A 54,411-nucleotide genomic window follows, 5' to 3' on the forward strand; every position below is an offset into this window, starting at 1 on the left:
CACCCCTAAAAAGGAGCTCAGCACCCCTAAAACTTGGAGTAATGTTAATGTAGAGTATGTTGTTATTCTAAAATTTTTGTTCGTCTTTTACACGGTTAAATAATGTCCAAAACACACTCCGTAGTTTGTGGTTTAAAATGTATGTGTTAAGGAGGAAAATGAAAACATCCCCGCATAGCAAATGGTGTCATCCTCTTCTCTTCTGTACCTGCACCGCTCAGCACGACCGTCATCCAGCGCGAAACACACGCAGAGTGAGAACCCGTGATGTAGTGTTGTGATCGGTTGTGATGCACCTAAGTTCCGAAACCATATCGGTGAATACTGGAGTCAGTATCCTGAATCACCATGGTGGTTCTATACATCTATAATCTATGGTACATCTATAATAAGTGTTTATTTTCGGACTATTTTAGTCCGGCGGGTCGCCGCCGCTGTGGAGTAGCACAGGACCTGGGTGACTCGTCCACAGTCATAAACGGAAAGAAGTAACGCCGGTTACAATGTTCTTCCGCAAGACGCATGCAGTTCTGTTTATTAACTGCATGAGCGTGAAACAAAAACAGAAGCGCGACAAATAAACTGCGTACCTGTGTAGTGCGTACGTGTGTCTCTGTTGTTAAAGTTTATCGTTAATTTAATACTCGGGAGTCATGTAAACATGACGTCACGTGCGTCTTTTCTCGTCAGTCGTCATGGAAACATGAAGCCCTGGCGTTTTGAGTGAAAACAAACGACGTATCACTGAAAACACTCACTGTGGCTTTTTAAAAGAATTGTTATTAATTTCTAGATTTATATCTGTTATTTTTCAGTTGTGGCTGACTATCAAACTAGACAATAAAAGAAAGTTTCATGTTTTTCTTTTGCTGTATTTATTCATTCATCACACACACAGGATTTAACCTGAACCAGGCTTAACTCCTGAACTCCTAGCATTACTCTCTCTCTCTCTCTCTCTCTCTCTCTCTCTCTCTCTCTCTCTGTGTGTGTGGCAGTGAGCAATGGACATACGACAATTCTTTAAAAGAAAAAAAGACAGATTCAGGTGAGAGACTAGGGACAGTCCATAATGACATTTTTTTTCTTCTGCTGAAAAGAGTTAAGTTAAAGTAACAGATAATGCTAACCCGCTGCTGTTGTATCAAATTACTTATCTAGGCAATGGTCCCCTGCTTTTATTTTTTATTTATTTATTTCAAACTCACAAGCTTCTCTTGTGAAAGGAATTTGTCATTTAAAAAAGTTTCTAAGCCCAATAATAATAATAATAATAAAGACATTTAAAATGACTCTTGATATGAAGCTTGTTTTATTATTATTTATTGATGACATATTGGTTTATGAAAGTTCAGACAGGCGTGCATCCAGATATGTTAGAGATGGCCATTTGTAAATAATTTACAGAAGATGAATTACATTTTGTTGTCCAAGTACCTGTTACTTTGTTCAATGACAATAAAGTTGAATCTAATGTAACCAATCTGATGACTGTTGATACAAAAGGAGGCACATGGAGTTAACGGTCAGGAAAACCAGCTGAGTGAAGAAGGTTTTGTGTTTGTTACAGAGGGCTGTCTGTGTGAACTCTCACAATTAAGCTGTTGTTTTGAAAAGGTCTCAAAAAAAAGAAAAAAAAATCTGGATTTTAGAGTTAGTTGAATCAATGTTAAAATTATAAAGTTATTTTTCAATAGACATATTTTTTGTTTTCGTGTGAAAAGAGGGTGGGTGGAGCCATTGGGTGCTCAGCACCCCTAAAGCTCTGACCCTAGAATCGACCCTGCTTCCTGTAATGGCCCACCTTTGAGTTTTGGCGGAGATCTTTGGAGATGTGCTCCACGTGTGCCACTGTCGACCACGCGAGCATCACTCTCTCATACACAAACTCTCGATGGAAATACTGGCGTTGATCATCATCACCATCAAACTCCGTCCAGTCAAAACAGCCTCTCGACAGCTTCATCTCTCTCTGAAGCATGTATGATGTGAGTTTTGAGACACGCGGCATGCGTTAATGCGCCCAAACGGCCTTTCACAACTGATGATGATGATGATGATGATGGTGGTGCTGATGATCTACTATCGTGACTGTGGATGCGGCGTCGCGCATTCACGCGTCTGTCAACAAGTGCGCGCAGGTAAGAGCCATCCATTCTGTATATCTCGCGCCGTTTGTGTGAAGCATTATTAGTCTTTATTTGTGTGAGAACATAATGAAATCAGAGTTTAAAGCGCTCTAGGTTTACCTTCATCCTCGAAATCTCCTGTAATGTGTGTGTTAAGGCCATCATGAGACTCTGCTGCTGTGTTTGTTGCCACGGAAACCCAGAGGACTTTAAACTGCACACTGTGTCTAATGCATATGTTTGATCGTTTTACACGCAATCTGGTATAAACTTGATATTAATTATATAATATATGCTTTCATAATATGGCAATTTAAAAACAATATTTGTTCAAGTCATAGACATATATATATATATATATATATATATATATATATATATATATATATATATATATATATATATATATATATATATATATATATATATATATATATATAATTCCTTGGAATTGCATGCTTTTAAGGATATAATTGTTCTTAATATTCAGATTTAATTCTTCAATCTTAATATTTCTTTCTCTCTCTCTCTCTCTCTCTCTCTAAATGAGGTTTATAAAATTAACAATAATAATAAAAAATAATAATGCAATTTGATTGTAATAACAAGGTCAATTTCCAACAATATTATATTAATGTGAATATTATATTGTTTAATATGAATCATGTATAATTATTATTATTATTAATCATAATATTGTTTGATATGATGCTAAGAACAGTATTTGATTTGATTGTAACATGAAGAATTGCACACTATGTTTGCCTCACAGTTATTTCCTGATGATAATATTAGATCTGGTTTCATAATATTAAGAAGAATGTCCATATTCAGTGGATTTTTTTGGTTGGTCAGAACTGGCCAGTAGTTTTCGGTATGAGGTTTTTTTTTTCTTTTTTTTATGCCTAAAGCATGAGCAACATTTAGTTTTATGAGATCTAAGAGTTAATTCATTCTGGCACAGATGGCCACACAGTATAATCCTCTTTCAGAGGAGTCCTACTTCTCCTCCTCCTCCTCCTCTCTGGATGAAGGTCTGCCTGTGATAATTAGCCTAATGGAATGAATGATTGTGGATAGATAATATGCAGCTCTGGCACGTCCGTGACTCATCGTCGTGGGTGGAAAGTGACATTCCTTGCAGGAGGGAACGCCATGATTGCAAACGCCATGCCTGTTGCGTTCTCTCCTGCGTGAGCTGGAGGAAGGAGCGCTGCTTATTGTAGGAAAACCTGTTGGATTCTCTAACTGGATTTCTTCAGAAGTATGCAAGTTTGGACATTTGGCATTGGAGGATTTGGCAGCCGAGGAGAATGAATCTACGCCTGCAGGGTAAGCTGTTGTGTGGAATTAGGACAGAGCATCAAGATGTTTTTTAGTGCAATATGCTGTGTATGCATTGGTAATGTAAGATATCTTAGATAAAAAAAGTATAGATATAGATTACAGACTGAATGATCTATTTGTGTGAGAGCTGTCAGTGCAACTATTTACACTGTAAAAGATAAGTGTAATTTTAACTGTAAAATTTTGTAAAAATGCTACGGAAAAGAAAAATGTTAATAAGTCAACAGTAATTTCCCCGTGAACAAATCAATGTATAAATTACAGTAGGTGTTTTGTGTTTGCATGAATGACTCTGTGCTCCTTCTATATATTAATATATGCTTCTGCTGTGATGAGCTTCGATTCTTCATGAATTTGTTTTACAGTGTACTTTATGAAATAGTTATTGCTTTCTACAGTGATGTTGAGTACAGGCAGATGAACTGATGAATTTGCTTTGAATGTCAAACTTAGCCGTGGTTACAAATACTGTTACTGACACCGGTTTTGTCTCTAGCATTTTAAAGCGTGTCTTATTAATGTAGTCATTTTTGCCATTTCTATTTAAGACTTTTCAAGCCTTACTTGAAAGACAGACAGAACATTTTTAAGGCCTTGGGTTTTTTCTGTTCCAAAGTGACTAATATCTAGCAGCTCTGACTAACATGAGTGCTGTTAAGTACAGTAAGTGTTAGCTAATGATCTCACAATTTTTTTTTTATTGCAAATTGCATCTCAGTTCTGAGTTTTTTTTTCCCAGAATTTGAAAATTTTTCTTTTGATTTGAAACAAAGTCTGTTTTAATTTTGTAATTTTGTAAAGAAATTAAAACAAAAAAACAGTTTGTGGCTCTGTAATGTGTCATGACGGATCACTGTATAGCTCAAGCGGCACGTGGACCAATCATCTCTTCAAATTTACTACTAATTTTAATATGGAATAAACAAATGAATATCAGAAGCTATGTTGCCTCAACTGCAGAAAGACATCAGTACACCGTTTTTCAAGTTCAAGTCCACCAAGGTTCATCTACTCTCCTGTCTGATTTGTTTGTTAAAAAAATGGCAGATTCTGTGTTATGATTGGTCAGATCACATGTCAATCAAAATCTCTGCGAATGGTCAATTCTGAGTTTATATCTCACAATTCAATTACAGTCAATTCAGAATTTGAATCAAAATTCGACTTAATATCACAGTTCTGATTTTGAATCCCACAATTCAGACTTTCTTTCTTAATTGTGGCTTTATATCATACAATTTATAGTTTATCTCGCAGTACAGACTTCAGAACTGTGACTTTATCTTACTCAAAATTGTGAAATATCTTGTTATTCTGAGATAAAACACAGGCTTCCATACTGAACCGATATATATTTGCATTTTATGCCTGATCTCCTCCTGCTTCTCACACATGTCTCATTCTCTTCCCTCAGTCTCAGTCATCTGTCAGTGTTGTTCTGCAGGTTTCTCCCAATGGGCTGCCAAGTTCTCAGTTACTAATTGTTGAAATCATGTGTAGCACTTTCAACTGTTAATTCAGTCTTTAGAGGTTTATAATTGGTGCCAAATATATGTACACCTCTCAGAGGTGTTTAGTAATTAACTAGCTCTAATTAAATAGGGTTTGTGCTTGGTGTGCCATTAAAAGAACCTGAATCAAACATAGAATCTATAAACATCTGTATTGATGTTGCTTCGGCTAGTGGATAATATTGGCTCAGTTAAGAGTACAGAGGATGTGCCGTCTTTTCCTGAGATTACAGTAAGCATGTGCTTTGGCAGTACAGTACTAGAGCTATTACTATATTTCACCCCCAAATATAATAATAATAAAATAAAGAATAATGTTATAATATGGAAACATAATTTATTAAAGCAGCTTTTGCAAAGTCATGATGATAATGTAGTATCTTAAAATCTTCACGCCTTATTGTCATATTTAGCAGATTAGAGCTGGGTGTCACATTTTTTTGAGATTTGCTGTTAAAATGTTTATATATTGCTTTACATGAGTGTACTGTATGTATGCGGATTAAGTTAGACATACTTACATATCCAGCTTTATATAAAGGGCTGAGTGACAATATAGTTACATTGTACTTCCATTATATAAGTTATATTTTGTATACTTTATCTGTGCAAAAAATAAAGTTGGATACACTATATGTCAAAGTCTCTGCATTAATATAGTTTTAAATTTCACCATAATATTACTGATCAAGCAGTTGAGATTTGTTTTATAGTAGATTTAACTTTATATGCGTGTACTGCATGAATGCAAATAAGTTAGATATAGTATATATGCATTTTGTGTCAGTCAGCAGATCAGTGCTAGAGAACTAGAGTGAATTTGACAGCAAGTGTATTTCCAGTCCCTCTGTTTGGTGCATCAGTTTAAAGGACGTTTGTAGAATATACATAAACCAGCCTGTCATCAGGGATCAGCAGACATCTTGTAGCTCTGTGTATGTCTGTTTGTGCAATTCTGGTGTCGCTGTCATGTGTCTTACGCTGCCATGGAGTTCAGTAAAATCTCAAGATGATTAAAGAGGGTTTTAGTTCTATCCTTAGCTGCCAAAGGCCCCGATTATTGGCCAGACGGTTTGTGGGAGGGCTTGTGAAGTTGCGTTTCTGTAGCAGTCGTGTGCTTGGATGCTACCTGGAACAGTGCTCTGTATAGTCAGATTAAAAAAAAAAAATTTTCTTCACATTTTTTACTTTTTTTTTTGCATCAGGTGTGATAATGTATTCTGTAAAAGTAAGTGTATCGTTTGTTTATATATGGGTATATAAGTGTACTGTTGTTTTTTATATTGAGCTGAGCTACTAAAATAATGCTATTTTAACTGTAAAATAAACAGTTTATCTTTTATTTATAAAATTGTTCAGTGAAAACATGCTTGATGCAGTATGTCATGGGTCTTGTGGTCAAATATGGATAATTTATATAATTTTATACAAATAGAATTAGAACATTGCATGTGTCAAGAATCAATGTCATTTTTTTTGTTCAGTCTGGCCTGTCATGAAATGAGTTGGTGCATTTTTAAAAAACTTTAGTCTCAGTTTAATTCACATAAAATGATTTTATGCAGAAACTTTGCTCTTGAACTTCTTTAAATGTTGGATTAAAGTGCCTATTAAGGACTAAGAACTAAATGCAATTTAAACTAGTCTGTAACTGTTTCCCAAAGAGCATGAGATTAACTTCTGGACTTGTGCCTCATTTCTTAATTGCTTATATTTTTAAATGAAATGTTGTGTATTATAATACAAGATTGACTTAAAAGTTGATTAAAAGTCTGCATGGTATGACTGCAATTTTCATTGCAGTATCAGTGTTTTTGTAATACCACAGTGTTCTTTGAAGTACTTTGGAGTACCATGTCAATGCCATTGTTCACTGTATGAATATGCCAATCATACAGTACAATGGTACTCCCATCAGTATAAAGATGAACTTTAGAGACATTTATAACATAGGTGTCATATCTTTGAATTCCAGCCTTTGACTAAATCTAATTAAACAATAAAATAGTGAAATTTTAGCCACTATATCTTTGAGTCTGAAGACATGTCTTAGCTTGAGTTACCCGTCATGTTTAAGGCTTAATTTTGATGTTCTTTCTTAAGAGAAAATATTTTTCAGGGTAGCTCTTTCACAACACAGGAGGCTTGGAGATCTCAATTATGTTTCACTCATTCACTTTTTCAGAATTAGCAGAAATAAATATAGAAATAACCGTTAAAGGGATATTTCTCCTAAAAATGAAAATTTGATGTTTATCTGCTTACCCCCAGGGCATCAAAGATGTAGGTGACTTTGCTTTTTCAGTAGAACACAAAGATTTTTAACTTATTCCGTTGCAGTCTGTCAGTCATATAATGGAAGTGAATGGGAATTATGGCTTTGAGAGTCAAAAAACAGACACAAACAAAACCAAATTAAACCCAGAGGCTGGTGACGATAAATGTATGTGTAAATCCCCATAAAGCAAGAAGAAGAAAAAGAATGCACTCAGGACAGATTGTACATTGCGGTGAATCAGAGGGAAAAAAATTAAAAACTATATAAATACTGTTCATCTCCTTGCACAGACTGGTCGTTTTATGTCTTTACAGATCAATGTATCGTCATGAGCTACAGGTTTCAATTTGGTTTTGTTTGTGTATGTTTTTTTGACTCTGAAAGCTGTGAATCCCATTCACTTCCATTATATGAATGAAGACTACAACGGTTGATTTAAAAATCTTTGTGTTATACAGAAGACATAGTGACCAACTGTACATCTTGGATGCCCTGGGGGTAAGCAGATAAACATCAGATTTTTATTTTTGGGTGAACTATCCTCTTTAAGTTATAATGCTATGAAATTAATATGGATGGCAGATGATTTGGTTTTAGGAGTGTTTAATGAGAAGAGCTTTGATTATAATATTCTGATATTTTGATTACAATACAGACTGCTCTACAATTAAACGACAGCAGACTCATTACTAGAGTCTCCATTTAATCTAATTTCTTGGTAAATTCATATTTTATGAAGATTTTTGTGAAGATGTTTCTGAGTTTGAATTTGAAATTTGTGTTGATTGTGAGTTGTTATTTCCAATCCCATTGAAAATGTCATTCACATTTCCAAGTTTTTTCGACAGACTGAATTGACGTGGAGGAGAGATGCAGAGGATGACCCAAGGCTCCTTCGATGCCAATACCCATTTTCAAAATGAACCGCATAAATTTCCTCATCCTCCAGCATCGTCCTTTGGCTCCAGCGTGACTGTGGCCAGCCCAGCCAAGAGAATGACTTTCTACAAGAGTGGTGACGCTCAGTTCCAAGGTGTCAAGATGGCTATCCATAAGCGCAGTTTTAGATGCTTTGATGCCTTATTGGATGACCTTTCTCAAAAGGTTCCTCTACCTTTTGGTGTGCGTACCATCACGACCCCCAGGGGGACTCACGGTATTAAACATTTAGAGCAGTTAGAGGATGGAGGGTGTTACCTGTGCTCTGACCACCGCTACGTGAAGCCAATCAACATGGAAGCTGCAGGGAAAAGGCCGGCGGTCTGGCACCATCACAGCCACCCGCATAACACTCGCTGCAAGCCCTCCCGACCAGAGGAGCCCCCCTCGGGACATCAGCACCAACACCGGCACCCCAAAAGGATAGTTCTTGTTAAAAACAATGACCCTACTGTTAGGCGGTCCATCACTCTGAGCAGACGAACTGCTCGGAGTCTTCGCGTTTTTCTGGATGAGATTTCAGAACTCATGCAATGTCATGTCAAGAAACTCTACACTCTGGAGGGACGTAAGGTCAGGGAGGATTTCATTTCTTCAGCCATTCTTTAATTAGCCAGGTCATGTATTTTAGGAGGCAGGTGTCAGGTCAAGACAGAACTGAAGGCCCTGGGAAAATAGTTGTGCTAGCTACTAATCTAATTTGTATCTTAAAGGGATGTAAAAAGTATCTTAAAAAGCACCATAAATATAATATATATGATTTGTTTACGAGTGTTCTGGTGAACAGACTAGAAATCAGTCTAAAAAGTCATTATTTAATCAAATATACTTGCCCTCCGCTATGCATTCTCATTTTTAGGACTGGTGTCAACAAATCACCAGTTGCCAGTGATTGTTGCAAATGTTTGAATGTGTGCATGCACTACCTGAGCACTTTTGGGCAGGATTTTCAGCAAATAACACATCTTTATAACAAATTCTATGTATTTGTTGTTCATTTTGGAATTTGATAGCCCCATGCAATGCTTTCTTTATACGGAAAAGAGCTTTCTGCTGAATATCTCCTTTCGTGGTCCAAGTCATTTGAAGAAAATATCAAGAGGATGAGTAAATTATGCCTGAATTCCCACTGGTTGAACTATTTTTTAAAAATACCATGTAAAATCTGTATTTTGTGTTTAAATGGTTGATTTCCATTTTAACTTAATTCGGGATAATTGGGGCATTTTTATCCAGCCATCACAATGGCAAAAAGTGGCCCAATTTACCTGAATTTGCCCTACATAAATTATTAGATTAGATTAGATTCAACGTTATTGTCATTGCACATGTGAGGTACAGGGTAACTAAATGTAGTTAGCATAACCAGAAGTGCAATAAACAGTAAGTACAGAATATACAAGGTCTACAATATGTTCCAAATGTACAATAAATATACAGATAAGGCAGTATTATGGACATAATTTACAGATTTTAATGAATGAATAAGCTGCTGTTGTCATTGCAAGTGAACCATTGTATTTGCATTTTAAGGATTTAGGGGTTGTAAATGCTAAAATTAGTCTGTCAGTGCAACCAAATCAGTCAATTATGAGGTTACATTTCAATCATCATATTGATCCAAAAAGGTAGCTATTTACACAGTGATAATAAATATTTATCTGTCTTTTGTCTTCTGTTTATTGACTGCTGTCCGTAGATTGACAATATTCAGAGTCTGATGAAGTGTCCTAGTGTGCTGATCTGTGTGGGTCGAGAGCCCTTCAGGCCGCTGCTCAGTGAAAGCTTGAAGAAGCTCTCAGATGAAAAGCTTCCAGGAATGAGCACAAGGTCTCACTCCAGTGATTGTCATGAAAGCAAAAAGAATGGTAAATATTTTGTTTTGTGTACACATTTCAAGTTAACTACAGCTTACATTTATTTGTTTTAGGTAAGTCATTATAGTGATTAACTAACAATCTACCCAACCCACGTGTCTCTAATAATAGACTGAAGAGAAAACAACCATTTACCACCTACTCAGTTGCACTTAATGTAATCTAGGGGTTGGTGAATCAAGAGGCTCTTTCATATTTGTTGTTTGGATGTTGAAAATATGTTGTTATCCTTAATGAAATTGTATATCTTTTATTATTCCATTTTGTTTTAACAGTTAACTTTGGCCTAGAGACAAAGAAAATCATTATCCATCCACGATCAGACTCCAGTAATAGATCTACAAGATTCTCTCTTTCTTCAGAAAAGTCATATCAAAATGGATTATGCACAACCCCAGGACAGACTGGTTGCGTCAGCAACTGTCCTTATGTTAAAGAATTTGTAGTGAACGATGACATTAAGAAAAGAGTGCTTGTTAACAAAGACGGCAGCCTTTCTGTGGAGATGAAGGTTCGCTTTCGGCTCTTCGACGATGAGACTCTTCAGTGGTCCACCGAGAACAAGAAGTCATCAGCAAATGTGAATGACTCTGAATATAATCTGCATCTTTTACAGAGCCAATCTAAAGCTGAGTATTCAGACCCAGACTCCATATCTGCATCTGAGATGGATGAAGCCTTTGCAACAAAGCTGCATCAGAAGCATATCAAGGAAACACTTTGTCAGAACTGTTGCAATCACTGCCAAGAGTATGACATCTGGAAAAACCCCATGCACAAAGAACCGGGGGCCCACAAATCACCTAGTTCCAGTGCATCGTCTCACAAAGTTGTACATAAGAAGTCATCGGTGGATAGTACGCAAACAATTTCTCGTTCCAGTGGCGAGTACACTGAGCATGTGGTGGAAAAGTCCTCGTGCTTTCAGCAGATAATGGAGGAAGGAGACAGTAGAGTAGAAGACAGTGCAATAAGTCATTGCTGTAATCGAAGTGAAGTATCATCTGTTGGCATCACGTCAAAGAGCAAGAGATCTTGTGAGGACAACCATGAGAGTCATGTTAAAACTAAATGTTCTTATATGGAACCTAAAATCTCTCCTACTCCACAGTGTGAGGTCATTAAGGTCATGGAAGAGCGTCCAGTTTCTGCGGTCAGCAACTCGTCCAAAGTGCTTGAGTCTTTGAAGGAAGATCAGGATGATGAATATGATGACCTGCCTCCAAGTGTCTCAAGAGCATCACACTGGTCTCAAAGTAACCATCTTGAGAGTGATGATAAACCCCAATGTGTTCATTGTTGTGGCTACCAGTCTTCATCAAGATCTTATTTGTCCCCCAGACCTCCAAGTAAAGAAACAAGCAGTGCTGTCCACTCACTTAAACTCAAAAAGTTTAAAACCCCTTTTGCAGCACCAACACAGTCAGATGGGATGAGTACAACATCTCCAATATCAAAAGCATCCTCCAGATCCCATCCACTTCACTGTGGAGCCATAATCCCAAGTTCAGTTGCATCTGGTAGGCAACACGGGTCTGAGGGAGAGGCTTGTAGTGCAAATTCCAGACATAGCCAAGTATATTGTAAATTTAGAGTCCAAGCAAACAGCCCTGAATCCAATGCATCAGATGCTCTGGAGATATGTGACGATGTCACCGCAAACAGATCTTTAAGTCCCACATCAGGTGTGTCAAAACGATCTGGTGAGCCTGGTGTATGTTCATGCTGTGGTGAGCATAAAAGATTGGATGGGAATCCAGTGGGGAGAGAACCAGAGAAAGCTGATTCCATTTTGTCGAAACCAAACAAATCTTCAGTGTCCACTTCAAATGCTCTTGAAAACTCTGCACCAGTTAATGATACATCGGAAAGGGAAGTCACATGGGAATGCTCTGAGTCTAAAAATTCAAATGGCTATTCTACTTCTAAAATCTCAAAAAAGTCTAACTGCTCAACACATGAAGTGTGTTCTGTTGGGAAATCATCAAAATCTGATCATAATGAAGCAGAACGTGTTGGAGAAAGAACCAAAAGTGCCACGCCAGCAAAGTCAGATGGGTCAGACTGCATTGTTTCAGAGAGAGAGCCCACACCAGCCTCAGTCCTGACAGAAATGGATAAAGCTGAAGAAAAAATCCAAGAAAGAGCTGTCAGCCCAATGTCAGCCCATTCAGATTTATCAGCTGCCTCAAGGAAATCCCACACACCAAAGTCTGCACATTCAGAGAAAGCTAAAATGCCTAGATCGTGTAGTCAAAATGATTTAGAGGAAGTGCCATCAAACTTATTTAGTTCTCAGGGTGATCTAGCAGAAAGTGCTGCTACTCCGAGTCATACTATGACAGATAATCATTGTGGGCAAGACAAAGAGTTTCCTCAAGAAGTGAGATCAGCTAGTGTCATGTCTAATAAATCAAACCAAACTTCTGAACATCCATCGCATGCATCAGAGCAAACAACTAAGTCTGTCAAATCTTGTTGCAAAGACAAAGTCACTCAAAATATCAGTGGTCCTGACTTTCAGTGTGAGCTGAAAACTGAGGTAACCACTGAACCAAGATGCAGCCCACTGTCCAATTGCTCAAAAATATCTGTAAAGTCGCATGCATCCTCAAAGAATTCACATGCAGAGTCTAAATCTGAGCAAAGAGTTCCCACTGCTCTGTCTATTCAAACAAATTCATCTAAAGGATATTGTAGGTCCTGCAAATCAAACTACAATGTTCCAGAAACCACAATTACCTCAGAACCAAATGATGCAACACCTAATGAATGTGCAACTCCAAAAACTAAGTCAAACAGAGCCATCAGTGCAATGTCTGAGACCTCAGAAAAATCTAATGCCTGCTCTGAAAGATCTGTCAAATCCAATGTAAAGAGCCTTGCATCTCAGGAAGTAAAGAATGGCAAAGATGTGACACAGACCTTATCTGTGACCTCTCCATTGCCTAGTTCAAAGAGGTCTCCATCCAACAGATCAACCCACAACAATGAAATTAAAAAAATTGAGAGCAGAGCACCAAGTGGGATGTCAGTAAGCTCTAACATATCCTTGCAATCCCAAAGATCAAGTAAATGTCATTGTCACAGCACCTCAAGTGGTAATTTGAGAGAGACAAAGATTGAGATGCTAAAAGAGGATGCCAAAGGTGAATCCGAGAGCTTGTCAGGGAAATCAAAACTGTCAACTAAATCTTTTATAAATAACATTACGTATTCAGGCAATCAATTAGATGAACCTCTGAGCCCTACATCAACAGCATCCATTTCTCTTGGACTGGTAGAAGAGCACAAGGGTGATGACTTTGATGAACGATCAACCAGTGGCATGTCACACAGAGAAACAGAGGAAGCTGGATATATGTTAGAGACTGTAAATGGAGTGGATGCAGAGGAAAGGCCAAGAACAGAAATGTCTATGAACTCTGCAATTTCAGACAAATCCAAGAAGTCTCATCACAAGAACTGTAAGACTCCTGTTCAAGCCCTCTCGCCTGTCTACACGGAAAGTGCTATGTCAGCAGATCTCAAGAAAAACAAATCGGGAAGCCAGTTAAATGAAAACAATATCAGAGTGCCCTCCACTTCAAGAAGTAAGTCACCCTCGAGAGTTTCACAGGGAAGCACTAAAAATACAGCTATAAAAGAGAGAGATTTTGAAATTGTCAACAACATCAACCATGCAGAAATTAATGAAACCTCTTCAAAACATGACCAAAGTGAAATAACCTCTGGAAAAGCTACCCCAGAAAGTGACTGTTTAAACTCTTCAAAGTCCGAAAATGGGCACAGTACTAACGAGAGTGATAGATCTAAATGCAAAAGATCTAAGTGTTCTTCCCAGTGTTTATATGAAATAAATGGGCTGAATATAAAATATAATGGAGGCAATGATGGTGGCATTTGTAAGTCATACCCATCAGACAGAAGATGTGTCAAAAATGATGCATCCAGGTCAAGTTCAGCAGGGATGTCTGATATTTCCCAAAATTGTAAAACTCTACCACAGGAGATGCCAAACAAGAATATAGCATCACTCAAGCATCCTGGTTCCTCGATCGACAGTGTCTTATCTCGGGCACTTTCAGCAGCAGATCTGTTGAAAGAGATTGTCGGCAGTGCAAGACCAGTCAGCATAGGATCAAAGTCAGTTGCCTCCAGCAAAAATGTCAACAAGGCAGATAATAAAAGCCAAAAAAGCAGCAGGAGCAAACACAGCAAAGTCAGCATCCCATCCGAGTGCAACGACAAGGAACTGATGCCGTCATGCTTACCGAACACATCCTCTACGGAAGTTGTGAGTGACTGGCTGAGGAACATTCCCATTGATGGCCTTGTTTATGAAATGGATGTCGAACTCAATGAAGATGTGACCCTGGTTCAAGGTGGTGAGGAGGACACTTCTCAAAGAGACCAAGTTGGGGCAATAAAAAGCATAAAAGAGGTTGAGAAACCCCATGATGATCAGACAGAGGATAATCATGTTCAGCTGACAGAGTTGTGTGACAAAAAAGCAAAATTGGAAGTAAGCATAATGGATCCCGACCGCAAAGCATTAACCAAACAAGACAGCTTGCAAAAGCAGTGTCATTCTTCGGTTCAGGTCATGAAAGTTTTACTGGGTCCAAAACTAGACAGATCCAGTAGTTTACCTGAGGTATCCCCTCTATATGGCAGAAAATTAAGCCAGTCTGCTCAAGGGCTGTTGGATTGCTTTGCGAATTTACGACTGATTGACTCAGACTCTAAAAATGAAAAGCATCATAAATATAATGAAATCATGTTGATCCTACAGTCGCTCTGGCTCCAAAAGCCCTCTGAGGATGAGCAGAGAAAACCTAATGCAAAGGAACATCCCTCTGCTGAAGATGAATTTAACCCACGGTCTTCATCTGGAGTTGATGTAAGGAGTGGCTCCACAGGCTCTTTTAAAGGTAGCATTAATGGCATATTAGAAAAACCAGAGACCACACAAGGCACAATACCACCAATTGCTGAACGAAAGGGCTCACTGCATGATAAAGAAGAAGATGAGGTAAAATCTACAGCTCAAGCATGTGAATGTTTAGATCCATCCAAAGTTCCCTCAGATCCATTAACTCTAGACCTTGCAGAACGAGTCCAGGGAAGTCCAGTAAATGCACAACTGGATGATGACCAAGAAAATGGTGCATTGCAAGAAGATGATGTTGAAAGGTGTGAGAAGAATGATTCAGATCAAACGCCACAAACAACTTTTTACAAGAGCTCTGGGAATGAGAGTAATACTATGAGATCTCAAGAAAATACAAGCTCAGACACTCCACCGTCTGTTCAGAGAGCTCTGCTTACTAAAAGAGTTTCACAAGACCCAGATCCCATTTGGGTGATGAGCTTATTAAAAAAGCTAGAAAAGCAGTTCATGTTACATTACGCAGATGCCATGGCAGAGTTCAAAGTGAGGTGGGATTTGGATGACAATGAGATGCTCGATAAAATGATAACTGAGCTGAAAGAGGAAGTGCATAAACGGATTCAATCAAGTATTAGCAGAGAACTGCAAAAAATCCAAAGTCGGGCTGGCAGGGGTCCGAGACCTCCGGGAACTACTCTATCAAGAGACTCAACAGTCCAGACTGAGCAGCGTCGCAAGCGTCTTCGGGTCATGCGCAATAAGTCAATTTTTTCGAGAAGTGATAAATTACACAGCATCGGGTACAGAATACAGCGATCAGCGCAGTGACGATGAATACTGCCCATGTGATGCATGCATGAAAAAGAAAATGACATCCATAGCAGTCCAGCCAGCTCAGGCTTTGAGTTTTGCTCCAGTCATGATAGAATTTGATCTGCGGAAAATTTTGCAGATGAAAAAGGATCCAGCCCAACCTACAGAACCAAAGATGGAAGAACAACACACCACCAGAATGACGTGTGCAGTTAATAAAGAAGACAACAACTTAGAAGTGGTTTGTGAAGCAATAGAGGAAGCAAATGACAATACTAGAGGACATAAATTTGAGATGGCAGATCAAGAGCCAGAAGGTGTTGTCAGTAAAGTAGATGAAGACAAAAATGCAGAAAACATCAAAGATGTGTCTGTAAGACTCTGAGACAAGAGATCCAAATAAAGAGGAAGCAAATGACAAAATAGAGTAGGGTGATGTGGAAGGTGGTGAAGAGCTGGAAAATTAAGAAGGTGAGGATGCAAAAATGGTGGTAAATGTTAAGAACGATACTGAGGAGGAAGTTGAGATGTTGAAGAAGGCTAAAAATGAGGGAAGTACAGAGGAGGACTGTGAGAAGAAAGACCGTTCTGAGGGAGATGCAGAAAATAGTGATGCTGTGGAGGCAGAAACTGGTGAAGAAATTGAATCGGATGACAAGGAAGCAGAAACTGAGACTGGGAAAGAGAGTACAGAAGACACGTCTGCAGAAGATGGAAGTAATACTAAGTCAAATAAAGTTGATACATCTACTGAAGGTGAAAAGTCAGGTGAAACTTCAAATCATGAGTCCACCAGTGAGAGGAATGCAGATGGGAACCAGGGTGGATCTGCAGAGGATGATGCCAACAAAGATAGGACTCCTTTTTGTGTTATGTCCCTCCGATACCTGTGGTGGCTATTACATAATCGCGATCAGAAACTTTATGCATTACCAGATATGGACCAGTAAAACGAGCTTGTAGAGCAGATCCAGGAATGGGGGGTAACATAAGTACTTTATCACCCACCTCAAAATGTCGATCTGTGGTCTTACGATCATACCAAATTTTCATCTTGTCTTGTGCTCTCTCAAGATTTTCATGGGCTAACTCACGGGCTCTGTGTAAACGAGAACGTGAATGTAACACATAACTCAGTATGTCTTTTGCAGGAAGTTCATTTAAAAACTGATCTTTTAATACAGCCAATGGACCTCGTGGGGTATGTGCAAAAACAAGATCAGCAGGACTAAATCCAAGTGACTCCTGTCTCACCTCTCTACAGGCAAACAGCAGCCAGGGAGCTGCATCTGCCCAATCCTTACCAGTCTCAAGGCAATATGCATGCAACATGCTCTTCAACGTTTGATGATAGCGTTCCAGCGCCCCCTGGCTTTCCGGATGATAGGCACTGGAAACATTATGTTGTATGCTGAGCTGTTTCAAAACACGGGTGAACACACGAGACATGAAATTCGATCCACGATCAGTCTGAATGATCTTTGGCAGACCAAACACAGAGAAAAACTTTAACAACTCCTTTAAGACCACCTTGGCAGAAATTTTTCGCAGAGGAATAGCCTCCGGAAAACGAGTAGCTGCACACATCATTGTTAACAGATATTGATATCCACTCGTGGAACGCACAAGTGGACCAACAATATCAACAATGACATGATCAAATGGTGGAGCCAACACAGGAATGGGATATAGAGGAGCAGGAGGGATTTTCTGGTTGGGTTTGCCAACCACCTGGCAGACCTTACAAGTTTTACAAAAATTAGCTACATCCCGCTTCAACCCTGGCCAGTAAAAATGTTGACTAACACGGTTTAGTGTTTTAGCGACTCCCATATGACCAGCTACGCAGTCATGAGCTACACTCAAGATTTTATCTCTGTACTCTACTTGATTCATTTTCTTATCAGGCCTAGATAGATCAATAGCTGATGACTCAGGAAACGTCTCAGACTCAAGATTCACAAAGAAAGAATCGGATAGTTCATATTCAACAGGAGAAATAGAGCGCCCTCCTTTCCTCGACATAGCACGAGTAATCGCGCATGCAGGAAAAACATCAGAATTTTTCTCAACATCTTTCTCGATGAACGGTGGTACAAGCCTAATGTTTTTACTCGCGTCAAAAGACCCGGTGTAACTGAGATCAATATTTTCCTGTCTAGCTCTTAACTCTAAGCGTTTCATTTCTAACTCATTCTCAGAAACTTTTAAACGCAACGCTTCTCTCTCATTGTCTAACTCTCTCTCTCGAATAGAAAGCTCTTTCAACCGGATAGAATCTCTCATATCAACAGGAGGCAAAACCCTCTTCTCTACCAAAACTGGTAGCAGAACAGTTTTAATGCTATCTTTAAGGCGTTTTTCGGAAGCAGACAACTCAATTTCATAATAAGTAGCCAATTCCAAAAGTTGATCTTTTTTAAGATTATTAAACGCCTCTACAGAAGGATTTTCAGCAAACTCTTGAACTGTAGACATGACTAAACCAAAAATTTTGAAACCCAAAATAAGCAAAACAAAAAAAAACTACAGGCTGCTAACCCCAAAATGACCACAACTTTTAACATAACACCACCACGCCACAATACTGACAAGTTGAGGGAAAGTTAGACACATGAATGGGCTAAAACACCTCCACCTGCTTACAACACTACTTCCTGCAGTGCACTATTAAATCACTAAAGCGACAGAAAAACTAAGTGAGTACCAAAAGACTGGGAGATTCACTGCTACACCCCAATCCTTACTTAACTATCAAAAAAAAAAACTAAACTTAGCCTTACTAGTCTTCAGTGGATCCCCCTACCCGGTGTACATTAAACGTTAAACTCGTGAGGATGTAGCAGACCGATTACGCAGTCTATCACAACCCCCGAAACGTACCGACTAAGGATACCAACAAAAATAATAAAACTAAAATAATAAAGTGGCAGACTCAGTGTCTGCCCGACGACTTACTTATTGAGGTGCACGCTCCTCTACCCAGAAAAGTGATGGTACTCACCAACCAGTCGCTCACAAAACAAACTACTTCCTACGATTCAAAACGGATGAGCCCCCATATGTTATAGTCAGGCAGACTGATCATAACATAAAGTGACTACAAAGTCAGTTGGACTCATTTATCTAGGGTATTTATTAGACAATTGCCAAAACCCAAAACAAAAGGAAGATTAACTACAATGAAACATAATTTGCAGGAAGATCAACAAGCATGGTGGCTGCCTCGAACCCAAGTCATCTCCCTCTCTCCATGGAGTGCCTCTGCTTTTAAAGGGTGTCTCTCCACCCACTCGTTACAAATCACACCTGCACACAATAACACATGAATACATATTGCCACATAGCCAAACAATTAATAGAGGAAAACAGAGCCACCACAGGTAGTGGAGGGACATAACAATCAGACACAGGACAAAGTTCAGTCTGAAGAACACAGCAAGACGCCAAAGGTAAATATCAAGGTGGAGGACACAGAAAATGAAACAGACAAATGTAGCTCTGTTGAGGAAGATTTTGAGAAAGAAAAATCTGATGAAACTGCTGTTGATGAGAGCACACTAGCGAAACCGGTAACTAGAACGTCAGTGGAGTCTCAACCAGGATCCATGGAGAACTGCATGAATAAGACAGCTAAACTGAAAGATATTCAGAGTTTCATGGAGAGTGTTGAAAGTCAAGGAGATAGTATGGTTGTGTTTGTTAAACAACCAGTGTACAAAGAGACGCATGGAAACCACAAGGACATCTGCAATGGCCTGAATGAATGGCAAGTGTCTCCTAAAATAAGCAACAGAACCAGTAAACAAAAGAAGTGACACTGAGGTGAGAAAGTACAATTTGATATTCCCTCATATAAAGCACTTTATTGATAAACTTACTTTAGATGGGACTAAAATGATCTGAGATTATGAATCTCACTTCAAAGAAATCTAAAGCGCTAAATATACATTTTAAAGAGATTTTAAAAACAGTATATTGTACAATTCTGTATATTTTTCGTGTAGTCAAGGTATTATATTATTGAGTCTGTTAAAAGGCATCAAACTTTCATTTACAAATATTTACTCATGGATTCATATACACAGTCAAATACCATAGTCACAAAATCATGTACATTTTACAGATTAACATTGAATTCTCAGGGTTTTTTAATGTTACAAGTATTATACTATTCATGCATTGTTTGCCCAAACCTTAACCATGGTTAGCATTGCATAAATAGTATTATAACTAGTTTATGTTCTAAATGGCATAAATATATTTCAAAGTATACAACTGCAAATATGATGAAAGAAAGAGGTATTACCCCAAATGCTTTTGAGATTTGTTCAGTTTAGCAGCAACTTTTTGCCATGACTGTATATTTCAAGATGACCTAACTGTGTTTAATTCTGAATTTGGCAATTGTGGTATTTAAAGCATACCACCATTTGTGGTGTTTAAAGCATCTTTGATCTGGTTTTCTTGTGTGTTGCTACAGTACTGTAACATTTACAGTAATAAATGCTCAAATCTGAGAATGTCACTTTATGTCTTGTCACATATTTACCATTAGGAGTTTATTGTTTCAGGTATCTGAATATATAAATGTCAACATTTGCACTTAATTGCTCATTAAAGGGTTAGTTCATCGTTCTCTCTTCACAGCAGTTCAGTCAGTGTACTGTGAGTACATTAATTGCTCCGGGGTATTGGTCAGAGGGAGTGTCAGCCATGTTAAAAAAGTGAACACCTTAAGTCATTTGTGGCTTAATGCGTATTGGAGACGCGAACCGTTTAAAACGTTTCAGTTCGATTTGGTGAGCTGGTTACATCGAGTGATTCATTCACGAACCGGATATCACTAAACTGCAGTGTTTTGAACGCGCTCACAACAGACACGGAAGAGAAGTTTTTGCTATTTTTGGGCCAAAATGTATTTTCGATGCTTAAAAAAAATTCTAACTGACCCTCTGATGTCACATGGACTACTTTGATAATGTTTTTATTACCTTTCTGGACATGGACAGTATACTGTACATACATTTTCAATGGAGGGACTGAGAGCTCTCGGACTAAATCTAAAATATCTTAAACTGTGTTCTGAAGATGAACGGAGGTCTTACGGGTTTGGAACGACATGAGGGTGAGTAATTAATGACATAATTTTCATTTTTGGATGAACTATCCCTTTAAGTTTCTCTTTGTGCTGCCGCTCTGCCAAGGGAGTTTTTTTTTTTCTATCCCAAAACAGGATACAGTGCATTGTGCGGCTAAAATTGTAACATGTATTTGTGTACAGCATGTTTCCACAAATCAGATTTTCAGATTTTTACAGATAATTTACTGCCGAGTTTTGCACAGGTAAGCACCATTACTTTTTTTCTTCGCATCATAGTGTTCTTTGTTTTATGTTTGTTTTTTTTTGTTTGTTTTTTTGTCCTTCAAGTATTCAGTGATCTAGTCGGGAACACACACTTAAGCACAAATAATTGCAGCAGAATTTGAGTCCAGCAGCTTGAATGGAACCTTGCATCATTCTAATCTCATTGTCATTGCATTGGGAGTATCTTTAGAAGGGAAAGAGGACTGAGGTTGACTTGCATCAATCATTAATCTAGTACAGCTATTAGTCAGTGGTATGTAAATGCAGTTCAGCAGGATGCATAGATGTCACACAAGCCTGGACTTTAAAGCATTTTTCCCCAATGTAAGGCCCATTTGTGTTGTGCTTTTGAATCCACAGGCCAGAGAAGGGTTGATTCATTCAAGTGACATTCTTACAGTTTACTATCTATAATTAAAATTTCTTGAATGTTTTAGAATTAGTTCCTTAAGTGCATCAAGACTGCATTTATTTGATCAAAAATACATTGAATATATATATATATATATATATATATATATATATATATATTACAAATTCAAATATGTGTTCTCTATTTCAATATATTTCAAAATGCAATTTATTCTTGTGATGGTGAAGCTGAATTTTCAGCATATTAGAATGATTTCTGGAGGATCATGTGACACTGAAGACTGGAGTAATGATGCTGCTTTGTATCACAGGAATACATTTAATTTTAGAATATAATAAAACAAAAAAAAATAATTTTAAATTGTAAAAATTATTTCACAATAATACATTTTCTACTGCATTTTTCATCCAATAAAAGCAGCCTTTGTGAGCATAAGACTTCTTTCAAATATATTAAAAAATCCAAATTATTTCAAAACATTTGATTTACTGTAAAGTATTTGAGCTTGGTTTTTCCAAGATAGGTAGAGGTGTTAAAACATTTTAGTAATGTAAAAGTCATCTGAAATGTTCTCAGAAGGAAGAAGGAAACCTTCCCTAAAAAGTACGGTACAGTAGTGGCAACAGTCCAGGTTTACATAATTACATTTCTATGTTCTTTATCAGGTCGCAAAAAATTAATGCTCCTACAATAGGTTTTAGAATTTAAATAAAAGGTTAAAAATCAAACATTCATTTGCAAAGGCTCTGCCATCAACAAATGTCGAGAGTTTACATGACATGGTGTTTTCACATTAGCCATGATTTTTCAGCTTTGATGACAAAAATATCAGTCAACAATGAAATATCTCCTGCTTACCAGGGAATATTGAAAAATCTTTTTGGAAACTAAGAAACTTCATAATCACCTTAAGTAATACTGATTAGCAACACTAGTTATAGTCATTCTAAATCATTTGTTTGAGAGATGTATTGCACAGTATGCATATGAATGAATCTCATGAAAAATGTAATGCAAAAATCAAAATGAATTTATTTTAAAATTTTGCATTGAGAAAGCCCATTTTAAGTTTCTTTTCCCATGAAAATTGACCAATTAGGCTTTAAACTGTTTTGATTTTGAAAAAAGCACTGTAAGATTTTTCGTAAATTTGTTACATTTTCATGAGAATCACACATATTGCATTAATTCCAGCAGATATTACCTTTGTAAACTATAAGCAATTGTCTGTGTTGGGTACATATAATCTAAGCTCAAAAGTGTCCCAGCGCTCTCATTTCTACAGTATCTACTCCAGTTCAGAATCAGGCTCATGTATGAGAGCCAATAGCATCTCCTGTAGCTCTGTAAATGTTGGTCTCTCCTCAGGGTTTGACCTCCAGCACTGCAGCATAATGTCGTAGAGCGCCTCGGGGCAGCCGGCCGGTCTCTCCATCCGCTCTCCTCTCTGAATGGACCGAACGCATGCCACTTTTTCCATGCCTGAGATTGTGGAAGAAAGATGTGTTGGGTGAGATGTGATACTACAACCACATGTGTTATGTTTAGGGTGGTGAAATGTGTTTACCAGGGTATGGGTCATCCCCATATGTCACGATTTCAGTTAAAAGAATGCCGAAAGACCAGACGTCGCTCTTGCTTGTGTAAGCCTTGTTCTCAAATATCTCAGGGGCAATCCATTTCACAGGGACCTTTATATCTGCAGATAGATGTGCACTGTTATGCACTTAATGTGTTTGTGTGTCTTGCATGCTTGAACAAATGTATCAAATATCTCACCTGATGAAATTCTGTTGCTCCCAGCCAGATTAATTTCAGCGAGTCCAAAATCGGCTATTTTGCAGCATTGCATGTCGGTAAGCAGAATGTTCTCGGCTCTCAGATCACGGTGAACTATTTTATTCTCAATGTAAATCATTCCTTCTGTAATCTAAGAAAAACAATTATAATAGAAAATCTAGTGGTCTAGGCGCTCGACAATATCAAAATGATTGAGATTGTTTCGGTTTTTAATGGTCAAAGAGTATGAGGTAAGATATAAGTAACTAAATAGGAAATATCTGACATGTTTTACGTTAAAAATGTTAAATGACCAACTGTAATGTGATGTAAACTACTAAATTTTTCTTTTGTATTTTAATAGGCCTATAAATCCATCTCATTAGCCATATAATAATTGCTGTTAATAATGTTCATTGTCTGGCTGACTATGTCTTGTATTCATTTTTCTGAAAAATCCTGTCATACGAGCCCAAACTGACAGTCACCACTTATAAACTACTACTAAATATTGTAGGAACGTAATTTGACGTAAAGTTGATTTGTGATGATTTGTATTGTAAAAAGCGCTATACAAATAAACTTGAATTGAATTGAATCCAACTCTGCTGTGTAGCTATATATTATTTTCAAACAGTTCAAATAGATTACTTTACAGGAAGTTTTTATTCTTGTTCAACCTAAATCCATTTAAATCCTTTATTTATTTAATTCATTTAAATAAAAAGACCATTTGGGGTCCTCTAAATAAAAAGATTCCCCATAAATTTCAGGCCTTGGTTTAGAATCAGTTGCATGATCCCTAAATAATGTTAACAAAGAAAGATGCACTGCTGAGGTATTTGATGATTTTATGCATCTGTAAGGTGTTTTATCCCCAAATAGAGGGTTCCTGATTCCTCCGAGTGCATTTGGAGAATTGATATGTCCTTCATGATGATCGATTTCCAGGTCACGGACTGGAGGAGCGAGGAAATGAGGAAGCATCAATTTGAGAAGCAGCTGATCTCACATGACAGCAGCACCGAATGGAATTGCAAAAATAATGAACACGCCACCTGTCTCCCTAACATTAATGTCAGTGTTGCTGTGTCAGGCCGCTTAAACTAACAGCAATACATGGAGCCTTTTTAATGTATGAAATGCTTACTTAGAGACAATGCATTGACATATTGGTTAGAATGATTCATCAGTGTATGTTATTCTATATATTTTTGTATGTACTATAAAGTTAGTTTCCAGAAAATACTTTTCAAGCTGCTCTTTTTTTTTTTCATAAAGGAAGACACTTTTACCCATCTTGTCTTGCATTCCCTGCCACTGATTTTCTTGCTTCTTTCAGAAAAGGGAGTTTCAAGTTGATCTTAATTGTTTTAAGCTCAAACCGGCCATATTTATTATGACATTCCAGACAATTACTCCCAAAGAAATCAAGTTACCTGGACGGCAAAATCCATCATGATTGAAAACTCCAAGTCTTGCTTCTCTTTGTGGCCTGAAGGAACATATAAACATAAGTCTTAAAAAGCATCTAATGCGTCAGTTAACATCAAAATGAAGGTAGTGGTATCCATAATGTTTTTAGTTGCAGACAAGTTAATGTTACTTCACTTACTGATGAGAAATTTCTTTAAACTGCCGTTTTTCATGAGCTCTGTGACTAAACACATGGGTTCACTGTTAGTACACACAGCGTAGAGCTTCAGCAGACGCTCGTGATGCAGATCTTTCATGATATTAATCTCTGTTTTGATATTCGAATAGTTGACATCTGCAAGTAAAGTGGAACAGATAATATCAATTGACTGTAATTTTAAAAGTTAATAACAGGTTCGTTTTGGTTCATGATTAGCAGGTGAAAAGGATACTTAATGCAAATAATAAAATACAGTAAAATATTTACTACAGCAAAATATGTTTATGGCAATGTCTCTTTTTTTTTATTTTTTAGGGCATTTTTTTTTTGCATTTAAGCAGTCATAAAGTAAACCAACAGAGCACCATAGATTTAACCTGATTTACCTTTGAACTCTTTGATGGCCACCTCTGTGGTGTTGTTCCAGAGCCCCTGCCAAACCTCCGCAAACTCCCCGCTGCCCACCTTCTTTATTTTGGTAAGTGAGCTTCTGTCTACCTCCCATTTGGTTTCGAATGACAGAGTCAGAGGAGCTGGCTGGTCCAGCTGGAAGAGTAATGGACAGATTGGAATTGAGCTGGAAAACTTTCATTAATCTGTAGGTTGTAACTCTTTACTGACCTTCACACAGGGATCATGAAGCTTCGCACAAAGTCCGCTCTCGTATTTAGAGTAAAACTCTATCAGCTTACACAAGGTCTGGAAAATTGTGAGATGAACAAGGAAAAACTGCTTGTCGTTTTCTCCCTGCTTGACCCTGTAATGCCGTGCATGAAGGCCACTCCACACTTTAAAAGAAATCATTTGTAGAAAATGTTATTTAGCTGCTCTCCAAGTATAGATTAGGTTTGGTTTATTGTTACTAGATCTCTTTGTTTTACTGGGTCGAAGTACAGTGCAAAACAATACAGCATAGAGGCTTGAGATGTGTGTGTGTGTGTGTGTGTGTATGTGTGTGAATCACACTTGGCATACCTGATAAATAATATAGATTATTCTCATTACACTTCCAGATGAGAAATGCACCCTCTTTGTTTTCTGGTCTCTGCAGACATCTCCTGGCATCTATACGTGTTTTAACACTCTCAAAAAACCATCTGAAAATCAATTGATACTAGTTTTATTAAGTGGATTTTTATTAGAGTACAATACAGTATGTGGTGGTACAACATTGAATCACATATTAAATGGACAATAAAGTAAACAAATGAACGAGTGAATCTCCGGGGGAAACTATTCACGTAATAATAAAATTAAAAATAATAATTTAATAAGAAATTATTTACTATTTATTTTTTTTTTTTCTTTATATCCTTTTATTTATTAACACATTTATTATTTATTTATTAGCACATTTGTGCATATACAGTATGTACATCATTTTAATATGATAATTTTATTATAGACAGTAAAGTAACGATTTAGTGGGTTAATCTCACAGAAAAAAAAATGTTTGGGTCATATTTCACCCCAACAAATTTAAAACAATAAATAACACATTAATTTGCACACACACACACATAAATATATATATGTGTATGTATATATAGCAAAAATGATGTACTATTTTATGAAACTTTTTGCACAATACTATTTATTTACACTAACTTTTTGTTAAAAGTGTTTGAACTTAATATTTTTTTATGAATTTAAAATCTTATATTTGTCTCCTGACCGTTTTCACAAGTTTCACACTGTTAAATCTTCCTGTCAATAATGTTCGAAACCCAACTCTATAATCATTTCCAAGAGTCATTTCTTCAGATAAACACAAACTGGGTAGTGACAGCACTGTAGCACCTTCACCAGAAGTTGTGAAACTGGAAACACAGGATGCCAGTTTCATTCAGGGCAGAGATTCAAAACACTATGCGTGAGATTGCCCTATATATTATGCATTCGCACAAGCTCAAAATGATCAAAAGTAACTCAAGGACTTACGGCTCGGCCTCTACGCTATCCAGTGGTTTGATGAAGTCTCTAGGCACATATCCTTTTTCCTCCACAAAGTACTTAGATCCGTTAGCCTTAGCTGTGCGTCTCCTCACATACAACCAGTGTTCATTCTCTCCTGTCACCTCCAGAATATCTCCTTTCTTCAGATCTAGATCCCATATTGTGCGTGGGATATAATTGTTAATCGACCTGAAGACTGTTTTGCGGCTGAGAGACTGCTCTTCGTTCTTCGGTGGGCAACACGGACAGCAGCGTTTACAGGTGCACGCAGAATTTCCCATGTTTACTAGTCATGTCAGCCTTGTGCACTCCAGCAGAATGATGGTACAATGGCATGACTAGCGCACTTTACAACCAGCTCACTGCAGCCAGACAGGTTTCTACTAGGTACGGTTATCAAGGAAGTACTTTGCGAAAAAAATGATCAGAATTCCCCTGATGTCATCCAGTTGGGTTTATTTCAACAAAAACAAAAGGCCACACCATGCGTACAGAGTATAGCAATTTGTAATCACAGATAAGCAGCCAAGAAACACAGCCTTAAAAACATTAGCATAAAAATGCCTTTTCATTGTGAGAATGCATTCTTTTGTTGTTTAGTCCACTGTGCTTTTGGTCTTGGAAGAATTGAAGCAGACACTCACTGCGTCTCGAATCACAGGATGACAATCCAAGTGATGCCGTGCTTCAGCGAGAGTGCAGCCACACTGGATCATCACCAGTGCAGTAGGGACCACCTGCCAGTGCAGAACATATCAGTTATAACAGTTAAACCTGACTTTGAAAATAATGCAATGCTTTTATTAAAGTGTACAAGTAAAGGAAAAGTTAATCCAAAAATAACCCCCTCAGGTCATCCAAAATATAGCTGAGTTTGTTTCTTCACAGATTTTGAGAAATTTTGCATTGCATTACTTGTTTACCAGTGAATGGGTGCCGTCAGAATGAGAGTCCAAACAGCTGATAAAAACATCACAAGTAATCCCCACATCTACATCTTGGATGGCCTGATGATGATTTTTTTTCAGAAAATATTTATTTTTTGGGGGGATAAATATTCCTTTAATATTAGTTAATGCATTAACTAATGTGTTGCCTACTATTTTTTGTTAGTATAAATATAATTGTTAAAATTGTAAGCTTTTGGCAATTTTTAATACTGCCGTCTGCTTAACAGATGGTGAAGATAAATAAGTGAGTTCTTACTCGATCTCGTCTGTTAGCCGCATCGGTGTGTTTCCACACATCTGCTGATGTCATGTCTTCACTCAGGTCATCTGTACTGTAGATGGCTCTCAGTAAAGCTCTTACACACTCGCTTTTGGAGCAGCCTGTGAACCACTGACAGTGATGGTATATAATTAAACACACCATACGGAAACCACACACAGGGGTCATATTACAGTTCCAGCTCAATTAGTTTTCAAAACTGAAAGTTAAATATAGCCAGATATAATATTTCTTTAAAATTCAAACTATATTTGTATACTTCCTAAAGAAAATACGAGTGGTCTTTGCCCATCCAAAACTCTTGCTATAATTCTACACTCTTAAAAATTTGCATAATTGGCATCTATGGTCCTGCAATCCACTATCCACTGACGATTTCTGCAGCAGGAGCCCTTATACACATGAATGCAAATGTTTATCAGAACCTCCTTCAGCAACGTGCAGCTCCTTCCCTGCAATCATCTCCCAATCAGCTTGCAATTATCATGCAAGACAATGTCCCTGTCACACTACAAAATGGGCAAACCAGTTCCTTGACCCACAGATAATATTCTTTCAAATTTTGACAGATGAAGATTCATAATATTTCGGAAAATAATCAAGTGTTTAGAAAATGTTCTTTAATTTTGATCTCCACTGTATAGTTTCTACAAGAGATCAAAAACAGGTTGCATTTATGAGTACTAATCTAATTTTGGTTCTAACAGTATGTACGACTTAGAGAATTTGTTACTGATACCTTTAAAATGTTGATGGCTCTGGTGTACAGCTTGCTGTTAGATACTCTGAGGTCTATCATGTAATTCATGTAGACCTTTCCCTTCAGTACATGAGCTCCTGTGCTGATTGCATTAAGACACCATTTAGTTGAAAGCTCCCAGTGCTGTCTCTATTGAAAAAAAAAACAATTTTATTCTTTGGAGCATTTACTTTATTATTCTTACAGCATGTGTGTGTATATGTATGTGTGTGTGTGTGTGTGTATATATATATATATATATATATAGAGCTTCAAGAGGTAGTCACCTGAAATGGTTTTCACGTCACAGGTGTGCCCTGTCAGGTTTAATAAGTGTGATTTCTTGCCTTATAAATGGGGTTGGGACCATCAGTTGTGTTGTGCAGAAGTCAGGTGGATACACAGCTGATAGTCCTACTGAATAGACTGTTAGAATTTGTATTATGGCAAGAAAAAAGCAGCTAAGTACAGGAAAATGAGTGGCCATCATTACTTTAAGAAATAAAGGTCAGTCAGTCCGAAAAATTGAGAAAACTTTGAAAGTGTCCCCAAGTGCAGTCACAAAAACCATCAAGCGCTACAAAGAAACTGGCTCACATGCGGACTGCCCAGGAAAGAAAGACCAAGAGTCACCTCTGCTGCAGAGGATAAGTTCATCCGAGTCACCAGCCTCAAAACTCACAGGTTAACAGCCGCTCAGATTAGGAAACCACTGCTAAAGAAAGGTAACAAGCAGAAGAGACTTGTTTGGGCTAAAGAACTCAATGAATGGACATTAGACCAGTGGAAATCTGTGCTTTGGTCTGATGAGTCCAAATTTGAGATATTTGGTTCCAACCACTGTGTCTTTGTGCGACGCAGAAAAGGTGAACGGATGGACTCTACATGCCTGGTTCCCACCATGAAGCATGGAGGAGGAGGTGTGATGGTGTGGGGGTGCTTTGCTGGTGACACTGTTGGGCATTTATTCAAAATTGAAGGCATACTGAACCAGCATGGCTACCACAGCATCTTGCAGCGGCATGCTATTCCATTCGGTTTGCGTTTAGTTGGACCATCATTTATTTTTCAACAGGACAATGACCCCAAACACGCCTCCAGGCTGTGTAAGGGCTATTTGACCAAGAAGAAGACTGATGGGGTGCTGCGCCAGGTGACCTGGCCTCCACAGTCACCGGACCTGAACCCAATCGAGATGGTTTAGGGGTGAGCTGGACCGCAGACAGAAGGCAAAAGGGCCAACAAGTGCTAAGCATCTCTCGGGGAACTCCTTCAAGACTGTTGGAAGACCATTTCAGGTGACTACCTCTTGAAGCTCATCAAGAGAATGCCAAGAGTGTGCAAAGCAGTAATCACAGCAAAAGGTGGCTACTTTGAAGAACCTACAATATGACATATTTTCAGTTGTTTCACACTTTTTTGTTATGTATATAATTCCATATATAATTCCACATGTGTTAATTCATAGTTTTGATGCCTTCAGTGTGAATCTACAATTTTCATAGTCATGAAAATTAAGAAAACTCTTTGAATGAGAAGCTGTGTCCAAACTTTTGGTCTGTACTGTGTATATATATATATATATATATATAGATGTTACAGTACAAATGCTTTTTAAGGTAAATTGGTACTTGTGGGAGTTCATGTGACAAATGGCTTACCATTACAACTGAGTTCACCTCCTCTGAAGAAAAAGACCATGTGATGCGCAGAATGGTTCCAAACATGTTGCATACCGTTTCCTGAAGCAATATATATATATTGAATTTAAATATTATTTAAAATAATATATAAGAGATTTGCTCTCTTTTAAACCGCAAAGTCCATGCAAGAAATGATCTTATTACATTAGCAGCATTATGTACTTATAAGACGTGCACTGCAAAGGAATTTTATTAAGAAGTGAGAGTTTTTGCTAAAGGCAAAAATCCTGGTTACTAATTTCACTCACAGGAATGGTGAATTTCTCAAGGTCATGAGCAATTGCATGCAAATTAGATGTCCTTCGCCTCACTTGATCAGCCAGTTCTGTCACCTCATGCAGGTCATCTTAGGAGAGACATTCAAATATATTCAAAATATATTCAAGGAACTGAACGTACTGTTATAAGCAACTAATTCGTGTTTGCTCACCATTCACTGCAAACAGAAACAGCATCATGTCATTTTGACTCAATCTCGGTAAGATGGTGTCCACAAAATCTTTGTGACCAATTACGAATTCTGGCCCCTAGAAATAGTTTTTTATTTATTATTATAAAAAGTTATTAATAAACGTTGCAATATGAAATATCCAGGTAAATATTAAAGGCCTTAGATTATTCCAATTGTTTCTGCATTTGCTACCTTTAAAGGGACAATTTTAGATGCAAAAATATTTAATCATTAGAATAGTATGAGAATGAGATGATAAGATCTTCATTTTCAGATGAACTATCCCTTTAAGTTTTTTAATCAATAACTTTGAGCTCACCAGACATGATAGATCTCCTTCTTTGTTTTTCATTTCTCTGAAACCGTTGTTGATAAAACCTCTGATGTCATCAAAATCTGATAAAATAATGATAATTGAATGGTGATTCTGGGTTTATACATTTCCCATAAGTTTATTCATGCGCTGTGATTTACCTGTTAAAAACTGTCAAATGAACACATTTAAAGAACGTATTAAAAGGTGAAATATATTTGGCACTGCATACAGCACCTGCTCCATATGTTGGGATGCATTCGCTGGCATCAGTCAGTCCTATAATGCCCAGAGTTCGCCATCCAATATAGTACACATGTGCTTTCATCCGAAGGCTGTTAATTAAATTATAAGTGTGCCTTTAATTATGACAAAACCGTGACTACAAAGACAATTTCTGCATTTTTTTTTTTACCACATGCACCAGAAGTTCAGCCTGTTCTTGTGGGAAAACTGGGGTTTATGTGTTAAGAGACACTAAAGTAGTGAAATGTTGTACCTCTCTCCTGCTTGATGAATAAGTGCTGCAAGCTCATCACTGTGTGAGTAAGTAGTTTCATAAACCATCTCATTCGCTGTGATCCAGGCAGAAATACATCTGAATGACACATTTAATCATAGTAGATTACTCTTAAGAGAACTGTGGAAAATTATTCCATATTTTACACTGCATATCCCACCGGTCCCATCAAGGATTCATGATATTTTTTATTCATTTTTTTAATAATATATATATTATTACGGTTGCACTTTATTTTACAGTATGAGAACTTACAGTGTATTTATCTAAGAAAGGTAACTACATGGGGTAGCGTTAGGTTTAGGTTCAGGGTTAGTGCCTAGTTATTACATAATTATTGTAATTACTATAATAAGTACATAGTATGTACATGATGAACAGGACTGTAAAATAAAGTGCTACCATTATTATTATAACTTTTTTTGTGATCCGAATGATTGATTCTGTGCAGGTAATTTTCATAAATTTGTGGAAAATCAGCTACCAGTTATTTATTGTTTTATCATTTTTTCCATAATTTGTGGGATTATTGCTATGTTATTTTTAAAGTAAGGATGTCACAAATCATTATTATTTACAACTTTTTTTTTATTAAAAATAAGAACAAAGATGTAAATTACAAACAACAGGACAAATATACAAATAAAGCAAAGAGTGCTTTCAGCTTTCCAGGTATGTTTAGTATTCACTTACAATATACAATAGAAATTTGTATATATTTAGATTGCATAAACTGATATACACATAAAAAAATAAATAAAGCTACATTATTTATATATATATATATATATATATATATATATATATATATATATAACCTATATAAACTGCAATTAAAACTTACTCAGGTGTCGTTCTCTTTCCTCTAAATGCAGCTTCATGTCCAGCCAGAAGAATCGATTCCAGAATGATTTTAGTTGCACTGCCTCCTTTCATCCGGGACGATCCGCTGATGGCCTCAGCCTATGAGGAGAGACCAGAAGTGCAACAACTGCATCATTACTGCTTATGATGGGTGGATACTCCTTAAACATTAGTAAGAAAACTCATGTTTACGTCTTTGATACTATGATAGAGTGTCCTGGGTACTTGCCAGTGGCTATACTGTAAGGGTGGTTGCTAAGGTGTTCATAGAGGTTGGTAGTGTGTTGCATGTGCACATGTGTTTATGCCTATGCAATGTATCATACCCCCAATACAGGATTTAGGACGAATGCTTTCTTATGTCTCTGCTCTGCAGTCATCCTCTTTGCAACGTCTTTAAAGTGAAATGAACAGCCCTGCATTGGTTCACTCCTGTCAGGAGGGCAAGAATGACACCATCTACTGTTGATACACTTAAAATATGATATGCTAATATGATTGCTTTTAATATGCCGAAAGGCATTGTATGCACTCAGTGGGTCTACCTCGCCATGTGTACAGGATTGAATCCCAGAAGCACTGGAGTAAAGACGTCTAAGTGCTGCAGACAAAAATCCAGTTGCCCAGCAACAAATGGTGCCTTTGACACAGAACAACATCATGAAGTGCATTAACAGCTGACCCATAGACGGCTTTGATAAAAGCTCACGTTAATGTTACCTGCTTACTAAGAAATCAAATGAAACCTGCAGACATTTTCTACCATACACTCAAAGGAAAAAAAGTTTAAAAAGCTGTCACTGCAGTTCCCTTTAAAAAGGTACTCTTTTGTACCTTGTTACAGCAGAAGGATGTCTTTTACTTCCTTATGCACTTACAGTAAGCACATTAGTACCTTTTGAAAGGGAACCACCCGTGACAGCTTTTGAAGCAATTTTCAGTCATTTAATGATCAAAATTTAATTAATGATTATTATGTTTGTAGGTCAAAACTAGTTTAAACATTAATATTTTAATTTAGATTTACATTACATTACAGAATGCAGCAGCGAGGGTTGTCTTCAATGAGCCAAAAAAAGCTCACGTTACTCCTCTCCTCATCAGGTTACACTGGCTACCAGTAGCTGCTCGCATCAAATTCAAGGTACTGATGCTAGCCTACAAGACGACCACTGGCACGGCACCAACTTACCTAAACTCACTGGTTAAATCTTATGTGCCCTCCAGAAGTTTGCATTCTGCAAGTGATCGACGCCTTGTGGTACCATCCCAAAGAAGTTCAAAATCACTCTCACGGACCTTTTCCTGGACTGTGCCCAGCTGGTGGAATGACCTCCCAATCTCAATTCGTACAGCTGAGTCTTTACTCATTTTCAAGAAACAGCTAAAGACTCATCTTTTTCGCCTGCACTTAACCAACTAACACTAGCACTTTTCCTTTTCTCGTCTTTTAATTAAAAAAAAAAAAAAAAAACCTACCTTTTGCGTTCTATACTAGACTAACTGAGATTTGTCATGGCACTTGTATACTGTTGTTGTTCTCTTGTTGACCTGACTGCTTATATTGTTCTCATTTGTAAGTCGCTTTGGATAAAAGCGTCTGCTAAATGATTAAATGTAAATGTAAATGTACATTTATGCATTTAGTAGAAGCTTTTATCCAAAGAGACTTACAGTGCATTCAGGCTTTTATTTTTATTTTATTTTTTTACCAGTATGTACAGACTGTGACTATTCTGCATTAATTCAAATTGTTAATATCCTTTTTTTAAATGTTTTTTTTTTTTTAAAGTGGACTAAACCACAAGTTTTTGCTTTTGGAGGCTTTGTTTGTCCTTTTTTTTTTGTTTTTTTTTTTTTGTGAAATTGGAATTATGGGATGTAAAATGTGAAGTTTTGAATGAGAAAACCCGGGACTGTTCTTGAAACGGCTGGTAAATGCAGACTTAACCCAGAACTATTGGGTGGAAAAAGACAATAGTATCATTCATACCGACATGCCACAGGATATTCCAATGAACAGGACATGCTTCTTTCCTGCACAAATCTGTTAGTGGAAAAAGAAAACAGGAAATTGAGAATAAATATATTTCAATAACTAACTCTGAATGCATTAATAATATTGTTTTTCAAATACCGTATCTAAAAATCACATATCTAAATTTGTAAAAGTTCTTTAACTCATTTATTTTTTTATTGATTAAACTTGATTTTCAAATACTAAAATAGGTGGAAATGAGTGAGACATGTGGTGAGCAATATTTTAGGACTTGGGCCTATAAGTAGCAACCTATTAAATAGTCATGTGTTTAACAAAAAACACCTTTTGAACTCTTTAGTAATTACATGGCAACAACCTGGCAATCACCCAGAACTCTCTGGTACTGTGGCGTTGAGCACAGGTGCCACTCACATGTTCTTCTGCAAATGTCAAAGAATAACCTGTTGTTTCTGCTTAGGATGTGAACTCTTTGTACCTTTTCCAGCGTGTGAGCTCCCAGCGCCGGGTCGTCCTCTGGAGCCTCCTGTGATGTCAGCATGGCCCTTTAAAAACAGAGTCCTGAAATACTGCAGTGTCACACTGGAGTCTCATCTTATGCATCAAACAGACAGACTGTTTATTCACCTGTCACCTCCAGCTATGATGTACGAACAGATCTGTTTCTGTTTTTGGGCTTTCATCATCTCATTAAAGGAGGTCTGGATTATGAAATACAATATGATCAAATTACAGAAGAAATTTGACAGTCATGAAGAACACAGTGGGGTAAACATTATACATTTACATTATACTTGTAAATATACTGTAGTTGGTAATTTATTCATTTTTTTATTTATATAACTGCTATTTATTTGTTTATTTAAACAAATTAGATATTAAATCTTTCTTAAACTCTATACCACCAAAAGAAATGCAATACGGCCTGATGTTCCACAGCCACTTAATACAATCACACTCTCCTCTGGGTCCTGCAGAAACAAATCAATTATGATGTTTTTAACATTTTGACATTATTTTAAGAACATTTATAAAATTAATTTAAAAAAAAAACTAAAAAAATAAATAAATATTAGTGAAATAATTGTTTAATTATATATATATATATATATATATATATTTCTTAGTTGTTAATTTAAAAAGGACTTTTAGTTCATATTACAGACCCTCAGCATCATTTCCACCCTCTTTGCAACATCCACCATCGTTTGGATGACTGGTGAGCTATATAGTCTCTATAAACAAAATGCACAGGTCAGCTTTACGTTGAAAACTCTTGTTAGGAGCATAATGACCTTAATTACAATTTCATAAACCCATATACTGTCTGTATACTGTAACTAATATACCAAACCTGGTGAAATGGATCATGATTTCTCTTCTCAAAAATCTCGGCGTCGCATCTTCTCAGTATTTGCACCATCTGTTTGCCATTCACTCTATCTATATCTCTGCTGATGGGATTGCATTTCTCCGTGACGGGTAGAGAGAGCTTGTGACACGACTGCTACGTTAGACAAAAGACCGAGCACTCCTGTAATTATATTTTAGCTTACAGAGGAAGAAGATTTGTTGGTCTGTTACCAGCTACAGTGAAAGCACAGCCAGTTAACATTGTTCAGTTTTCACTCACCTTCAAGTCATCCATGTTCATCAGACTCCACCGTTTCAGCTCTTACTCTGATTAGTGCAATGCACGGTAAACATGCATGAAGATAAAATGCACTGAGATCGCTTGAGAGAGAGAAAGCCCTAACTGAGCACAAAGTGAGCATAAAGTTCACCAGATGAACTTTGACTCGTCAGCTGTAAAAAAAAAAAAAAAAAAAAAAGGATTTTCCCCTCTAAATGATATTGACACACAGTAGAATGTTTAGTTTATATTACAACAATATTTGCCTGGACATATGGATCAGTATTTAAAGCAGTGTTCTACTCTATTCTATAATGATATATCAGTATTCAATTATGATGACTAGTCAAAGCAGTATTCTATTCTTTTCTATTCTATTCTAAGCTATAATCTGTAGCCTACACAGTATTCTATTGTATCATGATATGATCAGTAGTCAAAGCAGTATTATATTATTTTATACTCTATTCTATTCTGTTCTATAATTGAAAAGCAGTAATCTATTCTATTATGTCAATATTCTGTTAGGATCATTTTTCAAAACCATTTTCTATTCTATTTTTTTATTATGGTATATTAGTATTCTATTATGATCAGTAGTCAAAGCAGTATCCTAATCTATTCTATCCTGTTCTATTCTATGGTATAATCTTAAAACAGTATTCTATTCTATTCTTTTTCTTTGTCCTATGGTATAATCTAGAATCAAAACAGTATTATGTTCTCTTATGGTATGAACAGTAGTAACAGTAGTATTCTGTTCTGATTGCTAGTTTTTAATGGTGTTAACCACTTCAGTACTCTGATCAGGGAGGAGTCATCAGATTTCGTTTCCACTTTTATTTTGAAAGTTTCAACCTTGTACACATGGCAGTCAACTGAGGTAGTTTCTGTAATAAACAAATAAAACAAAATAAATAACTTGTCTACATACTGTTATGATTCAACAGTAAATTACAAATGAAACATTATCAACAACTCATATATCCACTTAGAATACTAAGAAAGCAAGGATATAAACTATGGGAAGAAATATAATAGCATAAATCACATTATGCTGCATTATTTTAACAACAGATAACAAACTGTAAAATATAGGATTATGCACATAAGGAGAAGAACTAAATATATTCATATTCAGAGGTGGAAAGTAACGAATTACATTTACTCGCGTTACTGTAGTTTGAGTAGCTTTTTTGTGTACTAATACTTTTTAAAGTAATTTTTTAAATCTGTAATTTTACTTTTACTTAAGTATATTTTGTTTAAAGTATTGTACTTCGCTACATTTTAAAACACATTAATTACTGAGTAAAAAAAAAAAAAAAAAAAAATCGCTCCCTGGAAACTTCGTCAGAAAATAATGGGCAGGAGGGCACACTGGCGCTAAAATCACAAGAAAGATGCAGACGGTCAAAACAGGCGTTAGTGATGCAGACACCGCTGAAAACGAAACCCCGTCATATTCTGAAGTTGAACTCGAAGGAAATGAAGTGAACCCCTGGCCATATGTATGCTCTATTATGCAGTGTAAGCTGTACTTGCCTAGGAAGACCAAACTAGCAGCTTATAAAATCTCGACAAAACATCAACCCTGCGCAAGAATGTAGAGGTAAGCTAAATAATTGCATCGTTGCATTGGTGGTTAAAATGAAGCTTTGACATTTTAGCAAGAGGTTTTGCACAAATTAGCCAAAAAGACAGTGGTGAGGAGTGTGCTATATATATCGTCTGTGATAATATCATAATTTTTGTTTTAATGATATGCGCGCGCATTTATAGTGCGTTCTTTCACTGTGTGATTCAGTCTCCTAAAATGCATTTAGAATGATCACAAAATTGAAGATATAGGGGCAGAACAATTCACATATTTATATAATTTCATATATTAAATCAAAATCACACAAAGAAGGCTGTCTTTTCCTCCAAAAATCATCATGAATATATACTTGCATACATACATATATATAACAGTTCAGTAAACAAGTTAATTAAGAGACTTGCGTTTTAGACACCATATTGCCTTTTTTAGCTCTATTTCTACAACAGAAAATAATTCCAAACACAGCCACCAAAGCACAGTTTTGCATCTCTGAGCAACGTGACAGTGTTTCGTTCCTGAATGAATCAACCGTTTAAATGATTCGGTTCAATCGCATTGACTCACTTATTAACAGTGACATGCTGACACATACTGGCCATTTTAATTTCACATTTAAAGTATCTTTTGATTTTTTTTTTATAATTAATTTCTTATCATTTCAAATGAGTATTCAACATTTTATGTCTTGTATATCAAAACATTATTCATGCATTTGTAACTGCAGGTTAAATGCATTCTTGTCCTGCACTAAACAGTGTAATACATCTAAATGCCACTTCCAATGAATATTCTGCATTTCCTCTGCATTAAAAGATGAGTTTGTTGATAATGATTTGCCTGGTAACAGCCCAAATGTTTTATTATTCTAAATAACTGATTCCTTTAATTAAAAACAACTAGTTTGAGATTAATAGACCTATCCCAGGTGTGTCAAACTCAGTTCCTGGAGGGCCATAGCCCTGCAGAGTTTAGTTCTAACCCTGCTCCAGCACACATATCATGTAGTTTTCAAATAAACCTAAATGATTAGATTAGCTGGATCAGGTGTGTTTAATTAGGGTTAAATCTAAACTGTGCAGGACTGTGGCCCTCCAGGAACTGAGTTTGACACCCTTGGCCTGTCCCATTTTTGACTCCCTCCCACTGTTAAAATGTAATTAAGTAATTTTTACTCTGAGTAAATTTTAGATGAGCTACTTTTTACTTTTACTTGAGTAGATTTTTAGACTGGTACTTTTACTTGTACTTAAGTAAAATTTCATTAATGTAATGGTACTTTTACTTGAGTAGAATATTTTTGTACTCTTTCCACCTCTGTTCATATTGCAAGTATTAGTGGTATTAGCATCCGTGCTAGCGCGAGTGCACTGATAATTATACAGATCGCGAAACAGCGGCAATATTGGCTTAGTGCCAGAAATAGTTGCCGTGCACAAAAAACATTCCACATTAAACATAGAATCGTGTTATGAACTTACTTTGTCAGTAACTTTAACTTGCACTTAAGGATGTTGGACACGACTCACACGAGTGGAAAGTCTGCAAACGCTACGAAACTCCAGCTAAAAACTCCGTCTGCTGCGCTTGCGTAGCAGAGAATACCTCACTTACGTTAGAATCGTATCTGCTTCAAACTGTGCACAGCGCATTTTTCGTAACCCAACACATTAGCAGAATAAATTACGGACAATAAGAGAAAAACCATAAAGAATTCACAACAGTTCTACTCTATTCTATTTTTGTCATATCAGTATTCTATTATAATATAAGTATTCTGTTCTATTCTACTCTAGAATTATATCAATATTCTATAGTGGTATAATCAGTAGTATTCTATTCTATTCTATTCTGTTATATCAGTATTCTATTATGGTATGATCAGTAGCCAAAGATGTATTCTGTTCTGTTCTATTCTGTTTCATTCTATTATGATATATTCAGCACTGTGTATATTAGCATTATTTTTTATTTCTCTAATTTCAAATATCTTTTTTTATCTAATTATTTTATTCATATTAGTCTTAGATTAATTGTTAGAACATCTTTGGTTGTATTCCATTTTATCAGAAATGTTTGTATTCTTAATGTAATATTAATATCCCAGTAGACTATTCTATTAAAGTTAATATATTCTATATATATTCTTAAATTTTTATATTAAAATATTAAGTATTATACTGAAATGTAGTTTGTAACACTGGATTGTTACTAATTTGGACCAAATGAGTCACACTTTTTATCCTTAAAGAGAATAAGAAATAAAAAAAAAATTAATTAATTTGCATAATTTCCCAGCAGAGTGAATCAGTTATCAATTATTCAAAATAATCTTAGATTCTTTTGAGTGTATTCTGTTCTATCTGAAATAACAAGTATTCTTAATATAATAGTATTATTCCTTAGTATTATAGTAGTATATTCCTTTTTAAGTAACAAATTCTATTCAGTTGTATTTAATTACACTATATTCACACTCATCTTATTTAATGTGAAACTCTGATGTGAAAGTATTTTGAATGATTTATTAGACTGTATTGTTCATGGATATGTGTTCTGATGTGTGATCTATTTTATTCCATCTCTTCCCACAGTTCTGTGCTGTTCTTATTCCTGTGTCTCTCATGATGTGTGCAGTGGACTATCGTTGTGCAAGGTTGAATGGCGTCCAGCAGAGCTGTTGAGGGTGTTTTTGGAGAGGTGGCGGCTGTTCCTCGTTCATGTCGGTGCAGGTTCGTGCGTCACGCGGCTACAGAAGGTGAATGAGTGACTGCTGAGAATGAATCAGTCACTGGACACCTGTGGGTCATGTGCCCACGATGCAGCGCAGCTGATTGATTGGTATTCTGAAAGCGTTTTACACGAGCGCTTAAAGTGAAGAAGGCGAGCGCGAGCTATGCGATGGACGCCATGCGTTTACGCGTTACAATAGACGCGCGGAGAGCAGATGTAAAGCGGGGTCAAGTTGGTTTTGTTTTCGATATTCGTGACACATTCAGCGGTAAACGCCAATAACTCCAAAACGAATTGCCCTAAAAAAATCTGAGCAGTGTGACCGCCAAAAGGGCAAAGTTGATCATGTTTCACATCCTTCTTTTACTATATTTTCCCTCGATATAATAAACACGGCCCCGTACAAGCCGTCGCAATGTGCAGAAAGCCGGGAGAGAACGCTCTCAGCAGAGCCTTCAGTTAGGGACCGTGGGGAAAGTGCAAACTTTCTTCGTTTTTTGCTATAGCTCAGTAGGCGGTGTTTTTGTAATAGCTTTTTAGTTAAAGGGCATTTAGACATGAAACCAGTGTCAATCAATAGTGGGGGACAGTGGACATTTTTAACAACCTTTCTTTTTACCACTACTGGTGGAAAAGGGAATTGCATGTCCAAAATTAACCTTCTTTTTGTAATAACTTTCTACAGCAGGAAGATAGAGACATGAAACCAGTGTCAATCAATAGAGGGAGAGAGTGAATATTTTTCACATACTTTCATTTTACCCCAAGTGGCTGATTAGGGAATTGCATGTCCAAAATTAACCTTTTTTGTAATAACTTTCTTCGGCAGGAAGATATAGAGATGAAACCAGTATCACTCAATAGAGTGAGAGAGTGGAAATTTTTCACATCCTTTCATTTTACCCCAAGTGGCTGATTAGTGAATTGCATGTCCAAAATTAACCTTTTTTGTAATAACTTTCTACGGCAGTGAGACAGATACATGAAACCAGCGTCAATCAATAGTGGGGGACGGTGGACATTTTGCACAACCTTTCTTTTTACTCCTATTGGTAGAAAAGGGAATTGCATGTCCAAAATGAAGCTTCTTTTTGTAATTACTTTCTACAGCAGTGACACAAAGACATGAAACCAGTTCAAATCAATAGAGGGAGAGAGTGGACATTTTTCAAAACCTTTCTTTTTACCCCTACTGGTAGAAAAACCTTCTTTTTGTAGTAACTTTCTTCAGCAGGAAGATAGAGCCATGAGACCCGTGGCAATCAATAAAGGGGACAGTGGACATTTTTCACAACCTTTCTTTTTACTCCTACTGGTAGAAAAGGGAATTGCATGTCCAAAATTAACATTCTTTTTGTAATAACTTTCTACAGCAGGAAGATAAAGACATGAAACCAGTGTGAATCAATAGAAGGAGAGAGTGGACATTTTTCACATCCTTTCATTTTACCCCAAGTGGCTGATTAGGGAATTACATGTCCAAAATTAAGCTTCTTTTTGTAATAACTTTCTACAGCAGTGAGACAGAGACCTGAAACCAGTGTCAATCAATAGAGTGGGACAGTGGACGTTTTTCACAACCTTTATTTTTACCCCTACTGGTAGAAAAGGGAATTGCATGTCCTAAATTAACCTTCTTTTTGTAATAACATTCTACAGCAGGGAGACAGAGACATGAAACCAGTGTCAATCAATAGAGGGAAAGAGTGGACATTTTTCACAACCTTTCATTTTACCCCTAGTAGCTGATTAGGGAATTGCATGTTAAAAATATCCTTTTTGTAATAACTTTCTACAGCAGGGAGACAGAGACATGAAACAAGTGTCAATCAGTAGAGGGGGAGAGTTGACAGTTTTCACAACCTTTCATTTTACCCCAAGTGGCTGATAAGGGAATTGCATGTCCAAAATTATCCTCCTTTTTGTAATAACTTTCTACAGCAGGGAGACAGAGACATGAAACCAGTGTCAATCTATAGAGGGGGACAGTGGACATTTTTCACAACCTTTCTTTTTATCCCTACTGCTAGGAAAGGGAATTGCATGTCCAAAATTAACCCCCTTTTTGCAATAACTTTCTACAGCAGGAAGATAGACACATTAAACCAGTGTCAATCAATAGAAGGAGAGAGTGGATATTTTTCACATCCTTTCATTTTACCCCAAGTGTCTGATTGGGGAATTGCATGTCCAAAATTAAGCTTCTTTTTGTAATAATTTTCTGCAGCAGTGAGACAGAGACATGAAACCAGTTCAATCAATAGAGGGAGAGAGTGGACATTTTTCACAACCTTTCTTTTTACCCCTACTGCTAGGAAAAGGAATTGCATGTCCAAAATTAAACTTCTTTTTGTAATAACTTTCTACAGCAGGAAGACGGACACATGAAACCAGTGTCAATCAATAGAAGGAGAGAGTGGATATTTTTCACATCCTTTGATTTTACCCCAAGTGGCTGATAAGGGAATTGCATGTCCAAAATTAACTTTCGTTTTGTAATAACTTTCTACAGCAAAGAGACAGATAAATGAAACCAGTGTCAATCAATAGTGGGGGACAGTGGACATTTTTCACAACCTTTCTTTTTACCCCTACTGGTAGAAAAAAGAATTGCATGTCCAAAATTAACCTCCTTTTTGTAATAACTTTCTACAGCAGGGAGACAGAGACATGAAACCAGTGTCAATCAATAGAGGGGGACAGTGGACATTTTTCACAACCTTTCTTTTTACCCCTACTGCTGGGAAAGGAAATTGCATGTCCAAAATTAACCTCCTTTTTGTAATAACTTTCTACAGCAGGGAGACAGAGACATGAAACCAGTGTCAATCTATAGAGGGGGACAGTGGACATTTTTCACAACCTTTCTTTTTACCCCTACTGCTAGGAAAGGGAATTGCATGTCCAAAATTAACCCCCTTTTTGTAATAACTTTCTACAGCAGGAAGATAGGCACATTAAACCAGTGTCAATCAATAGAAGGAGAGAGTGGATATTTTTCACATCCTTTCATTTTACCCCAAGTGGCTGATTAGGGAATTGCATGTCCAAAATTAACCTTCTTTTTGTAATAACTTTCTGCAGCAGTGAGACAGAGACATGAAACCAGTTTCAATCAATAGAGGGAGAGAGTGGACATTTTTCACAACCTTTCTTTTTACCTCTACTGCTAGGAAAAGGAATTGCATGTCCAAAATTATCCTTCTTTTTGTAATAACTTTCTACAGCAGGAAGACAGACACATGAAACCAGTGTCAATCAATAGAAGGAGAGAGTGGATATTTTTCACATCCTTTCATTTTACCCCAAGTGGCTTATAAGGGAATTGCATGTCCAAAATTAACCTTCTTTTTGTAATAACTTTCTATAGCAAAGAGACAGATACATTAAACCAGTGTCAATCAATAGTGGGGTACAGTGGACATTTTTCACAACCTTTCTTTTTACCCCTACTGGTAGAAAAGGGAATTGCATGTCCAATTTAACATTCTTTTTGTAATAACTTTCTACAGCAGTGAGACAGAGACATGAAACCTGTGTCAATCAATAAAGGGGACCAGTGGACATTTTTCACAACCTTGCTTTTTGCCCCTACTGGTAGAAAAGGGAATTGCATGTCCAAAATTAACTTCCTTTTTGTAATAACTTTCTATAGCAGTGAGACAGAGACATGAAACCAGTGTGAATCAATAGAGGGGGACAGTGGACATTTTTCACATTCTTTTTTTTACCCTTACTGGTAGAACATAGAATTGCATGTCCAAATTTAACTTTCTTTTTGTAATAACTTTCTACAGCAGGGAGACAGAGACATGAAACCACTGACAATCAATAGAAGGAGAGAGTGGACATTTTTCACAACCTTTCTTTTTACCCCTACTGGTAGAAAAGGGAATTGGATGTCCAAAATTAACCTTCTTTTTGTAATAACTTTCTACAGCAGGGAGACAGAGACATGAAACCAGTGTCTATCAATAGAGGGAGACAGTGGATATTTTTCACAACCTTTCATTTTTCCCCAAGTGGCTGATTAGGCAACTGCATGTCCAAAATTAACATTCTTTTTGTAATAACTTTCTACAGCAGTGAGTCAGAGACATGAAACCAGTGTCAATCAATAGAGGGGGACAGTGGACATTTTTCACAACCTTTCTTTTTACCCCTACTGGTAGAAAAGGGAATTACATGTCCAAATTTAACCTTCTTTTTGTAATAACTTTCTACAGCAGTGAGACAGATACATGAAACCAGTGTCAATCAATAGACGGGGACAGTGGACATTTTTCACAACCTTTCTTTTTACCCCTACTGGTAGAAAAGGGAATTACATGTCCAAATTTAACCTTCTTTTTGTAATAACTTTCTACAGCAGTAAGACAGATACATGAAACCAGTGTCAATCAATAGACGGGGACAGTGGACATTTTTCACAACCTTTCTTTTTACCCCTACTGGTAGAAAAGGGAATTGCATGTCCAATTTAACATTCTTTTTGTAATAACTTTCTACAGCAGTGAGACAGAGACATGAAACCTGTGTCAATCAATAAAGGGGACCAGTGGACATTTTTCACAACCTTGCTTTTTGCCCCTACTGGTAGAAAAGGGAATTGCATGTCCAAAATTAACTTCCTTTTTGTAATAACTTTCTATAGCAGTGAGACAGAGACATGAAACCAGTGTGAATCAATAGAGGGGCACAGTGGACATTTTTCGCAACCTTTTTTTTACCCTTACTGGTAGAACATAGAATTGCATGTCCAAATTTAACTTTCTTTTTGTAATAACTTTCTACAACAGGGAGACAGAGACATGAAACCACTGACAATCAATAGAAGGAGAGAGTGGACATTTTTCACAACCTTTCTTTTTACCCCTACTGGTAGAAAAGGGAATTGGATGTCCAAAATTAACCTTCTTTTTGTAATAACTTTCTACAGCAGGGAGACAGAGACATGAAACCAGTGTCTATCAATAGAGGGAGACAGTGGATATTTTTCACAACCTTTCATTTTTCCCCAAGTGGCTGATTAGGGAACTGCATGTCCAAAATTAACATTCTTTTTGTAATAACTTTCTACAGCAGTGAGTCAGAGACATGAAACCAGTGTCAATCAATAGAGGGGGACAGTGGACATTTTTCACAACCTTTCTTTTTACCCCTACTGGTAAAAAAGGGAATTACATGTCCAAATTTAACCTTCTTTTTGTAATAACTTTCTACAGCAGTGAGTCAGAGACATGAAACCAGTGTCAATCAATAGAGGGGGACAGTGGACATTTTTCACAACCTTTCTTTTTACCCCTACTGGTAGAAAAGGGAATTGGATGTCCAAAATTAACCTTCTTTTTGTAATAACTTTCTACAGCAGGAAAAAAGACACATGAAACCAGTGTCAATCAATAGAAGGAGAGAGTGGATATTTTTCACATCCTTTCATTTTACCCCAAGTGGCTGATAAGAGAATTGCATGTCCAAAATTAACCTTCTTTTTGTAATAACTTTCTATAGCAAAGAGACAGATACATTAAACCAGTGTCAATCAATAGTGGGGGACAGTGGACATTTTTCACAACCTTGCTTTTTGCCCCTACTGGTAGAAAAGGGAATTGCATGTCCAAAATTAACTTCCTTTTTGTAATAACTTTCTATAGCAGTGAGACAGAGACATGAAACCAGTGTGAATCAATAGAGGGGGACAGTGGACATTTTTCACAACCTTTTTTTTACCCTTACTGGTAGAAAATAGAATTGCATGTCCAAATGTAACTTTCTTTTTGTAATAACTTTCTACAGCAGGGAGACAGAGACATGAAACCACTGACAATCAATAGAAGGAGAGAGTGGACATTTTTCACAACCTTTCTTTTTACCCCTACTGGTAGAAAAGGGAATTGGATGTCCAAAATTAACCTTCTTTTTGTAATAACTTTCTACAGCAGGGAGACAGAGACATGAAACCAGTGTCTATCAATAGAGGGAGACAGTGGATATTTTTCACAACCTTTCATTTTTCCCCAAGTGGCTGATTAGGGAACTGCATGTCCAAAATTAACCTTCTTTTTGTATTAACTTTCTACAGCAGTGAGTCAGAGACATGAAACCAGTGTCAATCAATAGAGGGGGACAGTGGACATTTTTCACAACCTTTCTTTTTACCCCTACTGGTAGAAAAGGGAATTACATGTCCAAATTTAACCTTCTTTTTGTAATAACTTTCTACAGCAGTGAGACAGATACATGAAACCAGTGTCAATCAATAGACGGGGACAGTGGACATTTTTCACAACCTTTCTTTTTACCCCTACTGGTAGAAAAGGGAATTGGATGTCCAAAAATAACCTTTTTTTTGTAATAACTTTCTACAGCAGGGAGACAGAGACATGAAACCACTGTCAATTAATAGAGGGGGACAGTGGACATTTTTCACAACCTTTCTTTTTACTCCTACTGGTAAAAAAGGGAATCGCATGTCCAATTTAACCTTCTTTTTGTAATAACTTTCTACAGCAGTGAGACAGAGACATGAAACCTGTGTCAATCAATAAAGGGGACCAGTGGACATTTTTCACAAACTTTCTTTTTGTAATAACTTTCTACAGCAGGGAGACAGAGACATGAAACCACTGACAATCAATAGAAGGAGAGAGTGGACATTTTTCACAACCTTTCTTTTTACCCCTACTGGTAGAAAAGGGAATTGGATGTCCAAAATTAACCTTCTTTTTGTAATAACTTTCTACAGCAGGGAGACAGAGACATGAAACCAGTGTCTATCAATAGAGGGAGACAGTGGATATTTTTCACAACCTTTCATTTTTCCCCAAGTGGCTGATTAGGGAACTGCATGTCCAAAATTAACCTTCTTTTTGTAATAACTTTCTACAGCAGTGAGTCAGAGACATGAAACCAGTGTCAATCAATAGAGGGGGACAGTGGACATTTTCCACAACCTTTCTTTTTACCCCTACTGGTAGAAAAGGGAATTGGATGTCCAAAATTAACCTTCTTTTTGTAATAACTTTCTACAGCAGGTAGACAGAGACATTAAACCAGTGTCAATCAATAGAGGGGGACAGTGGACATTTTTCACAACCTTTCTTTTTACTCATACTGGTAAAAAAGGGAATCGCATGTCCAATTTAACCTTCTTTTTGTAATAACTTTCCACAGCAGTGAGACAGATACATGAAACCAGTGTCAATCAATAGACGGGGACAGTGGACATTTTTCACAACCTTTCTTTTTACCCCTACTGGTAGAAAAAGGAATTGGATGTCCAAAATTAACCTTCTTTTTGTAATAACTTTCTACAGCAGGGAGACAGAGACATGAAACCAGTGTCAATCTATAGAGGGGGAAAGTGGACATTTTTCACAACCTTTCTTTTTACCCCTACTGCTAGGAAAGGGAATTGCATGTCCAAAATTAACCCCCTTTTTGTAATAACTTTCTACAACAGGAAGATAGGCACATTAAACCAGTGTCAATCAATAGAAAGAGAGAGTGGATATTTTTCACATCCTTTCATTTTACCCCAAGTGGCTGATTAGGGAATTGCATGTCCAAAATTAACCTTCTTTTTGTAATAACTTTCTACAGCAGGGAGACAGAGACATGAAACCACTGTCAATCAATAGAGGGGGACAGTGGACATTTTTCACAACCTTTTTTGTACCCCTACTGGTAGAAAAGGGAATTGCATGTCCAAATTTAACTTTTTTTTTGTAATAACATTCTACAGCAGGGAGACAGAGACATGAAACCACTGTCAATCAATAGAAGGAGAGAGTAGACATTTTTCACAACCTTTCTTTTGACCCCTACTGGTAGATAAGGGAATTGCATGTCCAAATTTAACCTTCTTTTTGTAATAACTTTCTACAGCAGGGAGACAGAGACATGAAACCACTGTCAATCAATAGAGGGAGAGAGTGGACATTTTTCATAACCTTTCTTTTTACCCCCACTGGTAGGAAAGGGAATTGCATGTACAAAAATTAACCTTCTTTTTGTAATAACTTTTTTTAACCAGGGAGACAGAGACATGAAACCAGTGTCAATCTATAGAGGGGGACAGTGGACATTTTTCACAACCTTTCATTTTACCCCTACTGGTAGGAAAGGGAATTGCATGTCCAAAATTAACCTTCTTTTTGTAATAACTTTCTTAAGCAGGGAGACAGAGACATGAAACCAGTGTCAATCTATAGAGGGGGACAGTGGACATTTTTCACAACCTTTCTTTTTAACCCTACTGGTATAAAAGGGAATTGTATGTCCAAAATTAACATTCTCTTTGTAATAACTTTCTACAGCAGGGACACAGAGACATGAAACCACTGTCAATCTATATAGAGAGAGAATGGATATTTTTTCATATGACTCGTGCGTTATATTCTGAGGCTTCACAATGGAGTTCAGATGTCCTGAAGAATTATTTTTGTAGTAACTTTCTACAGCAGGAAGATAGAGACATGAAACCAGTGTCAATCAATAGAGGGAGAGAGTGGACATTTTTCACAACCTTTCATTTTAACCTTTCAGTGGCTGATTAGAGAATTGCATGTTCAAAATAAAAATAAAAATTATTTGCTTGTGTTCATGTGAAGAAAGAAAGTCATAAATATCTGGGATGACAGAGGTCAGTAAATGGTGATAGAATTTTCATTTATGGGTGAACTATCCCTTTGAAGATGTCAGGGCGTGGTAGAAACGGAGCAGTGGAAAGAACAGGGTCTGGGTCCAAGTGCAGGGACGAAATTACTTTTTAATAAATGAGAACTAAAAGGCCAACAAGGCAAAACAAAACAGAAACAAATCATGAAGACAAGAGCAGACGCAGCCAAGATGCAAAAACACGAGTATCCAGGAACACTTACAAATCACAATTTACATTACACAATTAATACTGCCTGACAGAGTGGTGTGAGAGTGGAGAATATATACTCATTGACAATGGGCACCAGGTGTGTGTGTAAGTGTGTGAGTGGATGAAACAGCTGTGCAGAGTGAAGGTAATGAGTCCGGGAGCAATTGAGAAACACAGGTGGAGCAACTAAACAATAATGAGGTAACAAGATGGGTGGGGTCAAAAAAAGACAGGAGAGAGCACATGGCACCAAACAAACACAACACTCACAGAAAACAGTGACAGAAAGACACAAGACTGTGACAGAAGAGCAAGATGTGATAGAGAGGTTAGAAATATATTCCAAACAGAAAACAAGAATGTGTTCAATTAATGAGGAGAGTCATAGAATTAATACATACAAAATGTTTAAAGTCCACTTTATTTGTGTTGTCTATTCAGCGTCACTGTCTAAAAGGACAATTAATCTTTACAATTTTTATTTAGGGCATTTATACAGTAGTTTTTCCTAGCAAATATTGATAAATTGTTATTTGTGACTAGATTAATGAGAAAAAAATCCCACAAAAATATTAATAGTATTTAAATTCTCATCACAGATTTTATTTGTACTATTTTGTGCATTCAGTTTATCATAGCTAATGGCTCTATCAAAACAGAACAAATAAGGAATAAACTTTTTTTGTGGGGGAAACGCAACTTTGCTACCTCAATATGCTCCCTCAGATTTGATGGTGAACTTTTGAATCCAGACATTTACCTGACAAAAGTAATAATTAAAGTAGAAATGTGTGTGTTTGATGTATGAAAACAATGATTATTAGTTCCCACGTCAGGCACACACGTTTGACTTTCTGTTTACCATATTTAATGTGCATAAGATAAAATAAAAATATAATGTACTTTTCAAGATTAAATAAAATTGTAAGGAGTAAAAAGCACTGTTTTTTTCCACAGAAATGTAAACAAGAAAAAGTACAAGTAGTCAGTTTAAAATGTATTTGAGTAAAGTACAAATCCCTCAAAATAATCCTTAAGTACAGTAATCAAGTAAAATGACTCAAGTATTTTACACCTCTGTTAATATGTGCTTACTACTAATAAATGGCTAATATTCTATAAATATGCATACTTATAAGCAACTGGTTAATAGACCCTGAAATATAGTGTTACTAATTATTTTAATTAATTTCATGTATTTAATTTGCATGACTGAATAGTTATTTTATTTTATTGTGGTTTGGTTACTACATATTACTAATAAAGTGTTTTCACTTGAAACATGGTGATGGTAGTTCTTAAGATCTTAAACTTTTAAAGAACCTTATATTTTGTAGTTTCACACTGAAGCTAGGTTGTAGAAAAAGGTGCACATAGGAGAAGATTCAGAAGGTATTTATTCCACATGACATAGGAAAAGGGTATCCACAGATAGCAGTCATGAGGTCAAAAACATTACCCGACAAAGTCAAACTAAAAGGACAAGAACGTAACTAGACAGAACAAATGAAATAATTAGCAACACCACAGGTGAACTTATGTAATCAAAATGTGAGACAAAATATAGGTCAAATGACAAAGTATGAAAGACAGACTAAGTCCAAACTAACAAATTGTGATAAGTAGAGTTAAGAGTTCATTATGCTTACGAAAACATAAAGGATAGACATAAACCATACACTGTTGACACAATGACAGGAGTTTTGTGTAAATATACAAAGTATATGCCAGGTGCATGTGGATGGGATAAACTCCACAAATTCCAAGTATTTGTTATTATTATACTTCACCAGCATGTTGCTTTACTTCACTTCACTACATATAGCACAATCCTTGTCAACAATGTATGGTTTTATGTCTATTACAATTACAAATAAAGGTACCTGAAAAAAAATGTTATGAGACAACATTAAAATACATCTTTCTGATTCAGTGGATAGAACATGCTATCCACTTATAAAGAACACTGTTATATGTACCTATTTTATATTTATGATGGTATTTAGATGGTAGAGTCAGAATTTGGCATAAACAGAATGAGAACATGGATCCATCATGCCTTGTTACCACTGTGCAGGCTGGTGGTGTTGTTGTAATGGTGTGGGGGATGTTTTCTTTGCACACTTTAGGCCCCTTAGTGCCAATTGGGCATCGTTTAAATGCCACGACCTACCTGAGCATTGTTTCTGACCATGTCCATCCCTTTATGACCACCATGTACCCATCCTCTGCTGGTTACTTCCAGCAGGATAATGCACCATGTCACAAAGCTCGAATCATTTCAAATTGGTTTCTTGAACATGACAATGAGTTCACTGTACTAAAATGGCCCCCACAGTCACCAGATCTTAACCCAATAGAGCATCTTTGGGATGTGGTGGAACGGGAGCTTCGTGCCCTGTATGTGCATCCCACAAATCTCTAAGATGCTATCCTATCAATATGGGCCAACATTTCTAAAGAATGCTTTCAGCACCTTATTGAATCAATGCAACATAGAATTAAGGCAGTTCTGAAGGCGAAAGGGGGTCAAACACAGTATTAGTATGGTGTTCCTAATAATCCTTCAGGTTAGTGTATGTCTGTCTGTCTATCTGTTTGTCGATACACTGGTCGGTCTGTCTGTCTGTCTGACCAAATGGTTAAAATAAAACTTTGATTTGTGATATTGTATTTTCAGTATTTAACCCCAAACAGCATTGCTCCCTGTGTGGAAAAGAGTGTCCAGTTGGAAGCATGGCTCCTTCATTGAGAAATTAGTAATTAGTGAAGTGACATGACATTCAGCCCATACTCAGAATTTGTGCTCTGCATTTAACCCATCCAAAGTGCACACACACACACCATGAACACACACCGGAGCAGTGGGCAGCCATTTATGCTGCAGCGCCCGGGGAGCAGTTGGGACTAGGCCACAACTTCCCCATGAAGATGAGGTATTATACAATCTGTAGAGCTGAAATGTTAAATTATTTCAACTAAATAGATAATTATTATGCCGATAATTGGTATGCAGTTAATACAGAAATGACTTTACATCAAATATTAAGTAGTATTTTGTATTAGGTCAATACAGATCAAAAGGTTTTATTATTTTTACTGTTTGTTCAATTGTCTATATTTCAATTTGATGATTTTAAGCTGAAATTACAATTAATATCTTAATAATGGAGTAATAAAAGAATGAATTACAGTTTATATTTAACTTAATATGTTGTCACGCTGTCTGGTCTCTGTTTCCCTGAGTCTCCGCTAGTGGTCTCACTTCCCCATAGGCACCTCACCGCAGGCACTACAATTCCCACAAAGCCTTGTCCCTTCATCACAGTAATTGCACTCCTGTTAATTGCACTCAGGTGTCTTCACTTGATAGTCATTACCCTGCCTATATTAACCGGTCTGTTTCTGTTTGTTTTTCATGGAGTCCTTTCTTTCCGTCACCCAGTTTCCTCGCCTTCCGAATTTCAAGTTCTATTCCTGTTCCTATTCCTATTCCTGTTTGTTTGTTTGGATGGATTTTTGGTTTTGACCCCTGCTTTTTGGATTCTGAATTTGGATTACCCATTAAACTCACAGTGCGTTTGGATCTCTCGTCTCCTGTGTTTCCCTGGGTTCCCGAACGTAACATATGTTCAATATAATTAAAAATTAAGTTTACTTGTGACAATTTTTATTTCCACTAGATTCAGTGCAGCAACTGTAAAAAATGGTACCACTCTGTCTGTCTCGGAATGAATTAAAAAGAGGTACAAAAATGGAAGACGAGAAAGTGATTGTGTGTTTTCTATAAGTAAAAAGTACTTTACAAGTGTAGGTGTTAAAATATATTGTTTACTCTTGAATGTTTTTTTTGTTGTTGTTTTTGTTTTGATCAGCTCCATATAAATGTTAAAATCAGTAAATTTTAAAATCAGTATAAATTTTTGATCAGTGTATAAATACCAGTTCAGTCAAAAAGGCTATTGTACTGTTGGCTGTTGTCGTTTCAAATTAGTTTACAGTATTAACAGGATCATTCTGCATTACATAAATTTCGGAATTGTCAGGATGTAAATAAGGTACAATTTGTAAATGCAACTACCTTGTGCAACAGTAAGGATTAAATGTGAGGTTGTGTAAGTTGATCACTGTCCGCCTCTATTAACTGACACTGCTTTTACATCTCCCTGGTGGAAAATGCCATTACTAAATTAAAGTACAAAATGTTTCAAGCTGCAATGACGAGCCCAAGTCACTAGTGCAACCACCATCCTCTAGTGTCATTGGGAAAGAGGTGTGCATGCATTGATATTAACCGTTTGGCAGTCTGGTTTACAGCAGGTTACAGGGTTACAGCAATGAAATGGTTAAACACCATGCACACAGACAACAAAATATAAACCTTTAATAATGGTTTACAATAAGGTTTAAAGGAACACTCCCCGTTTTTGGAAATATGCTCATTGTCCAACTCCCCCAGAGTTAATAAGTTGAGTTTTACTGCAGTGATATCACTGCGACTGCTGCGCTCATGTTATGGCTGCACCGTTCCCTGATTATTACACCGGAATGAGTATAGTTTTTAATCATATCGGCCTAGAAAATCACAACTTGACATTTTCCACCGGTCTTAGTACACAATATAACTACAAAAGAGGAAAGTTTTAAATAGGAAAAATATTTTTATCCATATCCATACTCTTTGGTCATTTCTGAATGCCATGCTGCTGGTCTCAAAAACCTGAGATCGGCTGAATGGATTCAAAAATGGTATAAACTGGGAGTTTGAGAATGAGCCCATTTCCAAAAAAGTGGAATGTTCCTTTAATATGTTAACAGTACTTAACTGTGCATGTTAACTTGAACAATATGTTT

General features: G+C 36.8%; 4 protein-coding genes across 5 annotated transcripts; 2 read left to right on the forward strand and 2 right to left on the reverse strand.

Annotated features, from left to right (window-relative positions):
* Window positions 1-3,143: 3,143 nt before the first annotated feature.
* Window positions 3,144-16,200, forward strand: LOC132111284 (uncharacterized). Its single transcript, XM_059518443.1, is given in 5 exon segments — window positions 3,144-3,461; window positions 8,114-8,777; window positions 9,904-10,072; window positions 10,357-15,763; window positions 15,765-16,200. Coding segments are annotated over 4 exon segments (6,627 nt in total). The 5' UTR covers window positions 3,144-3,461; window positions 8,114-8,135; the 3' UTR covers window positions 16,174-16,200.
* Window positions 16,201-16,273: 73 nt separating this feature from the next.
* LOC132111285 (uncharacterized) lies at window positions 16,274-19,606 on the forward strand. Its single transcript, XM_059518444.1, has 2 exons — window positions 16,274-16,646; window positions 19,185-19,606. The coding sequence occupies exons 1-2, from the start codon at window positions 16,274-16,276 to the stop codon at window positions 19,604-19,606; spliced, it is 795 nt and encodes a 264-aa protein (XP_059374427.1).
* A 2,355-nt stretch (window positions 19,607-21,961) lies between these two features.
* Window positions 21,962-27,188, reverse strand: LOC132111287 (tyrosine-protein kinase SRK2-like). Its single transcript, XM_059518448.1, has 9 exons — window positions 26,886-27,188; window positions 25,920-26,041; window positions 25,566-25,732; window positions 25,331-25,490; window positions 24,924-25,079; window positions 24,748-24,803; window positions 23,309-23,459; window positions 23,097-23,228; window positions 21,962-23,011 (listed from the first exon to the last, which is right to left on the reverse strand). The coding sequence occupies exons 1-9, from the start codon at window positions 27,179-27,181 to the stop codon at window positions 22,818-22,820; spliced, it is 1,434 nt and encodes a 477-aa protein (XP_059374431.1). The 5' UTR covers window positions 27,182-27,188; the 3' UTR covers window positions 21,962-22,817.
* Window positions 27,189-27,339: 151 nt separating this feature from the next.
* Window positions 27,340-39,546, reverse strand: gckr (glucokinase (hexokinase 4) regulator). 2 transcript variants are annotated; one of them, XM_059518446.1, is made up of 20 exons: window positions 39,434-39,546; window positions 36,353-36,525; window positions 36,074-36,226; window positions 35,886-35,954; window positions 35,622-35,690; window positions 35,347-35,420; window positions 35,198-35,264; window positions 34,714-34,767; window positions 33,266-33,360; window positions 33,047-33,152; window positions 32,701-32,819; window positions 31,836-31,934; window positions 31,574-31,671; window positions 31,343-31,419; window positions 31,003-31,099; window positions 30,821-30,918; window positions 30,531-30,611; window positions 28,870-29,019; window positions 28,107-28,241; window positions 27,340-27,637 (listed from the first exon to the last, which is right to left on the reverse strand). In XM_059518446.1, exons 2-20 carry the CDS (start codon window positions 36,371-36,373, stop codon window positions 27,497-27,499), a joined length of 1,803 nt encoding a protein of 600 aa, XP_059374429.1. In that variant the 5' UTR covers window positions 36,374-36,525; window positions 39,434-39,546; the 3' UTR covers window positions 27,340-27,496. The 2 variants fall into 2 exon arrangements, with proteins under 2 accessions (XP_059374429.1, XP_059374430.1); XM_059518447.1 differs by lacking the exon at window positions 39,434-39,546 and adding an exon at window positions 37,154-37,240.
* Window positions 39,547-54,411: the final 14,865 nt, after the last annotated feature.

This window comes from Carassius carassius, chromosome 31, assembly GCF_963082965.1.
Source record: "Carassius carassius chromosome 31, fCarCar2.1, whole genome shotgun sequence".
NCBI classification, from domain to species: Eukaryota; Metazoa; Chordata; class Actinopteri; order Cypriniformes; family Cyprinidae; genus Carassius; species Carassius carassius.

Excerpts from the sequence above, each read along its gene's own strand:
- gckr (XM_059518446.1), bottom strand. The coding sequence starts at position 36,373 with ATGAACATGGATGACTTGAAG. Across the intron at positions 33,361-34,713 it reads GAATATCCTGTGGCATGTCG|GCACCATTTGTTGCTGGGCA; the intron begins GTATGAATGATA and ends TCTGTGTCAAAG. Across the intron at positions 33,153-33,265 it reads AATCCTGTACACATGGCGAG|GAGTGAACCAATGCAGGGCT; the intron begins GTAGACCCACTG and ends CCCTCCTGACAG.
- LOC132111287 (XM_059518448.1), bottom strand. The coding sequence starts at position 27,181 with ATGGGAAATTCTGCGTGCACCTGTAAACGCTGCTGTCCGTGTTGCCCA. Across the intron at positions 25,733-25,919 it reads TAATCTATATTATTTATCAG|TGTGGAGTGGCCTTCATGCA; the intron begins GTATGCCAAGTG and ends TTTCTTTTAAAG. Across the intron at positions 23,460-24,747 it reads TGATGGATTTTGCCGTCCAG|ATTACAGAAGGAATGATTTA; the intron begins GTAACTTGATTT and ends TGTTTTTCTTAG.
- LOC132111285 (XM_059518444.1), top strand. The coding sequence starts at position 16,274 with ATGGTGGTAAATGTTAAGAACGATACTGAGGAGGAAGTTGAGATGTTG. Across the intron at positions 16,647-19,184 it reads TGATGCCAACAAAGATAGGA|ATAACAATCAGACACAGGAC; the intron begins CTCCTTTTTGTG and ends TAGTGGAGGGAC.